At 39.4% G+C, this 63924-nt stretch overlaps 2 protein-coding genes across 6 annotated transcripts in view; both read right to left on the bottom strand.

Annotated features, from left to right (window-relative positions):
- Positions 1–4467: 4467 nt before the first annotated feature.
- On the bottom strand, positions 4468–51710 carry arnt (aryl hydrocarbon receptor nuclear translocator). 5 transcript variants are annotated; one of them, XM_061982884.2, is made up of 20 exons: positions 51487–51710; positions 47960–48053; positions 43195–43233; positions 41171–41221; positions 37371–37584; positions 30403–30616; positions 30219–30321; positions 30079–30144; positions 29911–29996; positions 29764–29840; positions 24180–24314; positions 24027–24101; positions 15052–15203; positions 12516–12641; positions 12104–12191; positions 9679–9866; positions 7945–8134; positions 7668–7848; positions 7474–7601; positions 4468–4705 (listed from the first exon to the last, which is right to left on the bottom strand). In XM_061982884.2, the coding sequence occupies exons 1-20, from the start codon at positions 51521–51523 to the stop codon at positions 4622–4624; spliced, it is 2328 nt and encodes a 775-aa protein (XP_061838868.1). In that variant the 5' UTR covers positions 51524–51710; the 3' UTR covers positions 4468–4621. The 5 variants fall into 5 exon arrangements, with proteins under 5 accessions (XP_061838868.1, XP_061838869.1, XP_061838867.1 ...); XM_061982885.2 differs by having other exon boundaries at positions 7668–7845; positions 12516–12638; XM_061982883.2 differs by having other exon boundaries at positions 7474–7845; positions 12516–12638.
- Positions 51711–59950: 8240 nt separating this feature from the next.
- LOC133621071 (ceramide synthase 2-like) overlaps positions 59951–63924 on the bottom strand; it is a 53060-nt gene continuing 49086 nt past the window's right edge. The window contains exon 11 of the mRNA XM_061982889.2: positions 59951–63924. This exon is cut by the window's right edge and continues 2335 nt beyond it. The gene's annotated coding sequence lies outside the window, so the exon portion shown is untranslated.

Below are 63924 nucleotides of genomic sequence, written 5' to 3'. Positions count from 1 at the left end.
CCACCCAGACAAACAATACAAGTACACAGTTCATGAAAAACAATATTTTTTGTTATTGTCATTATAAGTGGGCCTAAACACTTATATTAGAAATGGAAATGACTGCTGTCATTTGATTCTAATAATAAGAGAATGTTGTCTGTCTATCTGTGTTGGCCCTGTGATGAGGTGGGGACTTGTCCAGGGTGTACCCTGCCTTCCGCCCGAATGCAGCTGAGATAGGCTCCAGCGACCCCGAAAGGGACAAGCGGTAGAAAATGGATGGATGGATGGAGATGTAAGTTGTTATTTAGTGAGGTTTGGGACAGGTGTGCTGCTGGTGTAGCCACAGTGTGCACGTCTAAAGTTGCTCACATGGACTCCACTCAATGCTCAGGGACTTTTTGCATTTGCTCACACATGAACAATTAGAGGGAACATTGATTGACAGAGTGTGTACCTTCAGCGGTGAATCGTGGTGGAGTAGAAGTGGCATCAGAGTCTCTGTCTCTCTTTACTAGCTTCGTCGAAGCATGTTGCTATGTAGCTTGTTTCAGCAGATTTGAATTGCTGTTTTGGGCAGTAGATGGCATCTTTGATCCAAAGCACAATTTACATTTAACTAAAATGTTATTTTCTTTGTGCTCGACAAAAGAAAAGTAGTGAAAATATCTCCATGTTAGCAAACTCGACTTCTGGCTCCGCCATGATCAGACACGCCCCCCCCCTCGCTCCCCACACTCACACTCAGACACACCCACACAGAGCGCGTGTCTCTCTCTCTTCTCCGGCTTGTGACACAAGAAGAATCAGAACGACACAGCAGCCCTCCAATAAAACACACTTTATACTACATAAAAAGTAACGTAAAATAACGCAGTAACGCATCATGTAGTAACGGTAACGGAGTTACTGAATATAAAAAAATAACGCGTTAAATTACTAGTTACCGCCGAAACTAACGGCGTTACAGTAACGCGTTACAAAGTAACGCGTTAGTCCCAACACTGGTTGTAAGTGCATATAAATACTTTTCAAACACCATACTGTGATTGTAATAAGCGTTACAATCTTGTTGACAGTAACAGTAATATGACATGTTCATAGGGTGATATCCATACTCACATTTAATGATGGCTTGAATTTCCATAAAATGCAGCTCCAAATTTAAACCGTTTAAGGGTATTCCACTGCAATTAAGTTCTCTTAGACCTGATCCAAACCAAACAAAAAACAGCTAATATTTTGTCAATATATCAATTTAATAAAAAAACCAAACAATTTGTGTTTACCATTTCATAGACATTTACAGAATATTTATACATTTGTGTTTCTATGAGTGATCATTGCTCACATCAATGGAAAAAAAACACACCCTGCATAGAAAGCAACATCACAAAGAAATATCCTTGAAAAAAGGGTTTACATACATTATAATAAGTGTGGTACATACACAACACAAATGATCATAAAGACGGTGAAAATTACAACTTGGGCTGGGCGATAAAACAATATGTATCACGATAATACGCGTAATCTATACCAATAAAAAATAAGTTTAATAAAATGTTTAATATTTTTCTTCTTCTTCGTTGGGAAAAAAAGTACATTGTGGAGCAAGGTTGGTTGCATGAACAAAGGCACTCGCTCTCTGGTGACCAAGCAACGCAGGAAGTGATCACTGATCAGTGGGAGTGACACGCTATCAGCCAATCAGGAAACAGTATTAACTATCAGGTTTGGTTGCGGCGCTTGATTCTTTGCATGGAGTAAGAAGAGAAAGTAAAAATGAAGAAAATTGTGGTTAAAACACAAACAGTCACCTTGACAGTATGGCAGTTTTGGGGATTTTTTTCAAACAGACCGTAGTTAGACCAATGTGGTCTGTAAATGCTGCAAGGCGCTCGTCCCCACCAAGACCGCTAATACCACACCACCTAGAGCAGTGGTCCCCAACCTTTTTGTAACTGCGGACCGGTCAACGCTTGAAAATTAGTCCCACGGACCGGGGGGGGGGGGTATTTTTATTTATTTTTTGTCATAAAAAAATACAAACATGTGTGCTTACGGACTGTATCCCTGCAGACTGTATTGATCTATATTGATATATAATGTAGGAACCAGAAATATTAATAACAGAAAGAAACAACCCTTTTGTGCGAATGAGTGTGAATGGGGGAGGGAGGTTTTTTGGGTTGGTGCACTAATTGTAAGTGTATTTTGTGTTTTTTATGTTGATTTAATAAATTAAAAAAAAAAAAAAAAAAAAATTTTTTTATTCTTGTGCGGCCCGGTACCAATCGATCCACAGACCGGTACCGGGCCGCATGGTTGGGGACCACTGACCTAGAGCACAGCTGTAACTTTCTGGCACTAAACCTGCAGAAAATAGATCTTCTCTGGTTTCTATGTTAACATTTTCACACTTGGTACTATTTTGTTACACTTTATTAAACATTTCTTACATATTCCTTATTTTTGCACCTTCATTTTAAGAGGTTATTTTTAAGTGTTCAATGTGATTTTACAGCTTTGTTTACATTGTTTGAGTGTTTTCCATACTTGTGTTGACATTTCCTTCCCTTCCTGTCTTGATAGCTAAGGGGATTATAATCAGAGGAAGGTTATATTTGAAGTAAAAATGTTTACATTTAATATATTTTTCTCCTGGTCCTTATTTTCCATTAGTCATAAAAAATATCAACAATTATCGATATCGACCGATATAAATACCTATATCTTGATACACTTTTTAGCTGTATTGCCCAGCCCTAGTTTGAACTCCTCTTGACATTTCAAATGATATTTTTTAAGCGACAAACTGAGTATAGAACACAAAAAGGTTGAGTTGTGTTGGCAACGATTTCAGTCCAGTTCAAACAAACAAATATTCACAATAACACATTTTTCTTACTTGATCATTTTGTTTTTTCCCATTTGTATCCTAAATACCCTGATTAAACCATTACAATTTCCACACCGTAACAACACCGATCAACCAATCAGAAGTTCACAACATATTTCTGTTAAATCAAAAACGACAATCATGCTTTCCACAAACAACAATAATAATTAAGGACGACATTTATGACACAAATAAAGAATGGCTTTAAAAATTACACAACTGCTGCTTTGTAGATTATTGCCGTGTGCGTCTTTTTGTTGAGTTTTCTTTAAGAAAATGAATACTAAGCTCCCATACGTAGTACAGAGTAATGCTTGGTGATATGATGCACACGCATGCATTCATACATAGAACACATTAGTCATTGCAACACTGCGTGTGTGTGTGTTGAGGAAACACACGGATTAAAAAACAAAGTAAGAATTTGTAAAAAGTGTACTGGTGAAGGATACAGAAGCTGAGACAAGTGTCAGAATGCAAAAAGCACAGACAATGCGGTCGATTTAAAAAACAAACGCACATCTGACGTTTCCTGAGAGTTAAAGAAAATAATAGATTGATTAGTCTGGATGCTAAATGCCTGAGAGATAAAAAAAAATAATAGAATAAAAGGCCATAGTGTGTGTGTGTGTGAATTTACACACTTCCTGTGTGTGTGGCCAAAAACATTGGCTGGAGCAAAGGTGAACAAGTGAATAATTTTCATGAATTACATTAAATCCCGGACTATAAGCCGCTACTTTTTCATGTGCTTTGAAGCCTGCAGTTTATAAAACAGTGTGGCTAATTTCTTCGCTGACAGCCATATTGCAAATAATTTAAAAAAACAACCACGCAAATATGTTTTATTGTTTAGATTATGGCGCCATCTTTTGGACGAGTTTGCTCACTGCAGGTGCTGCAGTGCCCCTGTTTAGAGCTTTCAACCGGAAGTATAAGTGCTGTTCTATCTTCTAGCCATCCATAGCGTTCCTACTCGTATGGATTCTTCAATTATCACTCCAAGCAACGTTTGTAAGTTTTACAATATAACTAAAACAATTCTTACTTACTAAACCGTCCCATGTGTGATGTCTGTAGGAGTGTTACCATGCATATTTATACGTGCTATCGTAATGTAATCAAATTAACGTCGTTAGCATGAGCTAATATGCTAACACATTTACCAGTGTCCGTGTTAGTATTATTCACTTAAAATGGCCTTCTTTTTGTATGTTTCAGTTTTGTAAATTCGCCAAGACGTCACCGTGGAGTTATTAAATCTGTTTAGCTGATTGGAGAGCTAGCTTACGCATCTAGTGGGTCCATGGTCGTTTTACTGCCGTGTTACACACACCGTTTGGAAACAATTAAGGTATGTAAATTACATTTACAAAATATCTCTGTGTAGATACCTTATTAGCAGTGTATATATCTGCGGCTTACAGTCCGGTGCGGCTAATATATGGAAAAATATTTTTCCGTTCTAAAATTTAGTGGGTGTGGTTTACATACCGGCGCGCTCTATTGTCCGGAAAATACAGTAAAATGATTTATCTAATGGTAATTAAATAATGATGAATGTAATGAGCAGCCTCGTCTCTTTCTTGACCTGCAGTTAAGATACGGTAAAATGGCTCCGTGTTGCAGCAGTGCAATGGCAGCCATGCAAAGCAAAGCGAAAGAAAAGAAAGAGAGGTGGACGAGTAAAAGAGGACAAGAAGTGAGCCGAGGACTAAAAAGAGGGAAGACCTGTTGTCACTCGTTAAACGGAGGGTACATGGAAATCTCAAAGTCGTCGCTGCCGAAGTTGTTGGGCTGCTCCAGCATTGACAACACGTCCTGAAAACACATTCAGACATGTTAGTACACAATTGTTTTAAGACACCATTATCATCATTTAGTTCTTAATGAGGCTTTTCTGAAAAATATATATTTTACCTTACGAGCTGCATCACAAACAAACACTACAGCAGAGCTAAGATAGGAATGAGGTTTCTTCGCTAACAACCGTTTTTGGATCTTTTTTTCATTAAATGTGTTTTCCATTGATTACACACAATTTAACAATCAAGGAAACCGCATGAAAATCGGTTTGAAAATGAGCATGTTATGATTTATTTTCTTTACACATGCTTTGTATTAAATTTGACCGTTGCCCTGACTAAGATGGCCACCACATAGACACGTCATGGCTTTGGGAGCCATTCAAAAAAACTGGCTTGTTATTATAGCTATTTTCATCAAGGAAACAATCACAAATATCAGCTATAAGATAAGATGTGGCTCAGAATACTTATCCCCATGATTTGAAAGTGACAACATTCTTTTGAAGTTTCCCTATGTAGCATGATAGCATTTTAGCAACAGGAATAAAAATACACAACTAATAAGAAGAATAAATGTACTTATGGATATAAGAAGTAAAAACACAAATGGAATAAAAATGAGGACATAATAAAAATGTGTATACACGATTGTACGCTTGAACTACCTTGCATGTCAGAAAAATAAACCAGAAAGGTTAATAAAAATTACATTAAAAAAAAAAAAAAAAAAAATGGTATACTTATGTATATACATATATATTGATTTTTATGTAAAAAAAAAAAGGTGGCGACTTGTCCAGAGTGTACCCCGCCTTCCGGGGATTGGCTCCAGCACCCCCCGCGACCCCGAGACGGACAAGCGGTAGAAAAATGGATGCATGGACAAAAAAAAAGTCTATCCAATTTGACTAATTTTCTATTCAGGTCGCCAATCGGGTGGGTAATTGCTGACGTTGTACCTACATGTGCATAAAAAAACAGCTGACAGCTGCAAATCAGTTCTCAGCGTTCACTTCATAGAGTCGTTCTAAAGATTGGATTTGTTCGCGAATGTCACACGATCTCTAGTCCCGAGTCAGAGATACCAGAGTCCAGGTTAGTTGCAAATCTTTGATGATATTGTCAAAGACAATATCAAAGTCATGAAAACTGCAACTCGAGTCCACACCAGTGTTCATTTCTACTGAGAAAGTCAACTGTCCTTCCGGAACCTCCCATGAAGAACGACAGAAAGACTATTGGCAGTTTCATAATAACAATAATAGAAAAGTGTGATTCCTTTCAAACGTAACAAAGTCTGTCTGCTCCTCTTACGGATGATAATAACCACGATGGAGTGCATTAAACGACAACTATGCTAAGCTAATTGACGCACGCTCTTGCAACCGTGCTGCCTTGCTACTGTGCTATCATGCATGGCAGCCGCTGTGTCTCCTTGTATGGTCTTTTATCGCACAACGCTATATTGAGCATTTTACTTGAAGGGTTTCGATCAGGTAGGAGCAGATAAAATATTTTTACCGGCTCATCAAATTCCTAGCTTGTATTACATCAATGTTTCCCATACATTCATTTATTAATTTACAGTAACTCTTGAAAAAAAATTAGGTTTAGCGTGTTCACCCTTGCTTAACAACAAAATATAAATGATATAATTCCAACTCCAAACAGTAGATGGAATTGTAATGCAGCTTTCTAAGACACATCATACACATACCACAGCTGGCTTGTTGTAATGTAATGTAATGTAATATAATATAATGTAATACACGGTAAATATAAAAAATCCAAAGCATCAAAAATAAAAATCAAAAGTAAAAATTATGTATCAGTGATATACATAACTAATTACTTTTTTGCCACTTGTGCCAGATTTTTTGAAACATGTTGAAGGCATCGAATTCCAAATTAGCTAATATTTGTTAAAAATAACAAAGTTTACCAGTTTCAACATTAAGTATCTTATCTTTGCAGTGTATTCAATTGAGTATAGGTTGAACAGGATTTTCAAATCGTTGTATTCTGTTTTTATTTACGATTTACACAACGTGACAACTTCACTGATTTTGGATATTGGCCGATACCAATATTGAATTGAAACGATATCAGCAGGAATCATTCATACATGTATTATTTTGTAGTGTGGAATATTAGAAAAGGTTTTATCAATTGAAATGAGTCAAACAGGGAACAATGGTAGGTATGAAAAATATTAACCTATATATTATTAACCGTCTGGAATGGAGTTATGCTGTCTTTAAGTTTAAATGGAGTTGTAAAAGTTTTTTTGGTGACACATTGTGGCCAAATTAATTCAGTAAATTGAATGATGCGGACACATTTGTTACTGGATACTTTCTAATACGGTCCTACCTTGGAGACTTTGCGTAAGTAATATACAACTATAATTATTTGATACTTGCTCATATTGACAAATGTGCTGTTTTACACTGCAATATTGTTCAACGATTATTAGGTATGCCTAGCTTGTGTGCTAACTTTTGTGCAGCTGCGAGCGCCTACAATGTTTACCTTTTGTAAATGATCAACCTTGTGGGCTTATTAGGGGACATTTAGATGTTAACTGGCTGTCCAGCTTTGCAAAAGTAAACACGCCGCAGGTCTGCTTGTACCCGACATGATGTCACACAGTTTACATGCACGCTGATGTCATCCATTTTTCGGACCTGTATCCGATATCAATATCGTACCATGACACCGCTACCAATCATGAAAATTACACAATGACATCAAGCAGCCAAGAAACATTGCTGCACTCACGGTGAACATGTCTTGCTGGTTGGCCTGTGCATGAGGGTGTTCTGTGTTGCTCTGTGAGTGCTGCTGGCCCTGCCACTGCGGCCACACTGCCTCTGTTGCCCGAGAGGGGAATTGCGACTGAGAACCATCTGGAAGAGAAACCGAGTGGTGTGAGGTTTTCCCGGGAGATGGAGCCAATTGTGAAGAAAGCCTACCAAAACCGTTGGCGCTGATGGTGGCACGTGTGTTTATTGGTGGGTAATTTGTGCTGCTGCTCTGGCTCGGAGCTGCCCCTGTGGGCATCTGTCCAAAGGAACTGGTAGAGCTGCCTCCAAATCCAACCATGGACGCAAATGGTGGAGACATGGTCTTTGCTGCTTGGGGAGCCATTTGCTGCTGATTAAAAACACTAAATATTACTGCTGACACCAAAGAAAGTACATCAGGATATGCTTCAAGTAGTCAGTGTCTATAGCAGTTTAGATCCCGTACCTGATTGTTGAACTGGGTTCCAGCACCTGTCCCTGGACCAGGCCATCTACCACCCGGTCCTCCATGGAGGGGGCTGCCAGTGTTGGAAGGGGTGACAGGCTGCGGGGCTCCATTCTGTCGGGACATCTGGGCCAACATCTGCCCTGCTGAGTGGGCTGGCTGTGGCATCTGTGGGGCCATACTGACCGGCCTACATGACATCATAGCGTCAATCAACATTCTACTCAACTTCTAGTGTATAATTTAAAAATAACACTTGGAGGGAAAGCAGGTAACAAGAAACTGTGTTTAAAGGGGAACTGCACTTTTTTGAAATTTTGCCTTTCATTCACATTTCTTAAGTAAGACAAGAACACACGTGTTTTTCTTTTTTCAATGCATTCCAATTTGTAAAATACGGCAAGTACGAGGTGGCTATCAATGCAACTAATGGGGGTCTACTATTGCTCCCATAAAGTCCTCTAAACAATACTCCATTTACATATTGGGACTTGTACATTAACCAAGTATTAGCGATATTGTTATTATAAGAGCTAACTCTGAGGAACTACTTTTAGTGAAGCCGTAATCACAGAGAGGTAACTAGATTATGCAGCTATTGACATACTGAGCTGCAGCTGCATCGCCTCTAAATTAGTGAAACTAAATTCTAGATGATAAATCATGCCTCTCACCTGCATAGTAAGTTAGTCAACATTGACATTCAACTTACAGCCAGAGATAGCGAAAAAGACACGAAAAGCCGCTCGTTTCATTTTTTTTTTAACATGCATGAGGTTTATGATTAATTATTCATCTAAATTGTAAAATATAAAAATCCCATCAGTCGACATCCCAGTGAGAGCAGACATTGTACAGTGAGTGATTATTTATTATGTTCATAGTTTGTATTTCTTGTTTAGCACTTAGCAATACTGCTACTTGCTGGATCTGCTTATCCCTCAGCTTCTAAAACTTGTACAGTAGCTCATCCTCCTCATATTCAGACTCAAAATTAAAAGGTTCTGGATTATAAGTAGTTGTTGTCTCTGATGAAGTCTGCCAAGAGTAGTAGTGTTGTTGTTGTTGAAGGAAATAGCAAACTGTGTCTGTGAAATTAATACGCCGCCATATGCATAAAATGAGCAAAATACGTAAATACTACCGGTACATGTGATTATGAATGTTTTATAAGGGCAATAGAGCAAATTTCATTTGCTCCATTTTTAGCTGACTTTTCCTAGCATTTATTTACGATATAGAATGCATAAAACAAAGAAAAACATATGTGTTCTTGGCTTACATAAGGATTGTGAATGATAGGCAAAATTCCAAAAAAGTGCAGTTCCCCTTTGAGGCCTTAATTTTCGAAAAAAACTATTTAATGACTTTTAATGCTTTTTAATGACCTGTGGAAAGCCTGTATTTGCTGCAATTGAGGATTATTGACTTTGAGAAGTGTCTCTACAAGCTGTATGGAGATACAGTTAGCCGCCAGCCAACTCTGGCAATTATTTTGGTAGGGAGACTGAGCATCAAAATAGGAATCAATGTTTATAAATTTGGATGATCCCCGGAGGATTGGAATGTAAGACCTTGTTCAACATCCATTTGCGATGCCCAACCCTACTCCTACACCGCCATATGTCAGCCAGGGTCCACTGTGTAGTAAATAAAGTAACTGCAGGGTATGGTGCCCAAGTTACATTCTATGACTTTAAATTCTATATCATTCAACACAGACAGACGTCCTACCTGTACGCGTCGTTTGGGCGACCAGCAGGGAAGTTGTTGACCACCGGGTAGATTTGGGTAGAGGGTGTTGGGGTGGAGGGCATGCCCTTTGTCTGACTGGGGCTTTGGAAAAGGGAGGGGTAAAGATCCGGTTTGTCAAGACTCTTGCTGTGGTCGGGCCCAGCCGCTGTCACTGGCTGCACAGGCATCTGAGGGAGACAAGAATAAAGTGACTTTACAGAATATATCCACTGAAGTTCAATATGATCACAAAGAAAGGAAGTCATATGTATAAATCATGGCTGTGCAAGGTTTTGCCACTCAGGGTTGCACACTGAAAAATCAAAGCATGCAGGGGCCATTTTGAAATAGTTCATTTTCAAAACCAAATGTTGAGGGTTTTTTTTTTATTACTTTTAGGGCTCCCCTCAAGTTCGGTCTCGGGGACCCAGAAGGGTCTCAGTCATGAAAATGCTAAACATAAGTCATACATTTTGTATTCAATGCTTCAGGTCTATGTGTCCAAGTAAAGTTCTTTTTTTCTTAATGTTTTATGCCCTTTTTTGTCAAAAGCCTGTTTTTTATTGCAAACAATTTTCCCTCAAAAAATATTCAAAGTGGAATATTTGGTGTGAAGTAATTGTTAAATAATTCATAACAACATTAATTATAATTCCTTATTATTTTTGAAGCAATGACAGTTTTCAAAAAAATAAAAAAATCCACTAAAATTCTAGGGGATCTAAAAGGGCGCTACTCAAAATTATTAAAAAAGGTCAAAAAAACAAAAAAAAGGTTGCCTACATCAACTTCAGATCTGTTGATTATACATTTTTATTATTTTTTTAATGTTTGTTTTTGTCAAAGAAAACAACAAAAAATATGCAATATTTTTCCCCAAAAATATTTTAAAGTGGAATTTTTGATGTAAAATAGTTGGAGCCTTGAATTCATTCAAACATCCATTGAGATCAAATGTATTTTTTCTGAGCAATGAGGTTTTTTGTTTTTTTTTCAAATCGGATTTTTAGAATGTACTGCAGCTGTTAAAAAATTACTTTGGACATTCCTGATATTAACAATCCCTGCATTCATTTGGTCTTACTTACTGACTATTCTTTACATAACAACAAAAAGGAAGTGGGGAAAAATGAAAAGTGGCCGTTCTCAAAGGGGAACTGCACTCTTTTTGCTTATCGTTCACAATCATTATGACAGAAAGGAAACACACGTCTTTTTTAGGATTCTAAAGATGAAAAAAGGCTTACAAGATGGGGCTAATGGGAGTCCCCGATGTGGCCTTCAAAGTGCTCTAAACCCACCATCAACATTGTATATACGGTACACACTGTAAGTATATATATAATGTACTGTAGTAAGAGGCACATTCATAACAATATGTAATATGTACAATATTTACCGTATTTTGGTCATTTTAAGCATTACCATAGATTATTTCCTGGGCGCACTTCATTTCAGTGCCCATAGCAACTTCCGTCAACAAATGTGTTTTTCTACTTCCGATTACTATTTTTGGACAAAAGAGGATTCATAACCTTATCTTTTTGAACCTGAATATACAAAGGATGAACTGCTGGTGATCAAAGCTGAGCGAGCACGAAGAAAGGGTGAACCGCCAGAGCAGATGGAAGCAGAGAGTTAGGACCATCGTCACTTGATGGGAGGTAAATGTGGAGCTTGCCAAGCTATGCCGACAAAGATGCGATGCTTCTGCTGCACTGGAAGGGCTTTTTGCATCTGGCGAGAATGACACTGCTCAAAGAAACTGCATCACAATAAAAGACAAAACTGTGTTTGCTCTAACAAACCTTTCAATGATAGAAACTTTTTTACAACTACCCAAAAACAGGGCAGCTTGACCAAACGGACAAATATCCTTCGAGTAAGTCACTATATTATTGATTATGATACACGCAGCACGTCATGCTTGTTACAACTATGCACTGTTGAGCTAGCTGTGTACAAACAAAACATGAAATGTGGGCTAATACTTTACAAGTACTGTAATATTATTGTTCATGTTTTTCAGTCAGTACAGATTGGTGTCCTATCGCATTGTGCTGTGCATTACAAACTCAAAAGCCATTCAGCTGCTGACGTACAAGCTAGCTTACGGCTAATGCCGTAGCAAGGCGATGTCTTACTACGCTAGAAAAACAGTTCCTCAATGTTCGCTCTTACAGTAACAATGTCGCTACGCTTGCTTATTATACAGGTTTCGGAACGTAAATTACATTTTTGTGGCGGTTTTTGGGTGCAGTGATTTATCTGCAGACTGGATTGTTACCATCAGCCACCTAGAACAAGCCAATTATTACAAATCAGAATGCAAAACAACCCAAAAACATATGTGTTCTTGTCTCTCAGGATTGTGAACGGTAGGCAAAATTTTAAAAAAGTGCAACAAGTTCCCCTTTAACTTTACCTGGGAGATAGTAATGGGTCCTGCCTCGTACATGCCGTCTCTTGCTACGCCCCCTTCCACCTCAGCCTGCTGCTGTTGCTGCAACTGCCTGTCAAATGAAAAAAAGGAGGATCAATTCCACGCCCCACTTGGTGAGTGACAAATACACGAGAGAACCCGCCACCAGACGCCATAGCAACACAAAAAAAAGAGGAGGGGAAGGTGGAATTATTTTTAAAGGACATGTACCGCTCCCATGCTATGACACCTGAAACACATGGAATTAGAGGCTAACAGACATGCACTATTCCGAACACCAGCAACACTGGAAGAAAGAAGCCGTGAGACATGTCTGTGGTGAGCCCTGAAGAAGATGCGACTACTATTTTCCTTTGCTAGGGACGGAGGAGAGTGACGTCCAACCTGCTCTCACCTGGTAGCTACATGCCCTGGGCTAAGCACCACAGGGGAGGCCTTTAAGCTGCTCTGACCCAGAGAGGAGGGCAACAACCCGCTCGGGGAGGAGATGGGAGTAAGGGGGTCCTGACCTGCGTTTCTACTGCCCCCGGAGGTGGGATGAAGGGGGAGACAGGGATCAGTGTGAGGTTGATGATACACAGTAGTGACTGGGGTTAAGCAGAGGCATTCAGAATTCTCATAAAGTACACAGCAATGATTATTAGTAAGGGTCTTCATTATCTTTAATAATAATTCTTAATCAAACAAAGTACAGATTTTACAGTAAAAGACTGGCAACCCAGGCGGCAAAATTTTATGGTAAAAAAAAAGTGGTTCCGTTTTTTAGGGCTGTGAATCTTTGGGCACCAGACGATTCGATTCAATTCTTGGGGGTAATGATTCAGTTCAGAATTGATTCATAACAATTCTCGATTCAGTTCTATGAATAACTACATTCCTCCATAAAATGGATGAACTGCTTTGCTAAATTTCTTTATATTAATTTACTTAAAAGAAAACTGGTTTTGTTTAATAAAATTCTACCCAAACATGTAATATAGTCAAATACAAATAAGGCAACAAGAGAAGTATCCAACACTTATTTTCTAAAGTAAATCTGTACAGCAGATATGATCATCCACATAAACAATATGATTTGCCTCAGTGGCTGGACAGGACAGAATGAAAAAAAAAAAAAAAAAAAAAATAATTAAAATATTATTTTTTTAAATTAATTCTTTTTTTAATGGCTTAAGAATCGTTACAAATAAGAACCGCGATTAATTTTTCCTTTTACAGTAATGCATTGTAAAAAAGACCATAGAATTTACGGTTGACAAAAAAAAAAATTGGCAGCTAAGATAGCAGAATTTTATTCTACTAAAAAAAAAGAAAGTGGTATTGTTTTTAATTTAACAGTTATGCACTGTAAAAACGACTGTAGATTTTTTGGTAAAAACAAAACAAAAAACACTAGTAGCCAAAATTTAAAGACAAAAAAAATATTTATAATTAATTAGATTTATAATTTTTTTTAAATTTCTGAATAGGTTAAGTACAAAAGTGTACTAATTTCCCACGTGCACGCATTAATAGTAAGAGACAAAAACGCATCATGTCATGTATGAACTTGATAAACAAATAGTGCAACACGGCTTTTGGTTAAAGGGAGTCAGAGCTCGTGACAGTGCTAAGGAGAAGCTAGAGCTTGAAAACACTCCAATTTCATGAAACACTTAGCCTTCCCGATGAAATATGTGACGGACAAACTCAAGTGGATAAGACGATGTGTCATTGTTTAGTTTTGAGACGTGGGGGGCTCTAAACAAGGAGCTAAAATATGCAACCATTAATGCCGCACTTCGGCCAATAAGGAACTTCACAAAAATGAAATAAATCGCACTGTTCAAATGGTTACTGTTACACATGTTTATGTTGTTGCATTTTCATAAGAAAAAAACCTTGTAAACCCGGGGGCGTTCAAATGGTTGAAAATCTTGTCCCTCTGCATAGTCGAAGAATGAAATTAATTATTCATTAATGACATGCGCGGTTGTAATTCCATTTTCATTGGTCATCTGTTTAAAGCTGGGCGATAAATCGATATCAATAAATATCGCGATAGACACGTAATACATATCTATAAAAAAAGTGTTCAATAAAATGTTCCTTTTTTTTTTCCTTCTGTGTCGGAAGAAACCGGAAGTTGCAAAGCAAGGTTGGTTGCATGAACAAAGGTACTCGCTCTCTGGTAATCGCGCAACGCAGGAAGTGATCACCAATCAGTGGGGGTGGCACACTAAGAGCCAATCAGGTAACAGTATTAACTATCTTTTTGGTTGCATCATCTCATTGTCTCGCGGTTGATTCTTTGCATGAAGTGAGAAGAGAAAGTACAAATGAAGAAAATGTGAATAAAAGAGGAGAAGTCACCTTGACAGTATTGCAGTTTTTTGGATTTTTTAAAAACAGACCGTAGTCAGATCAATGTGGTCTGTAAAAGCTGCAAGGCGCTCGTCCCCACCAAGAACGGTGATACCACACCAACTTAGCTTTAGAGCACAGCTGTAACTTCTTGGCACTAAACCTGCAGAAAATAGTTCTTCTCAGATTTCTCTAGGTTTACATTTTCACGGTTTGAGCTATTTCACTATTTACTTTTTTAAGCATTTATTTCATATTCCTTAATTTTAAGAGCTTATTGTTAAGTGTTCAATGTGATTTTACAATTTTGTTTACATTGAGTGTTTTCCATGCTTGTGTTGACATTTCCTTTCCTTTCTGCCTTGATAGCTGAGGGGATTATAATCAGAGGAAGGTTACATTTGAAATACAAATGTAATATATTTTTCTCCTGGTCCTTATTTTGCTAAGGTCATAAAAAACAACAATAATTATCAATATCGACCGATATAAAACACTTATATCGGGATATCGCCCAGCCCTACATTTAGAATACTTTTAGCTTTGGTAAAAAAAACAACCTAAAATGTATAAAATGTGTGACTTACTTGACGTTAACATTTGTGCAGATGATGTATTCAATCTCCTCTGAAAATGGGTTTTGGAAGGTGAAGGAGCTGGTTCTCATCCAAATCCAGTCATTCGATTTAGAGCGGAATCTGAACATCACTGACAGTACTTGACCCTTCAGCTTCATGACCTGAAATAATAGTATGAGCGACAATGGCAGTTAGATGACATCATAAACTACGGAATCTGCCAATTTTTTTTTCCAATACAGTATATACCAGAAATGTCATAATTCCATAAAAACTGAAGAAATACATATTGTTTATAAACTAGTGTAGCTATTATTACAGTAAAACACACAAGATTGTAACAAAAACATCCAAAAAACATGGTATGTTTTCTGCACGGAGGTATACAGTTAAGTCGGTTCTGTCTATGTCAACAACCTGTCTTCAGCCACCAACTCATCAAGTCCTAGTGCTTGTTCCCATTCAAAGAACACCTTTTTTTTGATAAACTTTACCCTTTTGTAAGGGCCTAACAGTGTTCCTCTTCACCGTTTTAGATTGTGGTCATTGTGTTCTGCTTAATACTAAAACATGCTCGCTTAAGAAGACATCGACACACATGCTTGACCACTTTTGTTGGTATCAAATTCAAGACCAAAAGTGGTCAATTCTATGCAAAGTGGTTCGGTTTACATTGATATGTTTTGTTGTATTGTTAACTTCCTCACTATTGCTAATCAGCATAAAACAGTGACGTATTTGCAGGTTTTACCATATTTACATAGGGACTTCCTGCTCAGTGCAAAGTAAGCTTCAAAATAAAAAACAAGGCAGCAATAACATGGAGGATAAAAATCAGGAGTGGACAATTTTGTTTTATGAGGAGCCCTTCAAACCAGCCACATGTGATCTTCTCAAGACAAACTGAGGCGACCTTGCCTGGTGCAAACATTCATGCAAGCTCCACTACATAGCTTTGGTCTTGGTTTTGCTCGCTTGAAGAAGATAAACACAAGGATCTCATCCTGTTTCTTATCTATCCACACAAAAACATATTATTCCCTCTAGGTTTAATGATGTTAGGGTGTACCAGATGCGGAGAGTGAGAGTAGACAAGAATGTGTGTATGCCCAACACATAAAGCAAGTTAACTTTCGGTTTTGATCCCCGCCAGGGCAGGGTAGCAAGATGGACAAAAACATACGTGGAGAGCGACCATTATCAGTGAATGCTACGGACTAGGGTGGTACGGTATACCGGTGCTAATAAAGTATCGTGGTACTAACCAATCGAAATTGGTACTATACCACCTTTGAAAAATACCAGTACTTTTCTTTCATCTGAATGCCGCTGTGCGGCAGTGACTACAGAGCTGAGGCCAGGGATAGAATTTAACCACGGCAACTGCGGATAGTGCCGCGATCGCCCTTGTCACTTGCCGTAATGCCCTAAAAAAATGACCAGCATTTACGAACATGTCGTGATCACCCTTGACTTTTTACTTGTTAATGGACTAGGGATGTAACGGTAAACGATATAATGATAAACTGCGGTAAAATTGTGGACGGTTAGTAATACTGTAAACTTTTTTATTAATTATCGAAAAAAAACGTAATTTATTAATGCATTCTAAGCGACATTGCTCACTTCCTGAAAACGCACCAGCGTCCGAAGATGCCGCATGCTCACCAGCGCTGTTTGCAATGGCGAAAAACAACACACGGACGTCGCTCTTGATATTTTGACCTGGTAGTAAACGGACAAAATCTGAAGTTTGGACGTATTTTGGATTGGTAAAGCATGCTGATGGTAAAATGATTGAGGAAGGTCAGCCCATCACCAGAAAATGCAGGAAAAAAGTCCCTACGAAGGGAGGCAACACTTGCCCTTGCATGATGGAAAGTGTTTAAAAAAATAACTTGTCATCGTTGGTCTGTCAAACGTTGCAAAATATGTCCTGGACCAAAAATCACTCCCCATTCTCTCCTGCTTGCAAGTGTTACCATATCTGAGTTATTGTGTAGAAATATTGGGAAACAACTACAAATGTACGCTTCATTCATTAACTGTGTTACAAAAAAGATCAATTAGACTGATACATAATGTTGGATATAGAGAACATACAAACCCTTTATTTATTGAGTCAAAAATATTGAATTTCAATGGTTTGGTGAAATTGCAAACAGCTAAAACTTTGTACAAAGCAAACTATAACCTGCTATCCAAGAATGTACAACAATACTTTTCAACTAAAGAGGAAAAACATAACCTTAGAGAAAAAACTAACTTAAAACATTTGTATGCTCATACAACACTAAAAACCGTTATCATATCAGTATGTGGCATTAAACTATGGAATGGATAAAGCAAAGATAAACAAACAATGTACTGATATGATCCAGTATAAGAGGTTGTTCAAATAGTGCTTACAAATTATAAAGAAGAATTATGAGAAATATCTTCAATCTTATTGAAAATGGAATATTCTTCATCTTAGTATGTTTATCATGACTGACTTAATTATCTATTACAAGAACTTCACTGATGTAATTGTGTTACAAAAAGAAGACAGCAAATGAACGTATGTATTTGTAAACACTCTGAAGTGGGACAGGGGTGGGATTAAATACGATTTGCTTCTTCCTACTCCTTTTTGGACATGATGTAAAGAGAAATGATAGGACATTGTGTGATGTATTATACTGTAAGTGTGTTCATGTTCGAAATAAACTAAAAAAAGAAAGAAAAGAAAAGAAAGAAACATTCTTATAGTTACACTTAAGTGTTACATAAAGTTCCTTATTATTGGGCGCTATCGATGAGAGTGAGTAGTGTGTCCACACAACATTTACTGCAGCAGAGCAAAACAGAATTCTGTTTGTGTGTTTTGTGCTGTTAATGACTGCTGCTACTTTACGTTACTTTTAAAACTTGGTGTTAAAAACAAATCCTAGCAGAAACTCTGCAACGTGTTTTGTCTTTACCAGTGTAACATTAGGGTTTGTGTGTCACTGTGTGTGTGTCAGTCAGATGATTATGTTAATAATTAGCATCTAATAAAAATAATAATATATTTATTTACAGAGTGGGCATGCAGCGGGCAAGTTGGATGCCACAGTTACATCATCTACCAACATCACATACAATACCTTATGCCTTCCAGAAGCAGCTGCTTATGCTCCGTCAAAAATGGCAAAATGACTGCAGTGCTGCCATAATTCATTGCCAAACTTTCAAATAGTTGAGAGGTGTTCTCTGATATGTAGACTAGATCTCTCATATATGAACACTATTGTTGTATACTAGGACAAACAGTGCAGTTACATCTTATGGCCATCTTTCAAATTTTTACATTTCTTTTTATTTATCTACCGTATTTTTCGGACTATAAGTCGCAGTTTTTTCATAGTTTGGCCGGGGGTGCGACTTATACTCAGGAGCGACTTATGTGTGAAATTATTAACGCATTACCATAAAATATCAATTAATATTATTTAGCTCATTCACGTAAGAGACTAGACGTATAAGATTTCATGGGATTTAGAGATTAGGAGTGACAGATTGTTTGGTAAATGTACAGCATGTTCTATATGTTATAGTTATAATAAAAATAGGGTATTTTTTATTTTTTTTCCCCATAAAGAAATACAATCATGTGTGCTTACGGACTGTATCCCTGCAGACTGTATTGATCTATATTGATATATAATGTATATATTGTGTTTTTTTTATGTTGATTTAATTAAAAAAAATAAAAAAATTAATAGGGGTGTAACGTTACGTGTATTTGTATTGAACCGTTTCGGTACGGGGGTTTTGGTTCGGTTCAGAGGTGTACCGAACGAGTTTTCACACGAACATATTAAGTAGCTGCCTCCGCTTCCTTCTGCCTCTGTCAGTTCTCTACACAGCACCCAGCATTGTCCCACCCACACAACCATCTGATTGGTTACAAACAGAGCGGTAACAGCCAATCAGCAGTGCGTATTCAGAGCGGTAACAGCCAATCAGCAGTGTGTATTCAGAGCGCATGTAGTCAGTGCTTAGCAGGTAAGCATCAGGCAGCGGACTCTCCACAAATTATAATAAATACCTCCCAGTCAACTACTAGTAACATCACTATGAGCCCGTTGACCTTCTAGAAATATAAAAGGCAGCTCAGCTCGCTCGCAGTCCTGGCTTGAGGTGAAGGCTAATTCGCTTTTAGCGTAACGTTAGCTCATTTTGCGGTCTGTGTGTGTATGTTACGGACAGCAAAGCCCTGTCTGTCTGTTATTTCACTTTACCTTTTTCTGTGTTGAAGCAGCAAAAAGGGACATTATGTTAAATGAAGAGTTTCTGTCTCTGATAGTTGATATAATAATGTAAGTGCATCATTAAGCTTACATGAACTCCATGGTGTTCAGGGATGAATAGACTCTCCTATTGCTATTGTACCATTTTTTCAGCTATAGTTACATTAATCATTAGTAATGCAGCAGCCTAGTTTTGAATGGCAGGGTCCCTGCTATCACATGTTGATAAAAATATAATATTTACATAATAAAAATCAACTACAGGCTTCCCAAATGCTGTAATAAATTAAGCATGATGAGTGGACTTGAAACGGTTTAATGTTGCACTTTCTATATGTAGAAGAAAAGTTTTGTCATTTTATTTAATCTGAGCAACAACTTGAGGCAGTTTAATGTTGATTAACGTGGGCAGAATTATTATAGTGTTCCCAATGTTAAAAGGATAAAGCCATTGTTTACAAATTTGGTAAATAAATAACCAAAAAATGTATATTTTGTTGTTTTCTTACTGTACCGAAAATGAACCGAACCGTGACCTCTAAACCGAGGTACGTACCGAACCGAAATTTTTGTGTACCGTTACACCCCTAGTTTATACACAACTTTACTAAAGTTTACTACAAGTTAGGTCATACACTATATGAATCAAATGTCAATTTATTGACATTTGATTATTTGTATATCATTTACTTGTATGTGTGTGTGTGTGTATATTAGAGATGCGCGGATAGGCAATTATTTCATCCGCAACCGCATCAGAAAGTCGTCAACCATCCGCCATCCACCCGTTTCTAACATTTAATCAGAACCGCACCCGCCCGCACCCGCCCGTTGTTATATATCTAATATAGACGATACAAGGCATTAGTGAGGTTATAAAGCTTTTGCCTGTTAAAGAAAGGAGACTGATCCAATGCAGCACAGACATTCGCGTGCCACGCTGTCACGGCCCAGACGCACACCAGTGCGCAATCATATGGGAGCCGCGCTGAGCGCACCTCCAAGCGCGTCTCGCTGCCGGCGACGGCCGGGTATGGGCCTGACGCTCCAGCGCCATCCATTTTCAGGGCTAGTTGATTCGGCAGGTGGGTTGTTACACACTCCTTAGCGGGTTCCAACTTCCATGGCCACCGTCCTGCTGTCTATATCAACCAGGGTGAGCCCCACCCCTTTCGTGAGCGCACTGCGCGCGGAGTGACCCCTGTTACGCGCCCCCGGCAACAGGGGTGGCGGGCAGGTAAGCTGCGCGGGCGGAGCGCGCGGAGTGACCCCTGTTACTGGCCCCCGGCAACAGGGGTGGCGGGCAGGTAAGCTGCGCGGGCGGGGGCGCGTAACAGGGGTCACTCCGCGCGCAGTGCGCTCACGAAAGGGGTGGGGCTCACCCTGGTTGATATAGACAGCAGGACGGTGGCCATGGAAGTTGGAACCCGCTAAGGAGTGTGTAACAACCCACCTGCCGAATCAACTAGCCCTGAAAATGGATGGCGCTGGAGCGTCAGGCCCATACCCGGCCGTCGCCGGCAGCGAGACGCGCTTGGAGGTGCGCTCGTAACAGGGGTCACTCCGCGCGAAGGCGGACGAGGCGGGGTGTCGGTGCGGTGGGCGCGGTGGTGACCCTGGACGTGCGTCGGGCCCTTCTCGCGGATCGCCTCAGCTACGGCTCCCGGTGGGGCCCTCTCGGGGGAAGGGGCCTCGGTCCCGGACCCCAGCGAGGCGTCCCTTCTCCGCTCCGTAAAAGTGTCCATCTCTTTTTTTTTTTTTCTTCTGTTGTGGCATATGCTGCAGGTGCCTGCTCGTTTTTCGTATGTGGGTAACAACATTTAACTATGTATATATATTTCCGAATTGGTTTAACTGCCACCCGCCTGAATCTATTTAAAATCTAATTTATTTTTTTTTCAACCGCCCGACCCGACCCGCGGATAAAATCTAATTTTTTTTAATTTCATCCGCCCGATCCGCGGATAATCCGCGGACTCCGCGGTTGTGCCCGCAAACCGCGCATCTCTAGTGTGTATATACATATATGCATGCATGCTTTGGAGCCTCTGCCTCGAAAGAAAATAATGTTTGCCTTGGTGCCCTAAAATATGAGCCCTCCTTTAAGGCAACACTAGTCTTGACCTTAAAAAAGTTAAAATTCCAGGCCTGCGAGGCGCATGATGTTGAGTGTGTCAAAACGCACACACAAAATGCATACAAACCAATACCATCGTGGTGGGGAAGAATGGCAAAAAACGACAATTGTACTGGTTAATAAATAATAATAATGGATTAGGATAAGTTGATTGGCAACACTAAATTGGCCCTAGGGTGTGAATGTGAGTGTGAATGTTGTCTGTCTATCTGTGTTGGCCCTGCGATGAGGTGGCGACTTGTCCAGGGTGTACACCGCCTTCTGCCCGATTGTAGCTGAGAGAGGCTCCAGCGCCCCCCGCGACCCCAAAGGGAATAAGCGGTAGAAAATGGATGGATGGATAGATTTATATAGCGCTTTTCTAGACACTCAAAGCACTTGTTACACCTGTCCTGCTGTTCTCTCTTTACTCGCCCACTCAATCACTGACGTTACTCAGCCAACACGTTGCCATTCTCGCAAACACACTCACAGCTGCCCTGGGGTAGACTGACGGAAGCGTGGCTGCCAGTTTGCGCCTCCGACCACCACCCATCATTCATTCACCAGTGTGAGCGGCACTGGGGGCAAGGGTGAAGTGTCATGCCCAAGGACACAACGGAAGTGATTTGGATGGCAAGAGGCGGGGAGCGAACCTGCAACCCTCAAATTCCGGGCACGGCCGCTCTACCCACCACGCCATGCCGCCCCAATAAAGAGGGTGCGTGCTTTAAACCGGCAGGCGCCGCTCTGTAAGGGTTGCTTTACATCTTTCCTGCTTGTCGGCTCCCAGACCGTGGTCGAGGAGCGCATGGCCGATGTTTGGATTGGGGGTAACACTGGGTCCGTAAAGCTCCGCTCTTTGGTGGAATGACGAGGCAGTCGATTAGTTACAACTTGGTCACTTTATTTATAATTTGCACAGGGCACAACCGGACATCCATCATGCTATTGACACTCCTGCACATGCTACCACAACCTGTCCTTACTTGCCCACTCACTTACTCATGTCACTCACCCCACATACTGCCATTCTTAAAGGAACACACGCACACACACACACACACACACACACACACACACACACACACACACACACACACACACACACACACACACACACACACACACACACACACACACACACACACACACACACACACACACACACACACACACACACACACACACACACACGCTACACTCACAACGGCTGCTTTAAAACACACGTCGCCAAATGTGGCGATTAGTATTACCACCTTTGCTTAAAATTTAGGTAAACATTTAAATAATAAGCATTCAGATCTGCACAAGGAGTTTAAATAGTGACAGGTATAATGTAGTTGATACACCTGTCCTGCTGCTCTCTCTTTACTTGCCCACTCAATCACTGACGTCACTCAGCCAACACAATGCCATTCTCGCAAACACACATACAATATTCTCATAATATAGTTAATCCGCTCCCTTGTTATGCACATGTAGATACATAGCCGCGCACACAGCTGCTTGGCTTGATGCCAAATTTACAAGTGAAATGACAAAATTTTGTAACAAACTCCTACAATTTGTGTTTTATTTTTAATAAATGTGTTTTACCTGCTACATGGCTTATCTGTGTACATTTATCCACTTTTCTTTTTAGTACTAATTGTAGTAATACTAGTAATTGTATTTTTCTTAAAGCACAGACCAGGAGTGACAACCATATTTCATCCATCCATCCATTTTCTACCGCTTATTCCCTTTTGGGGTCGCGGGGGGCGCTGGAGCCTATCTCAGCTACAATCAGGCGGAAGGCGGGGTACACCCTGGACAAGTCACCACCTCATCGCAGGGCCAACACAGATAAACAGACAACATTCACACTCACATTCACACACTAGGGCCAATTTAGTGTTGCCAATCAACCTATCCCCAGGTGCATGTTTTTGTATATATTTTCATGAATAATTTATTATAATGTCAGTAAAACTTTCTGTTTTATTCTAACCTAATCTTTTATTATGGCAGACTATATGTAATATGGAAAAGTGTTCTTTGGGTGCAACAAAAAAAAGCCCAATGTGTTTAATGCCTTTTAATTTCTATTTTAACCTTGTAAAATTGTTCTTTGACTGTGAATGTTTAATGTAGTGTAACATGTTCTGTTAAAATAAAGCCAATATTGACGCTTTTCGTAGTTCCCTTTATTTGGAAAAGTATCAAAAATTATCGATACACATTTTGGTACCGGTACTAAAATGTTATCGGGACAACCCCACTCCAGACTTTAGACAGCTTAGTCCTCTCTCCAGCGCTGGTATTGCTATTGTGGGTACTGGCTCCTTTTTTGTAGAATACATTGTTAATCTTCAATTCTAATCCATCCATTTTCTACCGCTTGTAATTTTAGTCACTTCTGTTTATTCAGACGTCCTTAAAATAAAAAAATCTGGGAGGACTCTTCCCTGTAAAAAGGAGGGTCCCAATAATTGCTGGGTCAAGTTCCACATCTGTGTGACCTTTAACAAGTCACACACAACAGTGCAAAGGGCAACAGGAAGCGATCAATACAAGAAATAAACATCACTGCTTTACAATCGACTTTTTACCTGTTGGAAGCTATCTTGAAGTAAGCCTTGGTCTTCAGGATGGGCGAGGTCAAGAATATTCTTTCCCAGCAGCTCCTAAAAGACACAATATTAGTAAGCTTCTCGTACACAAACACAAACTACTCGAAGAAGAAGCGCTGTGCGGCGGAGCACCTGAGGCTGGTAGCTGACGGCTGCCACACAGCGGTGGTCTACAAAGGTGAAGATGCCCTGGCAATTGTGGCGTGAGATGAACTCTACCGGAACGCTGATGCTGTTGACATCCGTGTCACCTGGACAGCAGGTCACCTGAAGTGGGAGGATGTAAGTCATTCATATATATATATATATATATATATATATATATACACACTAGAGATGCGCGGATAGGCAATTTATCTCATCCGCAACCGCGTCAGAAAGTCGTCAACCATCCGCCATCCACCCGATGTAACGTTTGATCTGAACTGCATCCGCCCGCCATCCGCCCGTTGTTATATATCTAATATTAATAAAAAAAAAAAAAAAGGGTGAAAACTACGCGAATTGCACCTTGTGCAGACAAGATTTTTCGATCGGACACGGAGGAATTAGCGATGTAAAAGACCACGTTGGGACAAAAAAAACACAAGTCTAATGCCGTTGCTAGCGATACAAGTGGAAAACTTTCAACGTTTTTCGTCGCCCAAACAGATTCTTTGGATGTGATAAATGCCGAAGTTTTATTTACGGAGGCAATAATTGAGCATGGACTTCCAATTGCACTGGCTGATCACATGGGACAGTTAATAATGTAATGCAACCTTTAAAAATCATTACGCGGTGATCGCGATCCCAAAAATAAACTTTTCTTGCATGATAATGTCCAAAAAAATTCGCTTTATATTACTATAGAGTCCTTTTAACGAATGAGTTTGATGGTTTATCACAAACCTTAAATGAAATTCCATGGCCACTGTCCTGCTCTCTATATCAACCAGGGTGAGCCCCACCCCTTTCGTGAGCGCACTGAGCGCGGAGTGACCCCTTTTACGCGCCCCCGGCAACAGGGGTGGCAAGCAGGTAAGCTGCGCGGGCGGAGCGCGCGGAGTGACCCATGTTACGAGCCCCCGGCCACGGGGGTGGCGGGCAGGTAAGCTGCTTACCTGCTGCGCGTGACGCCGGCTGCGTCGAAAGCGGACGAGGCGGGGTGTCGGTGCGGTGGGCGCGGTAGTGACCCTGGACGTGCGTCAGGCCCTTCTCGCGGATCGCCTCAGCTACGGCTCCCGGTGGGGCCCTCTCGGGGGAAGGGGCCTCGGTCCCGGACCCCGGCGAGGCGTCGGGGGCCTTCTCCGCTCCGTAAAAGTGTCCATCTCTTTTTTTTTTTTCTTCTGTTGTGGCATATGCAGCAGGTGCCTGCTCGTTTTTCGTATGTGGGTAACAACATTTAACTATGTATATATATTTCCCAATTGGTTTAACTGCCACCCGCAAAAAAAAAAAAAAAAAAAAAAAAAATCTAATTAATCCGCCCGACCCGACCCGCGAGCGGATAAAATCTTATTTTTTTTAATTTCATCCGCCCGATCCGCGGACTCCGCGGTTGTGTCCGCAAACCGCGCATCTCTAATACACACACATATATATATATATACATATATATATATATATACATACACATATACATATATATACATACACATATACATATATACAGGTAAAAGCCAGTAAATTAGAATATTTGGAAAAACTTGATTTATTTCAGTAATTGCATTCAAAAGGTGTAACTTGTACATTATATTTATTCATTGCACACAGACTGATGCATTCAAGTGTTTATTTCATTTAATTTTGATGATTTGAAGTGGCAACAATTGAAAATCCAAAATTCCGTGTGTCACAAAATTTGAATATTGTGTAAGGGTTAAATTTTGAAGACACCTGGTGCCACAAACTAATCAGCTGATTAACTCAAAACACCTGCAAAGGGCTTTAAATGGTCTCTCAGTCCAGTTCTGAAGCCTACACAAACATGGGGAAGACTTCAGATTTGACAGCTGTCCAAAAGGCAACCATCGACACATTGCACAAGGAGGGAAAGACACAAAAGGTTATTGCTGAAGAGGCTGGCTGTTCTCAGAGCTCTGTGTCCAAACACATTAATGGAGAGGCAAAGGGAAGGAAAAACTGTGGTCAGAAAAAGTGTACAAGCGATAGGGATCACCGCGCCCTGGTCAAGATTGTGAAAAAAAAAACCATTCAAAAATGTGGGGGAGATTCAGAAGGAGTGGACAGCTGCTGGAGTCAGTGCTTCAAGATCCACCACCAAGAGACGCTTGAAAGACATGGGTTTCAACTGCCGCATACCTCGTGTCAAGCCACTGTTGACCAAGAAACAGCGCGAAAAGCGTCTCACCTGGGCTAAGGAAAAAAAGAGCTGGACTGCTGCTGAGTGGTCCAAAGTCATGTTTTCTGACGAAAGCAAATTTTGCATTTCCTTTGGAAATCGAGGTCCCAGAGTCTGGAGGAAGACAGGAGAGGCACAGGATCCACGTTGCCTGAAGTCTAGTGTAAAGTTTCCACCATCAGTGATGGTTTGGGGTGCCATGTCATCTGCTGGTGTCGGTCCACTCTGTTTCCTGAGATCCAGGGTCAACGCAGCCGTCTACCAGCAAGTTTTAGAGCACTTCATGCTTCCTGCTGCTGACCTGCTCTATGGAGATGGAGATTTCAAGTTCCAACAGGACTTGGCGCCTGCACGCAGCGCAAAATCTACCCGTGCCTGGTTTACGGACCATGGTATTTCTGTTCTAAATTGGCCCGCCAACTCCCCTGACCTTAGCCCCATAGAAAATCTGTGGGGTATTGTGAAAAGGAAGATGCAGAATGCCAGACCCAAAAACGCAGAAGAGTTGAAGGCCACTATCAGAGCAACCTGGGCTCTCATAACACCTGAGCAGTGCCAGAAACTCTTCGACTCCATGCCACGCCGCATTAACGCAGTAATTGAGGCAAAAGGAGCTCCAACCAAGTATTGAGTATTGTACATGCTCATATTTTTCATTTTCATACTTTTCAGTTGGCCAACATTTCTAAAAATCCCTTTTTTGTATTAGCCTTAAGTAATATTCTAATTTTGTGACACACGGAATTTTGGATTTTCATTTGTTGCCACTTCAAATCATCAAAATTAAATGAAATAAACATTTGAATGCATCAGTCTGTGTGCAATGAATAAATATAATGTACAAGTTACACCTTTTGAATGCAATTACTGAAATAAATCAAGTTTTTCAAAATATTCTAATTTACTGGCTTTTACCTGTATATATATATATATATATATATATATATATACATATAAAACACACACACACACACACACATAAATATATATATAGAGATAGCTAGCTAGCTATCACTTAAGTCAGACCAACTTATGTCCTGGTCCACCGTGTTCTTATCATCCAAAAAAAAAAATGCCCTAAGACCACATCGACATACACGTTCGTCCACTTGCCGACACAAAATGTGCGACCCCAAGGCACAATTTATATGAAAAATGGGTTGTGTGTTGAAGTTAGGGATGTAACGATATAAACATATGATTTCATGGTTATCATGACCAAAATACTTACGGTTATCATTATGATCGCAATATTTATTGAATGTGCTCAAAACGTACTCATACACACACTGAAATCATTTGACCAAGTTATTTTTTTTAAATAATGCAAAGCCCCCATTTTGCAGGTTTTGTGCTTTTTGTGATTCACTGATAGTGTTTTAGTCTTAGTATTTTACCTGTTTTAATGTCTGAGCTTTTGTTTTAAATATTGCTTTGTACTGTAGCACTTTAATATTCATTTAAATGAAAAGTGTGTAACGAATAAAATCTATTATTTTTATTTATAGCAGGCGTTGTGGCGTCCTATTCTGTTCAGCAGTCCTTGAACGCACCATAAGACAACCCCGTCCCGTATTCTTCTCTGTAATAAGAGAGCACCACTAGTAGGTTAAATGTGCACACTTGAATAACTTAGTTGCAATGTTTAAGTTTATATTGAAGTACGTTGTTTTTTAACTGGGAAAGACGTTACTGCGTCTTGTTTTCAAAGCATTTAGCTTTGGCGGGCCGGATGTGGCCCAGCGAACATCACCAAAATAGGCTTGATGAAACCATTCAAACTAGTGTTGTTCATGTATGCAGTACCCCCGCCACCCCGCAAGGGGCAACGGCCAAGCATTTGTGTCACAATAAATCAACAGTAGGGTGAGTAGAAGAAGATGGCACTATCGACCCAGAATTTTTTTTTTTTTAATTACGAAAATTGGATTTTTAACGCCGACTGGAAAACAAGTATGAATGTATTGAAATTGCTGACTTTGTGATGTATTTTGTATTCGTGGTCCTGTTGTTTTTTGGCAGTTTGACTCGGGCAATCAAATCTCTTTTAATACATGTAGCCCTGAGTTTGACCAGCAGAGGGCGATTGGGCATTGTGGCATCCTACTCTGTTCAGCGGTCCTTGAACACACCGTAAAGACACCTGTGTCTCTTATTCCTCTGAGTATAGAACAATCACTTTGTACTCAATTGCTCAGACAGCAATAGGTTTATATAAGCTTAGATTAGGGCTTGTCTTTTACCGTGAATGTCTCTTGTTTTCCTGTTAGCATTTAAGCTCATGGCGCCAGTCAGTTTGTGAGTTTATCAAAGTGCAGTTATCAATCAGTTTTTCAATAATTTTAATTTAAAACGGTAATACTAACCATCTGGAGTTTTACCGCAGTTATCATTAATACAGTTTATCGTTACATCCATAGTTGAAGTATTGTTATCTTCATTATTACCACTATGAAGCGAGAACAGCAAAATAATTACTGTCTACCTACACAATCTCAAACTAGAATTACTTTCTGTTCAGTGCAAAATCAATACCGGTACTCGACGAACCAAATTTTGGTACTTTTGTTTGTGTTAATAAATGTTAAATGTTTGATGATAACATTTTATTTTTTAATGTAACATTTGAACATGAGATGATTGTGATAACTGTGCTGTCCAGTTGCTAAATCTTGTTTTCTTTGCCACTTGAGTCTCATTTGCAATGTAGTTGCACTTTAAAGACATTAGATGGCAGTACCGTATAGGCTATTTATATTATGTTGTCTAACAAGAAAGTAGCTTTTTTCCAAGAAGCTGAATGTGTTATGTTGCGCCCTACAAAGTGTTTATACTGCAAGCATTGTGCTTATTACTCTCCAGCTGTTTGATTGTACATTCATCTTAGTTGTAGATTTCATTACCAAATTTGGAGGTGTTGAAATTGCCATGTAAAATCGCTAATGCTAATAGTAGTCTGTCTAAGGCACATCCAATGTAATTTAGCATTAAGCCAGCGCATTTTGGAAGAGTACAGCCTTATTTTATGTTTGAGCGTTTTCTACCAAGCTTAATTTGCTTTGTTGGTGTTGAAAATTGCAACATTACTTAAGAGGGAGTTTGATTACCTGTGTCGTCAAGTCTGAGTAGCGTCCGCATAACCGCAGGTTGCTCATGCTTAATTAGTGTTGTTAGTTAATATTTTTGCAAATTTGCGGTAGAGCATCCTAAAAGTGTGTCAGTGTTTTCCAAGCCATGGATAACAGAAAACTTGCAAAACCTTATGAAACCGTGTAGTCACAAGTTTGGCCATGTAATAATATCCTGTGGTAGATATGTCTGCACTTAAATGTTGAAATGAGTTTATGACATTATTAGTTACAGTATTTCTACCTGTAATCTGCCGATGGCAACAAGGCAGTAGCGACTCCCCTGATTGTTGTCTGGCTCGTTGTCTGATAAGGACACTCCTAAAAACAGGAAATGTGTCAAAGCACATTGTGTAAAAATACCAAAAGCACGTGATGAGAAAGGCTTTACCTGCAGGCGGCCAAGACTTAATGTAACCTGTACAGTGGACCACAACATACTGAGGTTCTCCTTCTTTTGCTGCACCCAAACCATTTCTACATTGAAGCAAAATTATCAAATAGTGGCAAATTCTAAACACTAGGTCACATTGTTCCTGACAGTCTTGGCTCTAGTTACCTGTTTCTATTCCTAAGGAAATTTAGCCTGTTCATGGACATCGGTTCCACAGGACATGTGCCACACCTGCAAATAGAATCGGACCATGAACAAATGCTGCATTCAGGCACACTTCTCCAATGTGTCAAAGCGTGTCACACCTCATTCTACATATGAAAGAGCGACGGGCTCCCATTGTCATCCTGGCCGACGACTGCTGGCTTTCCTTCTTCACTGTTCCTGTCTTCAAGTCCAACATCCTCCCTTTTTTCAAAATAGATCACCATTGGGTTTTTTGGAATGATTCTTTCAAACAGTTATGTTTTATTACTGTGTGCGTCTTACCTGTGTTGTTGTTCTCTGCAGTGGACAACTGCTCCCTCAGCTTCTCCTTGTCGTCTGGGTGGAGCTGGTCATAGAGCGATGAGCCTAGCCAGTCCGACTGTGACTGGTTCAGAACGGGCGTCAGAGAGTCCGAGACGTATACGATGCGGCCGGTCTCGCATGACACCACGAACAGGAAGCCGTCTGCTGCCTCCAGTATGAGATGTTTTAGCTCCTGCATAGAGAAGGCATCAAGTCCGGCTGGTGATAGATTTGACCAATTCACATGTTTTTATCTTGCAACTTATACTGAGAGAGTAAACCATTTAAAGTCAGGATGTTCCGATTGGGGATTTATGCTGCCGATTCCGATCATAGGGTGAGATCAGCCGATACCGATCGCATGTATTAACTGTGAATTTAAAAATATATATTTATTGGAAGAAAGTGCAATTGACAGTTTAATACTAGCAGCACAATATTTTAACTAGTTCCATATTATTTTATATTACAAACGATTGTTTGAGCAAAACAAAGTTAATAGTACACAATAACCAAACAAAATCAAAAACAACAAAGACCTAGAAAATTATTCTTAGTCCAGGAAATTATTCTCTAAATTCTTAAGCATGAACAAAAACAACCAAAACAATTTTGAGAAAATAAAAATATCGATCTAATCACTCTTGATTCGCTCATATACTGATAATAACCTTGGTATTGACACCAGCAATTTATGGATGATCCCCGCTCCATTAATCTACTTGTTAATTTCCTGTTAATAGTTTCTGCTACAACGTGCTTCTACTAACACATCTTAAACGTTACTAAGCACTTATTTCTTCTGTTGTTTCTAGCGAGATTAGCTATTAGCATGCCTGTTCCTGCTTGCTCTTGGTGTGTAAAATGTTTAGCTTCGTCTTAATACTTGATAAGATTTTAAGAAATGCAGTTTATTTGCTGTAATGGAGGTGACTATTATCAACGTAGGGGCGTGACTCCACACTGTGTATGGAGATACACAGTTAGGGACTAAAAATAAATACAATATTAACCAGAGGGGATCAACGTTTGTGATCAGCATTGAAAGGCATTATTCAGCATTGGCAATCATGTACTTTTTTTAAATAAATCGTCCAATATTGAACGTTGGCCAGTCGATCGGCACATCCCTTGCTTAAAGCTCACACTTAACGGACTGACTAAGCTCACAATGTGTGTTTGTGCCATATAGGCCTGGGCCAATCATGGATAAGTCAATAATTCTATCAATGTACAAAAATAAACCTGATATTTTTGCCGGCATCGATAAATTGCCATGTTTGTTTGTGTTTGTTTTCTTCGTCTCTTGCTTCCAAACAGGGTGCAAGAGGTTTCGCTCTGTGCATCGCTTGTTCAATAGCAGAAATAAACGTACAGAGTGAACCCTCAGTCATCCACAATCGTTGTCTCTAGTTCAATATTTATTTAAGTGTTATTTATGTTAACAGAGATTAAGAATCCATTTTTTATTGCTTATTTACTTATTTAGAATAATCGAGAGTTATTTACCTTCCAAATACAACAGTAAAAAAACTAATGAGGAATACAAGTTGTTTTTGTTTAAAAGGGTTATTTGCATTATTATTATTATCATTACATTGGTCTAAACATAATGCTGACAATAATGTACAAACCCCGTTTCCATATGAGTTGGGAAATTGTGTTAGATGTAAATATAAACGAAATACAATGATTTGCAAATCATTTTCAACCCATATTCAGTTGAATATGCTACAAAGACAATATATTTGATGTTCAAACTGATAAACATTTTTTTTTTTGCAAATAATCATTAACTTTAGAATTTGATGCCAGCAACACGTGACAAAGTTGGGAAAGGTGGCAATAAATACTGATAAAAGTTGAGGAATGCTCATCAAACACTTATTTGGAACATCCCACAGGTGAACAGGCAAATTGGGAACAGGTGGGTGCCATGATTGGGTATAAAAGTAGATTCCATGAAATGCTCAGTCATTCACAAACAAGGATGGGGCGAGGGTCACCACTTTGTCAACAAATGTGTGAGCAAATTGTTGAACAGTTTAAGAAAAACCTATCTCAACCAGCTATTGCAAGGAATTTAGGAATTTCACCATCTACGGTCCGTAATATCATCAAAGGGTTCAGAGAATCTGGAGAAATCACTGCACGTAAGCAGCTAAACCTTCCATCCCTCAGGCTGTACTGCATCAACAAGCGACATCAGTGTGTATAGGATATCACCACATGGGCTCAGGAACACTTCAGAAACCCACTGTCAGTAACTACAGTTGGTCGCTACATCTGTAAGTGCAAGTTAAAACTCTCCAATGCAAGGCGAAACCCGTTTATCAACAACACCCAGAAACGCCGTCGGCTTCGCTGGGCCTGAGCTCATCTAAGATGGACTGATACAAAGTGGAAAAGTGTTCTGTGGTCTGACGAGTCCACATTTCAAAAATGTTTTTGGAATCTGTGGACGTCGTGTCCTCCGGACCAAAGAGGAAAAGAACCATCCGGATTGTTATAGGCGCAAAGTTGAAAAGCCAGCATCTGTGATGGTATGGGGGTGTATTAGTGCCCAAGACATGGGTAACTTACACATCTGTGAAGGCCCCATTAATGCTGAAAGGTACATACAGGTTTTGAAGCAACATATGTAGCCATCCAAGTAACGTTACCATGGACGCTCCTGCTTATTTCAGCAAGACAATGCCAAGCCACCTGTTACATCAACGTGGCTTCATAGTAAAAGAGTGCGGGTACTAGACTGGCCTGCCTGTAGTCCAGACATGTCTCCCATTGAAAATGTGTGGCGCATTATGAAGCCTAAAATACCACAACGGAGACCCCCGGACTGTTGAACAACTTAAGCTGTACATCAAGCAAGAATGGGAAAGAATTCCACCTGAGAAGCTTAAAAAATGTGTCTCCTCAGTTCCCAAACGTTTACTGAGTGTTGTTAAAAGGAAAAGCCATGTAACACAATGGTGAACATGCCCTTCCCCAACTACTTTGGCACGTGTTGCAGCCATGAAATTCTAAGTTAATTATTATTTACAAAAAAAAAATAAAGTTTATGAGTTTGAACATCACATATCTTGTCTTTGTAATGCATTCAATTGAATATGGGTTGAAAAGGATTTGCAAATCATTGTATTCTGTTTACATTTACATCTAACACAATTTCCCAACTCATATGGAAACGGGGTTTGTAATTTAATGGGCAGTAATTTGTGGGAGAAAATAATAATCCAGCAAAATGTGTGATCTGCCCAGGCATAGTTAGTGTCATCGCTGTTGCACTCTAGTCCAGCAGGAGTCTGTAATGTGTTTCAAACTGTTGCTGATTGTCAATATTGTACTGTACATACTGTAGGCTAGCGTGTTCATAGCTTTTGCAGGTCACTAACAATATGGATCCCATCATTGTACACTGGCTCATGCACCAGCAACAGAGACATGTCAGCTAACTAATGAGATGCTCATTTCTCCAATTGTTACTGCTAATTACCAGCCGGCAAAATAGACATAAAAAGAAAGATGTGAGATATTCTACAAATTTTGCAAAGTAGACATAAAAAGAAAGGCTGATTAATCGACGAAGTCAAAGCCTTTGGTACACAAACACGACATGCATGGGCAACATAGACGTGTCATTCAATAATGGGATTGCTTTTTCCATTGCTTATCAATCATAACTGGCACCTTGAAAAATAGAAATACATACATGCAAGTCAAGTCAACGCAAATGTGCATGCAATGTAAACTTATCACATAATCAATTTTATGGCTGCAATGATTCATTGATTAATTCAATTAGACAAAATATTTGATGTATATAAAGACATGCACCTGGGGATAGGTTGATTGGCAACACTAAATTGGCCTTAGTGTGTGACTGTTGCCTAACTGTGTTGGCCCTGCGATGAGGTGGCGACGTGTCCAGGGTGTACCTCGCCTTCTGCCCGAATGCAGCTGAGATAGGCTACAGCACCCCCCGCGACCCCAAATGGGACAAGCGGTAGAAAATGGATAAATGGACGGATGGATGTGTTGCTTTGATTAATTGTTTAATGAGTGTAACTAATAAAAATTGATAACATTCAGACTGCATAAACTGAATGGAACTTTAAATACGCCGTCATAGTTTCTGCACGGCCACTGCAAAAGAGCGCACATGAGAGTAGTCGTGTGTGGGTGCTGTAAACTGTGTGGTGGCGACAGTTTTTTTTTACTTTTACCAATGCACACATGATAAAAGTGCAATTTCAATGTTGATTATGTGCATTTGTTAGAAAAAAAGGTTATGGCAAGCAGAAAAATCGTTACTTCAGTTATTTTCACAAAATACGCATTGAGGCTATAGTGTTTTTTATCCGATTAATTGATGAATCAAACAAACTAATTTAATAACTAAAACAATCGATAGCTGCAGTCCTAGTTACTATGCTGTAGTCTAGGGGTGCAACGATACGTCTTCAAATAGATAGTAAAATTTGTCACCAATGAATGAATTTGTCGACAATAGACGTGACGTCATCACTCGTGTTTTTCCGGGGGAGAAACGAATCAGCGTGGTTGATTAAACAGCGCGGGTGAAAACATCACAAATCATGAATACCTTGCTCATTTTGCAAAATACATCTTGTTTTTAAAACAGTACATCTGTGACACGCGTGTATTTGAAGCGATGAAATGACATCTGGATGATGCGATCTCAACTCGGTAAGATTGTTAGCTTGTTACCTTGCTAGCTAGCTAACAAGTGTGAGACAAAGTTGTGTGACGAAAAGGGCAGAAACTAACGATTATTTTAATAGTCTATTGGTCAACGATTAACTTAATGATTAGTCGACTTGTCAGATAAAGCGTACACATATTTAATGGCTCTAATTTTTCCATCGACTTCTAAATGCAGCTTAAGTTATTTTAGGCATGTGATTATTAACAACAGAGATGACTAATTCATCCATAAATATTTATTTTTACTGTATTTGTGCTGCTCATTCAGCTGTTACAACAATTAAAATGACTAATAAAATGTTGTCAATTTAAGAGAAAAACAAACTGCTAAAAAACAGAATAGCAGCAATGACAACAAACAACAAAGCACAAAATCCAACTTCCTCAAAAAGAAAAACATTTTGTGATGTTTAAAAAGCTGCACACTGATATATTGCCTATTGATTAACTCTTGGCAGTTTTAGCACTCTACTAGACTCTGTGTGTAGAATTCTATATTTGATTATTTCTTAAAATATTGGCTATTTAATAGATTGCATGTTTAATCTTATGATACCTCCGCATTGGTGCCTGTCTGTCTGTATGTGCGTGTTTGTGCGCGCTGTTGTTATTGTACCCTTTTTAATCGGCATTTCAAATTGACACTGCTTTAAAACGTACTTGAATTGATGTAGCTGGCTGACTTTGGCTAAAATTATTATATTATATATATTTTACACAACTTTGTCTCACATCTGCTAGCTAGCTAGCAAGGCATAAGGTACGGTAACACTCTTACGGAGGTTGAGATGCATCTTCCCTTCAAATGTCCGACATCGAGCCTCCGCTTTAAACGCTCGCGTATCACAGATGTACTGCCATAAAAACAAGGTTCTCTTTGCAAAATGAGCAAGGTATTCATGTTTTTAACAAGAATAAGAGGACATGTTCTCACACTTGACATGTTATAACTGGCAATGTTTTTGCGAGTGGCGATGCAAACCCACTTCCGCCGGTAAAAAACACGAGTGATGACGTCAGGACTATTGACAAATATAATTGTCGGCGACAAATTTTATTGTCGACAATGTCAACTAATCGTTGCAGCGGTAGTGAAAAATAGTTTTAACTATTATTTTAGCTAAAGTTCGCAGGCTAAACTTTGTCTAATTCAAGTACTTTTTAATTTGTCAGGAGCTTCAGGTGTGAACAGCATAAATTGGCTAACAAACGTCAATCGCACGCAGGCGCATACATTAGGCACCAATACGCCGTTCTTATAAAAAATTAAACATACAATCTATTGGATAGCTAAAATGTTAGGAATTATTCAATGATACAATTCTTTACATTAAGGGCCCGATTTACTCGCTAATCAACATGTGCAATCTATAAAATAGCATGTACTATTAGTGGGTGTGTTGCGTGCGATTTACTAACACTGTGTGCAATGGTAAAGTAATGCAGACCGCCTTATTTAAGGATTTTGCGTGTACTATACGGAGCATCATCTCAGAGACACATGATCATTAACTGCTCCTACCTGTGGCGTTTTGCTATGTTTTCAAACATGCAGGAGACATGTACCACATTTTATTGGCATTTTAGAAGCATTTTACTACCGGTCCTGCAGCGCGTTTACTTGTGCAAAGCTGGACAGTCAGTTAGCATCTAAATGTCCTCCAATAAGCGCACAATTTCTTCTATTTTAGTCAAGAAATTGACTAAAATGCTAGGCTATATAGCTACTAGGAGCTAGCAGCTACACAACAGCTAAGCACACAAACTAAACCTACGTGTCCTTAATTGAACAATATGCAGCTAAAACAGCACATTTGTCAATATTCACAAGTATTACATAATTATAGTTGCAGATTACTTACACATACAAAGTCTTCAGGGCCAAAGCGTATTTGAAAGTATCTAGTAACAAACATGTTCGCATCATTCAACTTACTGCGTCATGAGCTTAACTTCATGAAATATTGTGGCCACTAAGTTTTGCCAAAAATTAACACTCCACTCTAAAAGCATAAATATGTCAGTATTTTTTTGAGTATTTTTAATATCTACCTTTACCATGCACTACAAAATAATAAAAGTATGTAGGATGAGTCCTGCTGATATCGTATCAGGTTAATATCAGTATCCTATTGCAACTAAACATGTTGTACCAGGCCACTCCCAACAGTGAGTGATGGCATGTGTAAACCCAATGAGTGGGTTGTAATTCTCCTTACCTGGTCAGTGAGGAAGGAAGGCTTGTAGGAGCCGTCCGGGTTGGTGTTGCCGCTCCCCCGCAGAGACTTCATGTGCGACACGGCCATTCGCAGGATGGTGAGCTTGTCGGGCTTCCGTGCGAGCGCGCTGCACGTGGGCACCATGTCCGACAGCTCTGTGATGTAGGCGGTCATCTTGTTTCGCCGCCGCCTCTCGATCTCGCTGTGGTTCTCCCTGGGGCGAGAAGACGAGGGAGGAACGCAGACGAGGAGGACAGGAAAAAGAGGGAGAGCGAGATGGGGCGGGTGGACAACGTGGAGTAGAGTTTAGAGTCAATGTTGTGATGTAGAAGCATGTCATTTAGGAAGAAGAGGTGAGGATGACATAAGGATATTTAAATCATAGCCTTGACTGTAGATGCTGTAAACAACAATGACTTGTTCCAAATAAAACCCATGGAGAGAATAGACGTGATAAAGCAAGAGAGGCTGGTTTATGACAGCCAAAGAGAGCGAGAGCAGAGAGAAAACTTTCAGACAACCTGAGAAAGGAGAAATAAAAAGCAAAGGATTAGCAGACTCACATAAAGCTGAATTGTAAGTGAACCTATGCAAGACAACCAGCTCCTTTCGCTAAAAAAGAACATTATATATACACACACACACACATATATATATATATATATATATATATATATATATATATATATATATATATATATATATATATATATATATATATATATATATATATACATACATATACACACATATATATATACATACATATATACATATATATATATACATATACACACATATATATATATACATACATATATATACACACAAATATACATAGACACATATATACATACACACACACACACACACACAGACATATATATATATATATATATATATATATATATATATACACATATACATACACACACATATATATATATATATATATATGTATATATATATATACACACATACATATATACACACAAATATACACAGACACATACGTACATATATAAATACATATACACATATATACACACACATATATATATATATATATACCTCAATATAACCTCAATATATATATATATATATATATATATATATATATATACATATACACACAGTATATATATATATATATATATATATATATATATATATACAGTATATATACATATATACACATACATACATACACACACACACAAATATACATAGACACATATACATAAATACACACACATATACAGTATATACATACAGTACATATATATATATATATATAAATACATATATATTATATATACATATTAGAGATGCGCGGATAGCCAATTATTTCATCCGCAACCGCATCACAAAAGTCGTCATCCATCCGCCATCCATCCGAACCAACATTTTATCAAAACCACACCCGCCCGCCATCCGCCCGTTGTTATATATCTAATATAGACGATGCAAGACATTAGTGAGGTTAGAAAGCTTTTGCCTGTTAAAGAAAGGAGACTGATCCAATGCCGCAGAGACATTCAATGCGTGCCACGCATTAATATCTCTTGGCCACGCATTAGTGGCTAAGAGATATTAATGCGTGATAATATTATTTATCATTATTATAATATTATTGTCATTTCCATTAAGAAAGTGTTGACTATTGTTGCCAATGCCCTCAGATCAGGAGTGCGTTCCTCACACTTTGTGTGCGCAGTTGCAGCAAGCAGAACAAGGCTTTTAAGAAGTTAAAAAAATGTTTTAGAAAGACTAGGCCTATATTTTCGTTAGGTAAAAAAAATGTTCTGAATTTATTTAAATGAATATTAACTTGTTAACGTTATAATGCTCAAATAGGGACGAGGAGCACAGTGAAGCAGTGAACAATTTCGCGACAAAGATGAACCTTTATTGATTGATCTGCAGCCATGACAAAATATCAGACAATCTCCATTGTCAACGACAGGCAGGAAAATAAAGATAAACACATAGCCTATGTTGTAGGCATAGGCACATACGTTTTTAAGTTGAAATAAAAAAATAAATAAAAAATGTGCCTCATAAGCCTTAGGCTGTCAATCACGCGCACAAACTTAAATTATACAATAACATATGTATGTCATCTCTATTTAAACAAAAATAAATAAAATAAATAATAATAATAAATTACCTGCAACTTATTGGCCAAGGCAAATAGCTGAAGGGGGGAAATCAAACCCATCAGACTGCACTTTATCATCAAACTTGAATTATAATGAAAATAGACGGTCGCGACAAACAAAGCAGGCTAAATAGCCTTACATTGTCGCCAATCGGAGATGCGCTTCACTTGAAAGCGAAGCCAAATAATTATTCACACATAGTAGTATATCTCGAATAGAAAAAAACCACAATAAACAACGCAATTGCCTTAATTCCTTTGCATTGTAGTGCGCCCAAACAACACGTAACCATCAAAATTATTTAGCTGACCGAACTCAATATAGGTTAGACATGGGCTTATTTGGTAAAGCCTATAGGTAACGTAGACTAATTCGTTTAACATATCCAACCGTATGTCTACTTACTTTTTTTTTTGTTAGCACTATGCAGGAATAAAATGGCATCTACAGTGCCAGGATTCATGCGAGAGCGCCTGGCCTCTAAAATGCGCCCTGCTGCGCTGAAGGAGCATTCACTTGCGCCACTTGTTGCTGGGACGCGGTGCCATCTTTTTCTTTTTTTCTTCTTCTTCTGTTGTGTTGTGCTGCAGTGCCTGGTGAATAATTGACTGTTTCAAAGAGTGCTGCTCGTTTTTCGTATGTGGGTAACAACATTTAACTATGTATATATATTTCCGAATTGGTTCAACCGCCAACCGCCCGCATCTATTTAAAATATATTTTTACCCGCCCGACCCGCGGTTTATCCGCGGACTCCGCGGTTGTGTCCGCAAACCGCGCATCTCTAATACATATACACACACACATATATATATGTACATACATATATACACACAAATATACATAGACACATATACAAATACATATATACACAAATAGAGTATATACATAGATACACACACACACACACACACATATATATATATATATATATATATATATATATCAATACATACATATATTTATGTATATACACACATATATTCACACACATATACATATATTCACACACACACACACACACACACACACACACACACACACACACACACACACACACACACACACACACACACACACACACACACACACAAATTGCAGGAGATGGAAGCACATATCACCTGGAAGTGTTACTGTATCGCAAAATTTTGAACTTTTTTTATTTTATTAAATTTTTACTTGTGGCCTTAAATTTACTCATAAAATCTTAATTTTAAAACCAATCATGTAGTCAATGTTTTGTGGAACATAATTGCAGGAGATGAAAGCAAATATATCACCTGGGAGGTGAAGTGTTAGTTGCTGTTTTTTTTAAACTTGTGGTTGCTCGCCACAAGTAAAAGCCTATATGGGAAACACTGAGAGGCATTTTGATTGGAAAATATATACCAGTTATCAGACAAAAAACACCTAAATCAATGCATGAAATATTGATCCAGGCAGGAGGTAGCCTTCCATGGTGGCGCGTACAGGCCATACCTGGGTAGTTTTTCCCTATCTCCAATATTTTGATCGGCTTCCAAAAACCTGAAAATGAAACCTAGCCACAAAAAGTGGAGCCAAGAAGCAAGATAGAAAAAAAGACCTTTCAAACAAGAGGGATGTCACACACACTCAAGCCCCAATTCATGGTCCTACCTAGCAAAGCGCTCTTTGTCGTTGTTGGGCCCTCCCGAGTCGTCGTCACACCTGATAAAGCAGTCAGCCATCAGCTTCACAATTCCACACTATGTACTGTAGATCCCTGCTATTCACTACAGTTACATTCTAAAACCTTCAGAGAATGGCGAAAAACAGCGCACTCCAAAAAATGTCTAATTTTATGATGTAGTTTACACCAGTGTTTCATAATCATGGGCCTGCGGCACAAAACATTTTTCTCAGCTGTGGTCCGTATGGTACTCCATTGTGTTAAGATTTTTCCACTACTAGTGGCAGTCACACATCACTCAGTTCACAATCACAAGAATTCTGCAGCAAAAGTCATGGCAAAGTTTCCTAAGTGCAACAATGTAATACCGGTAATTGTATTTTTAATCAGTTTTTCATGAGTCCCTTCTTTCGCAGTACATTTGGTATATATTATTTATTTTTTATTTAGCCGGACCTAAACCTTGCTTAGCCTGTACTGATTTATGTGTTAAATAAAATGATCCTCTTTGTGCTTTCATATCATTTGACAAGGTTTAGACCTGGAAAACTCTAACTCAGTTAAATATAATGTTGAATGCCATTTAAATCAAGAGTAAGATTTTGAGTATGCATTGTAGTTGGCTATATAGTTATCATATTTGGCGGTAGGGCTGGGCGATAAAAATATATCAATACATAAGGCTGTAGACACGTAATTTATATACCGGTAAATACAAAATGCGTTGAACAAGACGTTCAATATTTTTTTTTCTTTATCGAAAGAAAATCGAAGTTGCAAAACAAGGTTAGTTGCATGAACAAAGGCACTCGCTCTGTGGTAATCGAGCAACGCAGGAAACGATCACTGATCAGTGGGAGTGACACGCCAGCAAGTTTGGTTGCGCCATCTTGTTGTCTCGCGGTTGATTCTTTGCATGGAGTGAGAAGTGAAAGTAAAAATGAAGACCGGTAATACTACGCCACCTTAGCCACGCTCACCCTTAAGAGCACAGCTGTACCTTCCTGGCACTAATCCTGCAGAAAATAGTTCTTCTCAGGTTTCTCTCTGTTTACATTTTCACACTTTGCACTATTTTATTACACTTTATTAAGCATTTCTTACATATTCCTTATTTTTGCACCTTCATTTTAAGAGGTCATTGTTAAGTGTTGAATGCGATTTTACGATTACGTTTACATTGATTGTTTTCCATGCTTGTGTTGACATTTCCTTTCCTTTCTGCCTTGATAGCTGAAGGGATTATAATCAGAGGAAGGTAAAGTAAAAATGTTTACATTTAATATATATTTTTTCTGGTTCTTATTTTCTACAGGTCATTAAAAAATATCAATAATCATAGTTTTTACAGGACCTCAAGTTTGAGACCCACGCTGTAAAAACACTCGACGGGGCTGGACTTCTCCAATCACTATTTGTCTTTTTTTGTATGTTCCTGAGAACTTAATTTTTGGTATATTTATTTTTATATTACAGTAACAGATGTTAAGGGAAAAATAAGCCTTGTGTAAAAAAAAGAAAAAAAAGAAGTACCGGTAGATTTGACAATAAAAAATCTGGCAGCTCAATCGCCAGAATTTTACAATAAAAATAACAATGGTGCCGCTTTTCAATTTACAGTAATGCACTGTAAAGAAAAACAACATTTTACGGTAACTGGCAGTTCTTTCACCAGGATTTTACTGTAAAATAACAGTGGTACCATCTTTCAATTTATTTGGTGTAAAAAACACCGTAAATTTTACTATAAAATTGTCAGCTGCTTCACATTGTACACAAAGCTTTTTCCCTCCTGAAATGTGTATAACTCTGATATGAAAATAAATAGACGAAAAATCAAGACGAATAGTGAAGGGAGAATTCCTTAACTTTTTGGAAACGTGGCCCTCACAACAGTGGTGGGCATAAACAATAGCTAATTATTTCCCATTATTTAAAGAAAAGCGAGCAAATGATGAAGCACAAATAGGCAGGGATCTACTGTAAGCAATCCATGATGCAACTTAAATACCTGAACAACTTGCTTCCTTCGTCGTCATCAAAATCCGGGCTGTAACACAAAGAACACACGCAGAAATAGCAGTACCAGTGTGTGCAAAGTCAAAAATCATAGGCAGTGCTTTTCAAAATGTGAGGCAGGCCACATCTGGCGGACTTCAGGGATAGCTTGAGCAAAATAAGGAAAAGCAAACCAAGCTAAGTGTGTCCGGCAAAAGGGCGCATCCAGGAAAATATAAAAAAGCGGGCGGGGTGGAGTTGTTTTGATACTTTCAAGAAGCTAAAGCCAATCCAATGTAGGCTCAGTGTTTTCCATACATCGTTTGGTGCTACCTGTTTGCCCTCGCTCATAAACACATCACACACCTGTTCTGCCAGAGAATAAAAACACAAAGCAGGAGGGATCACTGTTGCCAACTTAACGACGCAGTCATTATATTTAGCAAGTAATCAGACCCCGAAATAACCTCTTTTTCAAAAAAGCGGCCAGGGACAAATGTGCTCAAGATTCTTTTGGTGACGACATATCACTCTTGCCCCTGTCCAACCATCTTAAAGCACTCAAAGGCGGCTCATTTTTTTGGCAACAATAATAAAAACAAAAAGTGTCCAAAAAGAAAATAAAACAAAAAGAAGTGACAGAAAAATGTTAATTTGTGGTTTTAAACATATGTAATGTGTTTGTTTTGTTACAAATGCGTCACGGCATATTATGCAAATTAAATATTTAGGTGTGAACATCAGCCCCCTACCCCCAAACAAAACAGATTGAAGTCCTGTGGGTAGTAACATTGTAGCCTGACAATTTAAATAAAATAACGCTTATTTATTTTTATTTTATTGACTTGTTTTTTATTGTTTTATTCTATTTTATTGATTTGTATTTTAATGTTTTATTCTCTTTTATTGATTTGTTTTTTTACTTGTTTTATTTTAAATACTTGTAATTTAATTACTTTTTATGGTTTCCTTTATGTGCAACACTTTGGAAACAGTTATGTTGTTAATAGTGCTATATAAGTAAAAGGGATTGGATTTATATTATAGGTCACAAAGCAGACTTGTGTACAATAGGGTTCCGCAATATACTGAAAGTTCCGTCCTATAAGCCGCTACTTTTTTTATACGCTTTGGACCCTGCGGCTTATAAAACAGTGTCGCTAATTTATGGAGTTTTCTTCGCTGACAACCATAATACAAATAGTTTAAAAAAACAAGCAAAGACAATAAAAGGTGTGTTATTGTTTCTGCTATGGCGCCATCTTTTGAACGAGTTTGCTCACTGCAGGTGCTGCAGTGCCCTTCTTTTTAGACTTTAAACCGGAAGGAGAAGTGCTGTTCAGTTTCTACTCGTATGGATTCTTCATTCATCACTCCAAACAACGTTTATAAGTTTTAAAATACAACTAAAACAATTCTTACTTACTAAACCGGCATGCATATTTGTACGTGCTATTGTAATGTAATAAAGCTAGCATCGTTAGAATTAACTAATATTCTAACACTTTTCCAAGTGTCTGTTTTATTAACTTACAATGGCATTATAATTGTTTTGTTTCAGTTTTGTAGTTGCAATTGGTGGGAACTGCTTTTTCTTCCGCTTAGGTAAGTATGTGATGTGCAAGCGCAGCGGAACACTGTGCTGTGCTCACTCATACTGTCATTTATTTTAGAAATTACTGGCAATTAAAATTAATCACTCAGTGTTTTTAAACAAGTGTATGTATCATTTTATTGTAGGCTTTTTTGAGACACATACAGAGTTGAATATAAAAAAGATGCATAATAATGCCATCATTTCTTTTGCTCTGGGATTTTAAAGATGATTCGACACTACTTTCCACATTTTACCAGACGCATTAGGTATATTTGCAGAAAGTGTCTGTATCAGAACCTCAATTTACAAACCCCTCTGTTTGCGTACTTTTAGAATGATTCACTTTTAGATGCAGCCAAATATGCCTCTGTGTGCAAACCCAGTCCCTGAGTACAAACACTTCATTTAACTCATTTTGTGTCACGCCTGCAGACAAAAAGCAGGGCGCAGCATGGTTGTGAAGGCATAGCCCTCCACATCACTTACTGCCAGTACACGACTAGTCACTTCTCAGCGCTTCTGTAGGTGTGCCTTTACTGTTTTTTTCACCTTTTGTCCATTTTGCTAACTCAATATGAGTACCAAAAAGACAACAGACCAGCGTGGAATGAGGGGGGGGGGGGGGGGGGGGGGATCGCTGTGGAGTTAAACAAAAGTCTATTTGTGAGGAGTACATTATTGGCGCTCACAAGTATGAAAGAATTGGCTTTGTACCACAGCAAGTTTTAATTGTGATGTTTGTGTGAAAACTGAGTTTTCTGGAAAAATATGCCAAAGCAGACTTATTTCACTGCGGCGGCGAAGATTTTCTCTCATTTAGCAGCATGTCCTTCAAGCTGCACGCATGCACACACACACAATCCCTGCCCTTCCTTCTCCCTTTGCCTTCTGCTTTCTCTTCAGCTCCTCTGTCGATGTAAATGTGGGTCGATTTTGCTTTTTTTAAATGTTGATTATTGTAGCAATATGGCTGTTAAAGTTAAAGATTTGTGTGATTTCTGATCGTTTGTGAGAGCACCAAAGGGACTTCTGTGTGTATGCGCGTGTTTGCAGAGCAGCGCATACAGGACAGTTCATATTTACATTATTTCTTATGGAGAAGGCTGCTTCACTATACGACCCTTTCTATTTACGAACCCTGTCCAAGAACCAATTAAGTTTCTAAATCGAGGTTCCACTGTACAACCATGTTTCAACAGAAAGTAACAAGATATTACCAGTAAAGCAGCAAGTAGATTAATAATAGCTTTGAGAAAATGATGTAATATGTTATTGCGTACATCAACAGTCAATTTAGAAGCCTCTGTAACTGGGTTTGAAATGTTTCTATTGTTATTTACATGCCAAAAAATATATATTGATGAATATCATTATCGCAGGAAGCTGCAATATATATCGCAATATAGATTTTTGGCCATATCGGCGATTCCTAGTGTGCGGTAATATCTAAAAGTATACCAAATGCCCCCCTGGGGTCACTTTGAAAACTGAGTGGGCAGAAAACTCCCCAAAATATGCTCTACCAAAAAGAAATTTTTTTTGGAAGGAGCGGAGAAACATTCGCTGTGCCACACTTTGAAAAGCCCTGAATTCAAACCTGTGTAAAGTTGGCCCTCCACCTTGTCAAAATCTAATACACCCTAGTGCCATTCGTTGATGTTATTATTATTATTAACTATTCATAACCAGCCCCCCACCTTGTCAAAATCTACCCAAATGCGATTTTCTGGTTTAGCTATTATAGTTATGTTATTCACGTTGTATTATTCATATGCAACCCCCCCCGACCTTGTCAGAACCTCCCCATACCAGTCCCAAATGTATGCACTGCAACAACTGTTGGTCTAACTATTATAGTTTTTATGTAATTAACTTTTTTAATCATTATGATCGTGTTATGTTTTTTTAATGTTATTAACATGTTATTATTCATAACCAGCCCTCCAACATTGCCAAAATCGCCCCAATTGTTTGTGCTGCAAACATTTTTCATCTAACTAGTATAGTTTTTACGTTAACGTTTTATAGGACTGGTTATGCATCCTACAACATTAATAACATAAACCAGTGTTTTTCAACCACTGTGCCGTGAGATACAGCCTGTCTGGTGTGCCGTGGGAGAATATATAATTTCACCGATTTGGGTTAAAAATGTTTTTTTGCAAACCAGTCATTATAGTTTGCACATAATAATGAGTGTCGGTGCTGTCTAGACATCGGCAGCGTAACTATGTAATACTCTTCCATATCAGTAGGTCGTGTGAGACGACGATTGTTTGTCGTAATCCCAATATGAAACAAACTGAACTGGCCACAAAGTAAACAAAAACAGAATGCTGGACAACAGCAAAGACTTACTGTGGAGCAAAGACGTCCTCCACAAAGTGCATCCGAACATGACTTGACAATCAACAATGTCCCCACAAAAGAAGGATAGCAACAACTGAAATAATCTTGATTGCTTAAAACAAAGCAGGTGCGGGGAATAGCACTTAAGGAAGATATGAAAATGCTACAGAAAAATACCAACAAAACAGGAAAAGCCAACAAAATAGGAGCGCAAGAAAAGAACTAAAACACTACACAGGTAAACAGCAAAAAACTCAAAATAAGTCACGGTGCGATGTGACAGGTCGTGACAGTACAGCTACTTTGAGACAAGAGCTATAGTGATGCATTGTTGGTTATGGTTTACTTTCTGATATTCAGCGAGGTTTGTGTCTTCTGCTTTCTGACTTGCGGTGGGTGAGCGGTACAACGCAATTTGTTTATTATAGAGATGGTGTTCCACCGTAGGAGACATTATTTATTCCTCTTTTTATAGTATGTTTATTTGATGCTTGTCTGGGTTTTTTAAATTAAATGACATATGTATTTGTATAAAAAAATAATTTAAAAAAAACTTATCGTCAATCGCGCCCCCCCACTTTGAGAACCACTGCTTTAGGGGTTCCGAAGCCTCCAGATTTTTAAACGCAGAAAATGGGCCTTGACTTAAAAAAGGTTGAAAAACACTGACAAAAACAACTATAAGAGTTGGTCTTAAAGTGTTTGCAGCACAAACTACTGGGACACGTTTGGGTAGATTTTGACAAGGCAACTTCACACAGGTTATAAATTCAAGTAAAAGTACAGTAGTTCTTACATGCATGCTGAATAATAACAACACTGCAATACTCACGCTGCTCGTCTCTTGTTGCTCCCCTTTGGAACGACGGCCCCACCGCTTGCTTGGGTGCCACTTGCACCCAATCCCAGACTGGGGTCTGTTAAATCTATAAATAGCAGACAATGTTGCAGAAATGACAGGTGAGCTCGCTCCGATCGCTGAACATAATAACAACAGGGAGTATGCATGTCCAATGTCAAGCCTGAGCTGAACTGGATGATTATTATTCATATATTGCACATACGACGTGCACTGTAGCACACAGTTTACCAAATTGGGATGGCTTAGAGTTGAGGAAAGAGTACACCAAATCGCAATGTGCCTGTTATTCAAAATACTCGGAGAAACTGCCCCCGAGTACTATTTCACCAGAGTAAGTGATGCTCACGGGCAGCACGGTGGTACAGGGGTTAGTGCATGTGCCTCACAGTACGAAGGTCCTGAGAAGTCCTGAGTTAAAAAAACCCGGGCTCGGGATCTTTCTGTGTGGAGTTTGCATGTTCTCCCCGTGACTGCGTGGGTTCTCTCCGGGTACTCCGGCTTCCTCCCACCTCCAAAGACATGCACTTGGGGATAGGTTGATTGGCAACACTAAATTGGCCCAAGTGTGTGAATGTGAGTGTGAATGTTGTCTGTCTGTCTATCTGTGTTGGCCCTGCGATGAGGTGGCGACTTGTCCAGGGTGAACCCCGCCTTCCGCCCGAATGCAGCTGAGATAAACTCCAGCACCCCCCGCGATCCAAAAAGGGACAAGCGGTAGAAAATGGATGGGATGGAAGTGATGCTCACAGGCACGACACGAGAGGGAGTTCCTCAGACCTCGTCCCCCCCCAAATTCAAGACTGTCATGGGAAAAAATGCATTCTACTATTTTGCCACTGCACAATGGAATGCACTACCAACAGACCTTAAAATTCCAACTTCCCTACTGAATTTTAAAACTGCCATAAAATCATGGCTAAACTCAACCTCTACCTGATTGGAACCAAAGTTGATCTTCGAAGCATCAAGCAGGTTTATACAGGTATGTGGTTATAGTTAGAGATGTCCGATAACATCGGACTGCCGAAATTATCGGCCGATCAATGCTTTAAAATTTAATATTGGAAATTATCAGTATCGGTTTCAAAAAGTAAAATGTATGACTTTTTAAAACGCCGCTGTACAGAGTGGTACACGGACGTAGGGAGAAGTACAGAGCGCCAATAAACCTTAAAGGCACTGCCTTTGCGTGCCGGCCCAATCACATGATATCTACGGCTTTTTACACACACAAATGAATGCAACACATACTTAGTCAACAGCCATACAGGTCACACTGAGGGTGGCCGTATAAACAACTTTAAAACTGTTACAAATATGCGCCACACTGTGAACCCACACCAAACAAGAATGACAAACACATTTCGGGAGAACATCCGCACCGTAACACAACATAAACACAACAGAACAAATACCCAGAACCCCTTGCAGCACTAACTCTTCCGGGACGCTACAATATACACCCCCCCCCTCCTCCCCCCACCTCAACCTCTCTCAGGGAGAGCATGTCCCAAATTCCAAGCTGCTGTTTTGAGGCATGTTAAAAAAAATAATGCACTTTGTGACTTCAATAATAAATATGGCAGTGCCATGTTGGCATTTTTTTCCATAACTTGAGTTGATTTATTTTGGAAAACCTTGTTACATTGTTTAATGCATCCAGCGGGGCATCACAACAAAATTAGGCATAATAATGTGTTAATTCCACGACTGTATATATCGGTATCGGTTGATATCGGAATCTGTAATTAAGTGTTGGACAATATCGAAATATCGGATATCGGCAAAAAAGCCATTATCGGACATCTCTAGTTATAGTGTATATACATTTTCTCATTTTCACACTCTTGGTAGTCATGTACATAGTGTCATGTACATAGTGTATAAACCCACCCCCATTTTTTGTATATATTGTTTTTCAAATCACCTGACATGTATACTGTGTATATGTACATCCATCCATTTTCAACCGCTTGTCCCGTTCGGGGTCGCGGTGTGGTGCTGGAGCCTATCTCAGCTGTATTCGGCCAGAAGGTGGGGTACACCCTGGACAAGTCGCCACCTCATCGCAGGGCCAACACAGATAGACAAACAACATTCACACTCACATTCACACACTAGGGACCATTTACTGTTGCCAATCAACACATCCCCAGGTGCATGTCTTTGGAGGTGGGAGGAAGCTGGAGTCCCAGAACAAGCTAGTCAGATTACTTCTAGACCTCCACCCCAGATCACACCTCACTCCTACCCACTTCCTCAAAGTGGGCTGGCTCAGTGTGGAGGACAGAGTAAAACAACTTGCACTGAGCCTAGTCTATAAAATCCGCTACACCTCCCTGATACCGAAGTACATGTCAAACAACTTCCATAACGTAAATGACCACCATAACCACAACACCAGGGGGAGCTCCACAAACCACATTAAACCTAGATTCCGATCTAACAAAGGTCTTAACTCATTCTCCTTCTATGCCACATCAATATGAAATGCACTCCCAACAGGTGTAAAAGAAAGTGCATCTCTATCCTCCTTCAAAACCGCACTAAAAGAACACCTCCAGGCAACTTTAACCCTTGACTAACACCCTCCCCCCTCCCCGGATTGTAAATAATCAAATGTATATACTTGTTCTTATGCTTTCTGAACTCACTATGTTCACTGCTCGCTGTACATATCTTACCAAGTGAGACCTACAATGTTTCAATGTCCATTTCCCTGATTATGCAATTGTTGATGACTGAAGTGCTGATATCAACCCCCCGCCCCCTCACATCGTAAATAATGTTAATAATTCAATGTATATACTCTGATGATTAACTTGTGTGATGACTGTATTATGCTGATAGTATATATTTGTACCATGAATTGATTTACTTGGGACTTAAACAAGTTGAAAAACGTATTCGGGTGTTACCATTTAGTGGTCAATTGTACGGAATATGTACTGTACTGTGCAATCTACTAATAAAAGTTGCAATCAATAAATCAATCAAAAACCCACGCAGTCACGGGGAGAACATGCAAACTCCACACAGAAGCGCAGGATCGAACCCAGGACCTTCGTATTGCGAGGCAGACGCACTAACCCCTCTACCGCCGTGCTGTACATAAATTATACTTTTTTTTTTTTTTTTTTTAGTATTTGTTTATGTTCATGTTACAGGTTATTATAATTGAATGTATCAAATGTGATGAATATTTAATGGACCACAATGGAAACAAGCCTTTTCGATTTTTGTGCCATCCATTTGCCTTTTTAAAGCATTACGTGGATTCAATTCTTTAAGATGTCAATAAACTTGTCAATCAATCAAGTTAACAGGATTATGCAACCTTATCTGCACTGTGGCATTAGCATTGCTGCTAGCGAGGCTAACTTAGCCGTCGCTGTCACGCTATCTTTAGTAAAGTGTGAAAAGAGGCGTTGGAACTAAGAGCAAATGTAAGGCCGCGTGTTTGGCAGTATATCCCGTGGAGTTTGGTGTCACTTTACCTTGGTTCGGAGATGCCATGTCCGTGTGGAAGAACATGAACAAAAGTATTGTGCAGCAGCACAAAACAAATATGTACAAATCCCAGCTCCTCCCCTTGCTAGCGAGCTAGCTGCAAGCTAACTGCTAGCACCGCGGCGTTGTCCACACTTATTCGGCGTTAATGCGGGCGCCGAGCCATGGCCGGAGGCTTTTTTTTTTTTTAAGCAGCCGCCTGGGTTTGGAAGGAAGGGGGCGGGGGGGGGAGAAATAAACGCCGGAACTCCTGTCGGCCCCCTTGGGTGCTTACTCTCGGCTGAAACACCCTGTCGGTGGAAGATGGCGCTCCAAGCTAGCAGTGCGCGAGCATTCTTTTGTTTTCTCTTTTCCTATTGGACAGTGCACATGACGTCACGATTTGGGAAATCCGCGCTCGACTCCGCCCCATTTGCCTTTTATGGAAGTAGAATTGTCTCACGTCAATTGATATATATATATCAATATGATATTAATGCATATGCATATATTAATAAATATAAAAATTATATTAATACATTTTATTTGTATATATTTTCAAATCTCAAAAATATATTTACAAATTTGCATTTATTTATACAAATTATTTATTTATTTGTATTTGTATATTTATTAATATATGCATATGTATTAATATCATATTGATATATAAGTTGATGTGAGACAATTCTACTTCCATAGCCTTTGGCATGCAAAATTATAAAAACTATTATTGTTTACAGCACAATATTTTGTGCTGGTTGTGAATATTAACATGTTAATAACATTAAAAAAAAAACTATAATAGTGAGACATTTTTGCAGCACAAACGTTTGGGACAAGTTTGGGGAGATTTTGACAAGGTAGGGGGGCGGGGGGGGCTGGATGACGTCACTATAGTCAGAAAATGTATATATTTTGCGTTCTATTGTAGTTGCTTTATTGAGTTTACAACCCCCTGGCGTTGTTTTGTACTGTTTCTGTACATGTTTTGGTCATTATTATTTATTTGCTTGTATGTAAATGGTGCATATTATAAATAAAGGTTTATATACAGTATATAAAAAAAAGAATAACTTCAAAACCGTAATGGCACAAACAAAAAAAATGTTGCGGCATTGGTAAGTCATAAGTATGAGATGCAAAGTCGAAATTATGAGATAAAAGAAAATCGAAATTATGAGATAAAAATGTATATGAGATTAAAAAAATCAAAATTATGAGTTAAAAAAAAAATAATGCAAAGATCCATCCATCCATCCATCTTCTTCCGCTTATCCGAGGTCGGGTCGCGGGGGCAGCAGCCTAAGCAGGGAAGCCCAGACTTCCCTCTCCCCAGCCACTTCGTCCAGCTCTTCCTGTGGGACCCCGAGGCGTTCCCAGGCCAGCCGGGAGACATAGTCTTCCCAACGTGTCCTGGGTCTTCCCCGCGGCCTCCTACAGGTCGGACGTGCCCTAAACACCTCCCTAGGGAGGCGTTCGGGTGGCATCCTGACCAGATGCCCGAACCACCTCATCTGGCTCCTCTCGATGTGGAGGAGCAGCGGCTTTACTTTGAGCTCCTCCCGGATGACAGAGCTTCTCACCCTATCTCTAAGGGAGAGCCCCGCCACCCGGCGGAGGAAACTCATTTCGGCCGCTTGTACCCGTGATCTTGTCCTTTCGGTCATAACCCAAAGCTCATGACCATAGGTGAGGATGGGAACGTAGATCGACCGGTAAATTGAGAGCTTTGCCTTCCGGCTCAGCTCCTTCTTCACCACAACGGATCGATACAGCGTCCGCATTACTGAAGACGCCGCACCGATCCGCCTGTCGATCTCACGATCCACTCTTCCCCCACTCGTGAACAAGACTCCGAGGTACTTGAACTCCTCTACTTGGGGCAAGATCTCCTCCCCAACCCGGAGATGGCACTCCACCCTTTTCCGGGCGAGAACCATGGACTCGGACTTGGAGGTGCTGATTCTCATCCCAGTCGCTTGACACTCAGCTGCGAACCGATCCAGTGAGAGCTGAAGATCCTGGACAGATGAAGCCATCAGGACCACATCATCTGCAAAAAGCAGAGACCTAATCCTGCAGCCACCAAACAAGATCCCCTCAACGCCAAGACTGCGCCTAGAAATTCTGTCCATAAAAGTTATGAACAGAATCGGTGACAAAGGGCAGCCTTGGCGGAGTCCAACCCTCACCGGAAACGTGTCCGACTTACTACCGGCAATGCGGACCAAGCTCTGGCACTGATCATACAGGGAGCGGACTGCCACAATCAGACAGTCCGATACCCCATACTCTCTGAGCACTCCCCACAGTACTTCCCGAGGGACACGGTCGAATGCCTTCTCCAAGTCCACAAAACACATGTAGACTGGTTGGGCAAACTCCCATGCACCCTCAAGGACCCTGCCGAGACTATAGAGCTGGTCCACAGTTCCACGACCAGGACGAAAACCACACTGTTCCTCCTGAATCCGAGGTTCGACTATCCGGCGTAGCCTCCTCTCCAGTACACCTGAATAGACCTTACCGGGAAGGCTGAGGAGTGTGATCCCACGATAGTTAGAACACACCCTCCGGTTCCCCTTCTTAAAGAGAGGAACCACCACCCCGGTCTGCCAATCCAGTGGTACCGCCCCCGATGTCCACGCGATGCTGCAGAGTCTTGTCAACCAAGACAGCCCCACAGCATCCAGAGCCTTAAGGAACTCCGGGCGGATCTCATCTACCCCCGGGGCCTTGCCACCGAGGAGCTTTTTAACTACCTCAGCAACCTCAGCCCCAGAAATAGGAGAGCCCACCACAGACTCCCCAGGCACTGCTTCCTCATAGGAAGACGTGTTGGTGGGATTGAGGAGGTCTTCAAAGTATTCCCTCCACCGATCCACAACATCCGCACTCGAGGTCAGCAGAACACCATCCTCGCCATACACAGTGTTGATAGTGCACTGCTTTCCCTTCCTGAGGCGGCGGATGGTGGTCCAGAATTGCTTCGAAGCCGTCCGGAAGTCGTTTTCCATGGCCTCACCGAACTCCTCCCATGTCCGAGTTTTTGCCTCTGCGACCGCTGAAGCCGCACACCGCTTGGCCTGTCGGTACTTGTCCGCTGCCTCAGGAGTCCTATGAGCCAAAAGAACCCGATAGGACTCCTTCTTCAGCTTGACGGCATCCCTCACCGCCGGTGTCCACCAACGGGTTCTAGGATTACCGCCACGACAAGCACCAACTACCTTGCGGCCACAGCTCCAATCAGCCGCCTCGACAATAGAGGCGCGGAACATGGTCCATTCGGACTCAATGTCCAGCACCTCCCTCGTGACATGTTCAAAGTTCTTCCGGAGGTGGGAATTGAAACTCTCTCTGACAGGAGACTCTGCCAGACGTACCCAGCAAACCCTCACAATGCGTTTGGGCCTGCCAGGTCTGTCCGGCATCCTCCCCCACCATCGCAGCCAACTCACCACCAGGTGGTGATCGGTAGAAAGCTCCGCCCCTCTCTTCACCCGAGTGTCCAAAACATGAGGCCGCAAATCCGATGACACAACTACAAAGTCGATCATGGAACTGCGGCCTAGGGTGTCCTGGTGCCAAGTGCACATATGGACACCCTTATGTTTGAACATGGTGTTCGTTATGGACAATCTGTGACGGGCACAAAAGTCCAATAACATAACACCGCTCGGGTTCAGATCCGGGCAGCCATTCTTCCCAATCACGCCTCTCCAGGTTTCACTGTCGTTGCCAACATGAGCATTGAAGTCCCCCAGTAGAACGAGGGAATCACCCGGGGGCGCACTCTCAAGTACTCCCTCGAGTGAATCCAAAAAGGGTGGGTACTCTGAGCTGCGGTTTGGCGCGTAAGCGCAAACCACAGTCAGGACCCGTTCCCCCACCCGAAGGCGGAGGGAAGCTACCCTCTCGTCCACCGGGTTGAACTCCAACGTACAGGCTCTGAGACGGGGGGCAACAAGAATTGCCACCCCAGCCCGTCGCCTCTCACTGCCGGCAACGCCAGAGTGGAAGAGAGTCCAGCACCTCTCGAGAGAACTGGTTCCAGAGCCCTTGCTGTGCGTCGAAGTGAGTCCGACTATATCTAGCCGGAACTTCTCCACCTCGCGCACTAGCTCAGGCTCCTTCCCCCCCAGCGAGGTGACGTTCCACGTCCCAAGAGCTAGCTTCTGTAGCCGAGGATCGGACCGCCAAGTGCCCTGCCCTCGGCTGCCGCCCAGCTCACATCGCACCCGACCTCTATGACCCCTACTATGGGTGGTGAGCCCATTGGAGGGGGGACCCACGTTGCCTCTTCGGGCTGTGCCCGGCCGGGCCCCATGGGGACAGGCCCGGCCACCAGGCGCTCGCCATCGTGCCCCACCTCCGGGCCTGGCTCCAGAGGGGGGCCCCGGTGACCCGCGTCCGGGCAAGGGAAATCTGGGTTCCTTGCTTGTTTTCTTCATAGAGGTCTTCGAGCTGCTCTTTGTCTGATCCCTCACCTAGGACCAGTTTGTCTTGGGAGACCCTACCAGGGGGCATAAAGCCCCCGGACAACATAGCTCCTATGATCATTGGGACACGCAAACTCCTCTACCACGTTAAGGTGGCAGCTCAGAGAAGAGTAATGCAATGATAAAAAGTCGAAATTATGAGATAAAAAGTCGTAATTATGAGATGAAAAGTCAAAATGTTGAGATAAGAAAGTCCTAATTATGAAATGAATAGTCAATATTGTAAGGTAAAAAGTAATTATGAGATAAATAGGACTTTTGAAATTATTTGAAATTATCTTATAATTATGACTTTTTATCACATACTTTCTTATGCCGTTTTATCTCATAATTATGACTTTTTTGTCTCCTAATTTTGACTTGTTATTTTATCATTATAATTTACCGTTAGGGTGTTTTGTTTTGTATTTTCGGGCTTCCGAAGTGACGACCTTAATGGAGACTTTTATTTTGTATTATTAATGTTGTTTTAAAAATAAAAATAAATTAAAAAAACAATACATATACAAACCAGCAGGTGACGCCAAACAACCTTTCAAAAGGCGAGTCAAGCGCTTTGCTTCCTGTCACGCACGCACGCACACACACACAAACACACGCGCACACACACACGCACACGCACGGACACACACACACACACACACACACACACACACACACACACACACACACACACACACACAGACAAATGTAATAGTTCCACAAAAACATTTTGCAGCACAAACGTTTGGGACAAGTTTAGGGGTTTGACAAGGAAAGGGGGCTTGTTATAACACCTTAATAAAAACATGTTTTAAAAAACTGATTGTTATTAAAAATAATAATAATAATAATAATAATAATAAATCAAATAAAAAAGTTTCCAAAATTGAATTAAATAAATATTCAATTATTATTAAAAAAATTTTTAAATATATTTTTAAAAATTATGAATATATGTAGAATTGGCATAATAAGAATCACAATTTGGATGTGAATCGGTTTTTTTGTGATTTTAAAGGGCTTCATTGTGCATGGAGATGTCTCAAAAACGTATTTTTTAAAAATGGATTGTTATAAAAAACAACAACAAATTTTTCTAAATTACATTTAGAAAACATTTTAAATTATTATTATTTTTAATCGATTTTTGACAATTATGAATCTATTTACAATCAGAATGAATAAGAATTGTGATTGGGATGTGAATCGATTTTTTTGTGCTCTTAAAAGTGCTTCATTATGAATGGAGATGTCCTAAAAACGTATACATTTATTTTTTTAGAAAAAAAACTATTGTCTTTTCCAAAATTTAATTGAAAAAAATTGTAAATATATATATATATATATATTTTTTTTTTTTAATACATTTTTGAAAATTATAACTAGATGAATAAGAATTGCGATTGGGATGTGAGTTGATTTTTTTTGGTGCTTTTTAAGTGCTTTATTATGCATGGAGATGTCCTAAAAACATATTTTAAAAAAACTGATTGTTATCAATAAAACAAAAACAAAAAAACAACAACAATAACAACAATTTCCAAAATTGAATTGAAAAATATTTAAATTTTTTATTTTTTTTAATCGATTTAAAAAAACTATGCATCTATTTACAATCGGGATGAATAAGAATCGTGATTGGGATGTGAATCAATTTTTTGTGCTTTTAAAGTGCTTCAATATGCATGGAGATGTCTTAAAAACTTATTAAATAAAATAAATAAAAAACGTCTTTTCCAAAATGTAATTGAAAACAATTGTATGTATATATATATATATATATATATATATATATATATATATATATATATATATATATATATATATATATATGTGTGTATATATATATATATATATTTTTTTTTTTAAATACATTTTTGAAAATTATAACTAGATGTAGAAGCGAGATAAATGAGAATCGCAATCGGGATGTGAATTGATTTTTTTCTGTGAATTTGAAGTGCTGAGAAAAAAAGACGTAAAGAAGAGTGTCGTGATTCATGATCTTTGCTTTTTATTATTAATAACAATATTTGGGCGCCATGGAAGGAAAGAAGAATAACACTGTAACCAGCACACAGCTGTTGGCATCTGCATCGCTGGGGAAGAGGAAAGGAAGCTTGCGGGTTGCTTGGTCAAGGTTAGTAAAAAAAATAAATCCAAAATAACAGGAGTAAAGAAAAAGAAGAAGGTGGCAGTGGAATATGAGGAGGAGGAGAGCGAGTGACGAGGGAGGACGAGCGTGTTGAAGTTAGTGAGAGAGGCGGAGACAGAGAAGAAGAAGAGGACATGCAGAGAGGACAGGAAATGTCCCACACATGACAAATAAGGCACTTGACGGAGGAGAGAAAAGAAAGTGAAAGAAGCATGAACAAGTCCATCCATTAGCTTCTTGCTACTCGCATAGTTCGCTGGTGTTGGGAATACTCCCGGTCCAGTAAAACGCCGTCCTCAAAGGCCGCCTCCTCTTTGTTTGGCGTGACGCGCCCAGGGCCGTCACACAGGCCTGGCATATTTGGCGCTTTGCACGCCACACGGAATTGGGTATTAACGTCGGAAACGTTTCCTTGGCGGCTCTGACACGGTCACGTCCCAAAGTGAACCTGGGATCTTCCCAGCTTCTGAGGTAGTATCGGAGACGCAACGCAGGCGTTCAATGTCGGGGTGTCCAAAGTGACAGTCCGTGCATTTCGCACAGAACCCAGGAAGTGGTACATTGTCGTAAATGTGACACACCCAATCAGGTATTTTGTAGGGCTTTCTAAATAAATAATAATACGTTTTTACATGGGATGATTCATGTATCATATTTTTAAGACTATAGAAATACATTTTAGAAGATTTTGTTGTTGTTGCATATATAAGCCGCACCGGACTATAAGCCGCAGATGTATACAGTCGTGGTCAAAAGTTGACATACACTTGTAAAGAACATAATGTCATGGCTGTCTTGAGTTTCCAATCATTTCTACAACTCTTATTTTTTTTGTGATAGAGTGATTGGAGCACATACTTGTTGGTCACAAAAAACATTCATGAAGTTTGGTTCTTTTATGAATTTATTATGGGTCTACTGAAAATGTGAGCAAATGTGCTGGGTCAAAAGTATACATACAGCAATGTTAATATTTGCTTACATGTCCCTTGGCAAGTTTCACTGCAATAAGGCGCTTTTGGTAGCCATCCACAAGCTTCTGCTTGAATTTTTGACCACTCCTCTTGACAAAATTGGTGCAGTTCAGCTAAATGTGTTGGTTTTCTGACATGGACTTGTTTCTTCAGCATTGTCCACACGTTTAAGTCAGGACTTTGGGAAGGCCATTCTAAAACCTTCATTCTAGCCTGATATAGCCATTCCTTTACCCCTTTTGATGTGTGTTTGGGGTCATTTTTGTTTCATCTGACCACAGAACTTTCTTATCTTTGTCCATGTGATGTCAGATGAAACAATAATTGAGCTGTTTGGCCACAATACCCAGCAATATGTTTGGAGGAGAAAAGGTGAGGCCTTTAATCCCAGGAACACCATCCCTACCGTCGAGCATGGTGGTGGTAGTATTATGCTCTGGGCCTGTTTTGCTGGCAGTGGAACTGGTACTTTACAGAGAGTAAATGGGACAGTGAAAAAGGAGGATTACCTCCAAATTCTTCACGACAACCTAAAATCATCAGCCCGGAGGTTGGGTCTTGGGCGCAGTTGGGTGTTCCAACAGGACAATGACCCCAAACACATGTCAAAAGTGCTAAAGGAATGGCTAAATCAGGCTAGAATGAAGGTTTTAGAATGGCCTTCCCAAAGTCCTGACTTAAACGTGTGGACAATGCTGAAGAAACAAGTCCATGTCAGAAAACTAACAAATTTAGCTGAACTGCACCAATTTTGTCAAGAGGAGTGGTCAAAAATTCAAGCAGAAGCTTGTGGATGGCTACCAAAAGCGCCTTATTGCAGTGAAACTTGCCAAGGGACATGTAAGCAAATATTAACATTGCTGTATGTATACTTTTGACCCAGCACATTTGCTCACATTTTCAATTTATGTTGACCATACATGCTCCTTTTCAATTATTTCCTATACATTGTTTATTATCAGTTATTGAGAAATAGCTCAAGTTGTTAAAAATATATATTTTTTTATTTCAAGCAAATTGATGCACTTTTATTATTTTCTGTTACAGACTAAAACAATGTTGATGAAGTTATTCTTTGTTGTAAGTCGATCTATATTTACTTTTCTTGAATGTTAATACGAACACAATGTTCCGCAGAGGCGTACTTATAACAAAGTTATAGACAACTGATACTGTTCATAGTCGTGGTGGCGAGTAAGAGGGGCGTGAGCTGTTTTCTTCTCCCGTGACTGAAGATAACTGATAACAATAATTGATAATAGTTGACAGTTTTAACCCAAGCCTGTTCTGTGTGAACAGCACCAACACGTGGGAAAAAAGCCAACTCACGTAAAAGGGGCTCGTACGGTAAAACGTCAGGAAGTTTTCCACCCGAGCCAGCCGGTGCAGACATCGTGACGAATCTGATGACGGGATCATTATCGGCGAGTTAAATCTGTACGCCACTTCTCAGGGTTCTGTGTGACAAGGCACGGGCAAATTGAAGAATGCAATTGGTGTAGAACAGGGGTGTCCAGATGTTTTCCACATTGACAAATCAAAACATGCGGCGGCCGTTTTGATTTGTCATTTTCAAAACCAATATAGATTGTTTTTATCCTTTAGGACTCCCCTCAAGTTTGGTACCAAGGACCCAAACGGGTCTCAGTCATAAACATTTTAAAAATAAGTAATATATTATTTTAAATCTTGACATCAACTTCAGGTCCATCTGTCGATATACAGTTATTGTTTTTTATGACCTTTTTTGTCAAAACCCTGTTTTTATGCCAAAAACTAAATATGCAATATTTCCCCTAAAAAAAATATTGAAAGTGGAATAATTGATGTGAAGTAATTTGAGACTTAACTAGGTCAATAATTCATAAAATTATCAATTTTAATTATTATTTTTTGAGCAATGAGATTTAAAAACAACTTTAAAAAAGTCCCACTAAAAATTCAAAAAGGCCGCCAGAACAAGTGTTCAAAAATAAGTATTTTTAAAAAATGTACTTTTAATGTTTAAGTCTCTAGATCAACTTCAGATATATCTGTCGATTATAATTTTTGTATCATTTTATCATGTAGTTTTGTTTGTTTTGTGCCCTTTTTGTTCAAGAAAATCTAGTTTTTAATGTCACAATGCACAAAATATGCAATATTTCCCCCACAAAAACATTGAAAGTGGAATAATTGATGTGAAGTAATTTGAGCCTTAAATAGGTCAATAATTCATAAAATCATTGATTTAAATTATTATTATTTTTGAACAATAACATTTAAAAATAACTTTTAAAAAAATCCCACTAAAAATGACTGGTGATCCAAAAAGGCCCCCAGAACAAAAGTGATCAAAATAAGTCTTTTTAAAAATGTACTTTTAATGTTTAAGTCTCGAGATCAACTTCAGATATATCTGTTGATTATAATTTTTTATTTTATTTTATCATGTATTTTTGTTTGTTTTATGCCCTATTTGTTCAAGAAAATCTAGTTTTTAATGTCACAATGCACAAAATATGCAATATTTTCCCCAAAAAATATTGAAAGTGGAATAATTGATGTGAAGTAATTTGAGCCTTAAATAGGTCAATAATTCATAAAATCATTGATTTTAATTATTATTTTTGAACAATGACATTTAAAAAGAATTTAAAAAAAAGTCCCACTGAAAATGATTGCTGATCTAAAAAGGCCCCCAGAATAAAAGTGTTTAAAATAAGTCTTTTTAAAAATGTACTTTTAATGTTTAAGTCTCTAGATCAACTTCAGATATATCTGTTGATTATAATTTTGTATTATTTTATCATGTATTTTTGTTTGTTTTATACCCTTTTTGTTCAACAAAATCTAGTTTTTAATGTCACAATGCACAAAATACGCAATATTTCCCCCCAAAAAATATTGAAAGTGGAATAATTGATGTGAAGTAATTTGAGCCTTAAATAGGTCAATAATTCATAAAATCATTGATTTTAATTATTATTATTTTTGAACAATGACATTTAAAAAGAACTTTAAAAAAAGTCCCACTGAAAATGATTGGTGTTCAAAAAGGCCCCCAGAATAAAAGTGTTTAAAATAAGTCTTTTTAAAAATGTACTTTTAATGTTTAAGTCTCTAGATCAACTTCAGATATATCTGTCGATTATAATTTTGTATTATTTTTTTCATGTATTTTTGTTTGTTTTATGACCTTTTTGATCAATAAAATCTAGTTTTTAATGTCACAATGCACAAAATATGCAATATTTCCCCCCTAAAAATATTTCAAAGTGGAATATTTGATGTGAAGTAATTGGAGCCTTGAATAAGTCAATAACTCTTAACAGCATTGATTTTGATTCATTATTATTTTTGAGTGATGACACGTTTTAAAGAAAAAAAAACAGCCTGCATGGCAGCTTTGTGTTATTAGTGTCAACATTTGTTCTTGTTATATTTCACCATTTATTCCACTTTTAATTGTATTATAGTTAAAAAATTAGCTGCGGGCCGCAAACGGCCGCCCGGGCCACACTACGGACACCCCTGCTGTAGCAACACCGTCCAAATTCAGCATTCACACGATGACAAAGTGTTGGAGTGCCGATGTGTGAAAACAGGCTCTTGTGGTCAACAACACCCGGCTCTTCAGGCAAAAAGCACGGTATCGGAACACTGAAATGTGTCGCATGGAGCTGCGATTCCACTGCTCACGTTTCACATTTAAAGGGGAACTGCACCTTTTGGTGCAATGTCTGTCTCTTTTTTTTAAACATTCTAAATGGTAAAAAATGGACTAGCAAGAAGAGGCTAACAATGGAATTCAGCTATTCCTCCCATAAAGCTAAAAAAACATTAATTGCCAACAATACTCCATTTACTGTATATCTCATGACCTGAATATTGACTAAGTAATAGAGATATTGGTATTATAAGCGCTAACGCAGAGGAACTACTTTTATTAGCACAGCGCCTTGATGGCAGAGGTAACAGTAGCTACTGCAGCTATACACATGCTGAGCTGCTGCATCGCCTCTGAGTTGGCAAACATTTGTGCTTGATTATAAATCGTGCCTCTCACCTGGATAGTAAAAGGTTGTGGACATAAGCTGAAAAGTTGGTCAATCATAACATCCAACTTAGACCCCAAGATATTACCCAGCAGGCACAAGACATTAAAATAACGTTGAGAACTCATTGAATTAGGTCCTGACGTTGAGCAACTCAAACATAACTGTCAGAATAATTGTATCTAAGTTGTCACAAAACTTTGTGTTGCCATGAGTGCCCGGCGAGAAGACAAAAGCTGTCTTTGATCCTACCAAGAAGAAGGCTTGTAAAACTCCACTGTGTAGGATGGGAAGCAACATGAAGGTGTTCTGTTTCTTTGATGTATTGTAATCAACAGAAAGATATTGTCTTGACCCGAGATCTACAAAGCGAAGAGGAAGCAGGACCTGACTCCCCTACAGGGACCTCTTCTTTGAACTGTTTTACGACATTTTCTGTGAACTGTTTACGATCATTTCTTTGAACTGTTCTGTAACCAAAGGCGACGGCTGTTTACGACCCCTGTCCCTTAGAAACAGCTGTTGCCATGTAATCAGGGAAAGTCCAAATAAAAGAGGAGGCGTACAATCTTTCGCCAGAGCGTGGTGAGACTGTAAAAATAGTACAGTCCAGACGTCTCTCCTCAATTGAACCAAATTTAATTCTGTCTCTGTTTAATTCCTTGCTTCTTGTCTTGTTTATTAGATGTGATCAGTGTTTGAACCTGTCAATAACGTTGATACAACATGCTTTTTAATCAATGTCAGGGTCTGACGTTGATTTGTCCATTACATTTTGGTCATTTCCCAACCAATA

Source organism: Nerophis lumbriciformis, linkage group LG21 (assembly GCF_033978685.3).
Source record: "Nerophis lumbriciformis linkage group LG21, RoL_Nlum_v2.1, whole genome shotgun sequence".
Lineage (NCBI taxonomy): Eukaryota > Metazoa > Chordata > Actinopteri > Syngnathiformes > Syngnathidae > Nerophis > Nerophis lumbriciformis.
Note: the sequence above shows the minus strand (reverse complement) of the source record. Positions and strands in the feature narration are given on the sequence as shown.

What these genes read in the sequence shown, in the direction of transcription:
- arnt (XM_061982883.2), bottom strand. Translation starts at nt 51,523, where the DNA reads ATGTTCTTCCACACGGACATGGCATCTCCGAACCAAG. An exon ending in CCAGGGCATGTAGCTACCAG is followed by an intron (nt 12,192 to 12,515) that starts GTGAGAGCAGGT and finishes TTCATTTGACAG; the next exon opens with GCAGTTGCAGCAACAGCAGC. An exon ending in CGCCCAAACGACGCGTACAG is followed by an intron (nt 8,135 to 9,678) that starts GTAGGACGTCTG and finishes GATGTCATGTAG; the next exon opens with GCCGGTCAGTATGGCCCCAC.